This window comes from Zingiber officinale, chromosome 3B, assembly GCF_018446385.1.
Source record: "Zingiber officinale cultivar Zhangliang chromosome 3B, Zo_v1.1, whole genome shotgun sequence".
Taxonomy (NCBI): Eukaryota; Viridiplantae; Streptophyta; class Magnoliopsida; order Zingiberales; family Zingiberaceae; genus Zingiber; species Zingiber officinale.
This window is the reverse complement of record NC_055991.1, coordinates 50,480,357-50,552,445: the sequence shown is the minus strand read 5'-3', so window position 1 is coordinate 50,552,445 and position 72,089 is coordinate 50,480,357. Positions and strand designations below refer to the sequence as shown.

The window sequence follows — 72,089 nt, the reverse complement described above, 5'->3', positions numbered from 1 at the left end:
TAAGCATTTAAGGATTGAGTTCATGCTTCGGTGAATAAACAAATAAATTTTCCTTAATATATGATTGCCCTAAGAACGCTGGGCAAATGAATCGTGCGCTGCGAGGTGTTATTCGATAAAAAACTTTCATTGGATTAGATTAGTCATCTCATGATTAATTGATGTAAGTTTGATATCTCATGTCAATTGAAAAAATACTAATAAATTATTGTTAAAACTATTTTAATACAGATAAAACTACTTAAATATTAATTAAAATTATTTTAATTGGATTTAAATTAGTCAGATACCGGATCAAAACAGTTAAATTGAAATAATTTTGATCAAAATTACTATAGTTAAAATAATTTTAATCAAAATGGCTTATTACAATGTGGAATATGAACTAATAAAGTTGTTTTATCATACTATTCTAACTGTAATTATTTTAATTAAAATTATTATAATAATATTAAAATAAGAGTATTTTTAGAATATGAGAAATGTTTTTAATACTTGTAAAATAAAATATATTTTTAATAATAATGAAAATAAGGAGTATTTTTTTTAAAAAAATTGCTCATTAATTACCTATAGTACAAGTGTCCCAGCCACTATGGGCGATGCTGCAGTAAGATTCCGGCAAGTTCTGATAACCAACTGATCGCAATATGAATTTTTTTATTTTTTATTTTAAATTTCAAGGAAAGCAAATCTTACTTGCCTTGGTAAAAACAAGTTTAAAATGTCCTTTTTAACAAAGAGGACATTGACGGGTAAAAATGAAAAGCAAAGTAAACAATGATAAACTGTAAAAGGCTCTTGGCCAAAATAATTTTTATAAAAAATATATATCTTTTTTACAATATTTTGATCAATGAAAATAAAAGATTGGCAATATCTATATTAAACTATGAAAGGATTTTAACAATCTCATTATGGTTTTAAACTTATAGCATGCATTTAGGATTGCATGTTTGCACGCAAATATCTTTAGTCATGTCATATGTAGTAGTATTTTTTTATTCTTTTTAACAAAAATAAATTAAATTAGTAAAAATTTGCAATGATGTTCTTACACAAGTTCTATTCAAAATTTGATGAACATCTGTAAAAATGTTGAAAATTTATAAAAATTTGCAATTTCCAACTTATTAGCGTAGTCACAAAACATCCGGCAATTTTTTTTCTAAAAAACAGAAGAGAAATAGTGGAATCGATCAGACTAGAACAGAACAGAAAAAACAATCAATCGATCGGATTATAACAGAATAGAACAGAATAGAACAGAAGAACAATCAATCGTTAGATTAGCACAGAACAGAAAAACAATCAAGCAGTACAAATCTGACAAAAGCAAGCAACGCCTACTCTTGTATTAGTAGTCCATTGACAACTCGGAAAAAAAAAATCAAGCAGCATCAACATCGTCCCCAATTCCAGAGCAAACTGAAGCAGGAGGAGGGTAACAAAACAAACGATCGAAGAAGAAGAAGAAGAAGAAGATGGAGTAATGGAGATGGATCTACTCTACCTACTACATCAGGAGACGAGCAGATGAGGAGGTAGCTTCACTGATGATTAGCCCTTGATATGGCGGAGCTTGTGCCATGTCTTCTTGCAGGTCTCCCCCACCACCTTCACGCCCTTCTTCACCAGGTGCTTCAGCTCCTTGGCCCTCTCCTTGACTTGCTCCTCGAACCCTGACATCGCTCAAAACCTAGCTCCGCTCGCCGCTCCGCCCAAATTGTGATTTCAAACGGAGATCTGTTTAGATTATATCGAGGCCCCGATACGGAGAAGATGAGCAGCTGTACGTTTTATTTATTGTAAAGAAATAAATAACAGATTGAATAAAGCGGATTCATGCAAAACGGTTTGTGGGTTATAACGGAATCCAAAGCTAGCGGAAAGCTGGAGGAAATGGAAATCATTGGGACGGGAGAAACAATATATTTTTTTACACATAATAATACAAAATGTAGATTTCGTAGAGTGCAAGCTGATTTCAAAATTAACTTATATATTTTGAAGCCTGGGATGGTAGAAGATATAAGCTAAATTTGAAATCAGTTTGTGATTGTATTTTAAATAAGAAAAATATAGAAATTATATTTTTGATTTTATTGAAACTTAGCATAGAATTGGGCAGAATATAAACAAACCGATTTTGAAATTAGCTTACAACTAAAACTTGTAATCATCACAACATTTTGAAATTGCTTCATGAGAATATATATATAATGTACATATATGAAGGATCAAAGGATGTAAAAAAAGGGGGTGAATATCGTTCGTTAAAATCTCTTTCTTTAGAATCGTTAAAATAAGAGTAGTACAGCGGAAAATAAAGAACTCGTTTCAGTTACTTAGTTCGGAGCATATGTCGACTCCTACTCCAAGACCCACGATCCTTGATCATACCGTTGGTCAATCCACTAAAACTCTTCTTTCCGAACCTTCGGAAAGAAGTAATTCGTATAGATTATCTTATTTGCAGTTAAATACAATGCAAGCTAAATTAAAGTATACTAAAAAAAATATATAGCTGAAGATTATTGGCACTTTGTCAGAGCAATAGCTTGCTTGAAGATGAGAAATAGAGAAGTAGCACCAACAGAGACTTTGCACCAAGGTGAACAAAAAACTTGATGCTTGTCTCAGACCTCGAGCTCCCCTTTTGTAAGTATGGTTTAGTCAACTGAAAAACTCTTCAATCGACTGATCCGTTCGGTCGACCTAACCCTTTATCGGTCGACTGAACACTGCGCTTTCCTTCTTCATCGAGATCTGATCTTCGAGCAATAATGAGCAATTAATGTTCGGTCGACTGATCACTTTTATCAATGGATCGATCAGTACAGTTTCCCTGTTCGCCCAGATTCTCCATTAATGAGTTTAATTGTATTTAATGTTCGGTCAACCGATCTCTATATTCGGTCGACCGATCAAGCAAACTTCCAAGTTTACTTTTGATCGATCTGATCTGTGTCACGTCAACTTGGTTTGGACGGCTAATCTTCTGGTTAGGTTGACTAATCAGGATGACTTCCATCTTTGCTTCTCGAGCTGATCTCTGCTTGTATCATGCTAGTTTGGTCGATCGATCCCTATGTTCGGTCGATCGATTAATGTATGACCAAGGGCTGAAGCTAGGAGAGATCATTTGTCACTTCCGGAAGATCCAATTACAAGACTTCGGGCACATTTCAAGGAAGTGCTAAATGGGCTAATCAAAGAACATTGGGCTGACTATGAGCAAGGAGAGACCAAGATAATCCCAACTGCTAATCATGCCCTAATCCACATAATCGGGTGTATCCATCCATGACTTGGTTGTGCTTAACAGAAGAACGCTAATAAGCATGGAAACTCGTTCATGCACGAAGACTTAAGTATTTTAGATTGCTTACATGAGGCATGTGACTTGGGACTCTAATTGTGCATGCATTTATTTTGTTTTGGATTCCTAGATAGCTTTCATGAGACATGTGACTTGGGGCTCTAATTATGCATGCATTTATTTTGTTTTGGGTTCCTAAATAGCTTTCACGAGACATGGGATATTGGGACTCTAATTATACGTGCATTTAATTTGTACTCCTCCTTGTTCACTCTCATTATATAAGGGAGGGACATCTTAATATGAAGCAATTTAATTTTGGTGAGATTTGTATGCTCTCTTAGTTTGTGAAAAGATTTCTGAACTTATCGAGTTTACTCTCATGACATTCAACCCATCAAAACTTTTCACCCTTAGTGTCACATTTCCTTTTCCTTCGTAGGTTTGGTTCATGTCAGTTCTTAGTTATGAGTCAAGACTCACACTCTTGTCTTCTAACTCTTGGGGTTATATCCATCGTTGTCTCCAGTTCCATCACATTTATTGGTGGGGTTCGTATCATCTAGTACCAGAGCTTTATTTTTAAAGGCAAGAGCAAATCTATCTTTACTTGTTGTTTATCCAAAAGAAAAAAAATCATGGAAAAAAAAGAAAAGCACAGCGAAAAAAGAAAAGAAAAGAAAGCGTAGCCAACAAAAAAAAGAAGAAGCTGCTTATGCAAATCGAAGTGAATTATCTTTAACAATCCATTTCTTGTTTCCCTTACTCTCAAACTTCTACTCTTTCATTTTCTTTTAAAATTTTGTCATCATAAGTTTTGGTGGTATCTTTTGAATTTTTACATGATATTCTGATTTGTTCTAGAGTTTGATTAAGAACTAAGAGATATCATCAATTGAGACCCTACCACCCAAACGTGAGTTGAGTGCTTGTGAGATTTTCTTTCATTTTTGCAGACATGTCCAACAACCAGGAGGATGGAGCAAATGAGGGGGCTAGGCAACTTCCGAACTTGCAATTGCAAGCATTGATGGGGGAAATGCAGCGGATGATGAAGGTTGAATTAGAATCAATCCATGAGAAGTTGGATCAAGTGGAGGATGGGACACCCAGAAGACATCAACAAGAAGACACCAAGAAGACACAATGAAGACATACTCAAGGGGTTGATGTCGAAGAAGATGAAGAGATAGTAGAAGACTTTTGTGAGCAAAACTACAACTGGGGTAGAATTGGATATCGAGGAGATAGAAACGGGCCTAGAAGAAATAATGATTTAGGAGGGATTAAGCTGAAGATTCCAACCTTCCAAGAGAGAAATGAACCATAAGCTTACTTGGAATGGGAAACTAAGATGGAAATTGTGTTTGACTGTCATGATTTTTCAGAGCTAAAAAAGGTAAAATTAGCTGTCATTGAATTCACTGATTATGCTATTGGTTGGTGGGATCAAATGGTGATAACTCAGAGAAGAAATAGAGAGCAACCTGTATCCACTTGGCAGGAGATGAAAGTGCTCCTTAGAAGGAGGTTTGTACCCAGCCATTATTATAGAAGCTTATATCAGCGGCTTCAAAGATTATCTCAAGGCTCTAAAAGTGTGGATGATTATTTCAAGGAGATGGAGTTGTCCATGATGCGAGCTAATGTCGATGAAGATCGGGAAGCCACCATGGCTAGGTTTTTACATGGTTTAAACTTAGAAATTGCTGATATTATTGAATTGCAGCATTATGTAGAGCTGTCAGACATGGTCCACCAAGCTCTAAAAGTGGAAGACCAACTCAAGAGGAGAGGATTGGCCAGGAAGGGACAACCAATCACTACTAACGGTACATGACGGACAACTCCAAGAAAGGAGAAACAACTGCAAAATAAGTCAAAGTTTGAACCATTCAAGAAACCCAACTCCACAACATCTACTACTCAAGGTAATCGCGAGTCCATTTCTTCCAAAACTCATGATATCAAGTATTTTAAATGTCAACGGCATGGTCATATAGCCAATCAATGTGTGAACAAAAGGATGATGATAATAAACACCCAAGGTGAACTTGAGTCAGAAGATGAGGATGAAATGGTTGAAGAAGTGCCACAAAAGGAGAATAGTGATGATGAGCAACATGATGTTGTTGGAGACTTATTGGTGGCCCGATGAGTTCTCAATCTACAAGCTAAGGAAGAAGAAGGTAATCAAAGGGAAAACTTATTTCATACTCGTTGCTTTGTCAATAACAAGGTTTGTAGTGTTATTATCGATGGGGGAAGCTGTACTAATGTGGCAAGTACTGATTTGGTGAAGAAATTGTCACTACCTTCTTGGAAACATTCGCGTCCTTATCGACTCCAGTGGCTAAACGATTGTGGTGAAATCAAGGTAACAAAGCAAGTCTTGGTAGTAATTTCCATTGGCAAATATGAAGATGAGCTATTGTGTGATGTAGTTCCTATGCATGCATGTCATCTATTATTGGGGAGACCTTGGCAATTTGATCGAAAGGTAACACATGATGGCCTCACAAATATGTATACTTTACTCTGAAGGTGCAACCTATTATTCTTGTACCATTGACTCCAAGATAAGTTATGGAGGACTACTTGAGATTACAAAAAGAAAATAAAAAAGAAGAGAGAAAAGGAAATTGAGGAAAAAAATTGAGAAAAAAAGAATTGAGAGAACAGAAATTGAGGAAAAAAAGATGAGAGAAAAGAAAATGCAAGGAAAGAGCCAAAAGGAGTGGAAAGGGAAAAAAGGAGGAAAAAATAGCTTTTATGCAAAAAAAAAATGAGATCAAATGAGATTTGTTTTCAAATTAGCCGCCCCCTTATCCTTTTGTATAAGGAGACACTCTTAAGCACTAACGGCCTTAATGATTCTTTGCCTAGTGTTGTTGTTTCTCTCTTACAGGAATTCGAGGTGATCTTTCCTGAAGAGTTTCTACATGGGCTACCTCCAATTAGAGGAATTGAGCACCAAATCGACTTCTTACCCGATGCATCCATTCCAAATTGACTTGCCTATAGAAGCAATCTGGAGGAAGCAAAGGAACTTCAAAGGCAAGTTAATGAATTATTGGAGAAGGGGTATGATCGAGAAAGCATGAGCCCTTGTATCGTGCTTGTGCTACTAGTCCCCAAGAAGGATGGAACATGGAGGATGTGTGTGAATTGTCGAGTCATCAACAACATAACAGTAAAGTATCGTCATCCAATTCCTAGGATTGATGATATACTTGATGAATTGCATAGTTCTTGTTGTAAGGAACTAGAGCGCTAAACATACTTATGCGCAGTGGAAATCATTTAGTTTCTTCCATGAGATCCATGCGAAGGGAAAGAAAAATATACTAAGTTTTTCATAAGATTATAAGAGGTTATACCTGTTGGTGTAATGAACCTATGTTTGGTCGGAGCGATCATGGTTTTGATGTGTGTGTCAAAGAGTTTAAGTTAGACTTTCATATATGTTTGATATGTGTTTGAGTCATGCAGGACTTGGTGAAACACACATGAGGAGCTTGGTGCAGCCAAGTGTGGGAAGCTCATCCAAGAGCTCGGATCCTTGAGTCAGTGAAGGGTGGTGTGGAAGACATCCGAGGGACCGCTGGACGAGAAGCAATAGAGTAGAGCCAAGGGAAGCGGACTTCAAGGCAACGTGAAGGATGGTACGGAGAGGAGTCGCGGGCTCAGGTGCATATGAGGGATGAAGGCCGAGGAAGAGGGCTTCAAAGGCGACTCTGGAAAGGATGAGTGTGTGAGAATGTAATGGACCAGTCAATTGGTCATGGGACCAGTCGACTGATCCAATTTCACTAAAGGCATAGAATGTTTCTGTGCTCATTGGCAAAGGGGACCAGTCGATTGGTCCCATGACCAGTCGAATGGTACATAGCTGTTGGCAGAATCGCGAATTCTGCGGAGTGTCGTTGGTTGTGCCCAACGATCAGATCAGTCGACTAATGCATGGATCAGTCGACTGGTGTCAGGGTTGAGTTGATATGATGATCAACTCTCTCCTATTAATTATAGGAAGCTTTGGGGCATCAAGGAGGTTACTGATTGTTATTGAATCACTCCTTGTCATTGTCTAAAGCTTCCAAGCCATACTCTTCTTCCTACTCTTAATCTCTATCTTGTAAAAGAAGAAGAGTGCTTTGTGAGAGGTTTGCTCCACCGAGAAGGAGAAAGGTCTAGCCGGAGATTGTCGGGGACTGATCCACCGAAAGATCAAGGGTTCGTCCACCTCAAGGATACACCGTGGAGTAGGAGCAAACAATCTCTGAACCACGTAAAGGATTTGTGTTAGCATTTGTATTCTCTCTTGTTTGCTTTCATTGTTTTAGTTTTAGTATTTCTGCTTGCGTAAACTAACCGTGTAGAGAAGAAAGGGAATTGGGGGTGACCTAGCTATCTAACCCCCCTTCTAGCAGGCCACCGATCGACCTACAATACCTTTGGTGCGTGCACACGATCTCCCGACAGCTCGGATTACAACACGATCTCACGTTCGCGCCTCTACGGTATACACACGAACAAGCGTTCGTTTGTCTCACAAACTCACAAAATGGAGATAAGTTGTACTAGCAACCTAGAGAAAGGATTTCGGCCAAGAGAGAAGAAGAACAAGGAGAATCAAGAACTAACTCAAAAAATAAAGAGAAATTGCTTAAGTATTTTCATCCAATGAAAACACTTAATTAGCATTAATAGTCTTAATGAGCATTTACACTCCATTAAGGACCACACTTGAAACTCCTCATTTCAAATCCAATTTCGAAAATTGAATGAAATGAATCATTGAATTTCGAAATTCAATAAATCCCTCCATTAATCCTCACTTGAGTCTAACTCAAGTCTAATTCACTTGAGTCTAACTCAAGTCTAATTCAATCGAGTCTTACTCAATTAATCTCATACAATTTCAAATTCAATGAATCACATTTCATTAATTTGAATTGACTCCTTGAGTCTAGTTTGAATTGGACTTAATCCAACAATTATATCTAATTGAGTCTAACTCAATAAGTCCAATTCGGATAAGACTTAATCAAATGATTCATCATATGAACCCATCTCCAAATCTACTTATTCTTTGTGTGTGACCCAATAGATTTTCGTAACGTTAGCAATGTACCAAATCAACATTTAGATACATAAGCAATGAGTGACATCTAGCAAGACATCATTGCTACCCAAATGACGAGAAACTCAAGATCCGACATAACCTGTTCGTGGCTATTATCTTGTATGACTTTGTCCCTCTATCCTTGATATATAGATTGATCAATGAGGCATAGACTGTGTCATCCTCTTATCAACCTTTGTGTTTCTTGATCTTTAAGTAGACACACTCAATCAAATAAGCACAATATCTCATATTGACTCATTTGCACATGATCATGCTTTCTTGTGTCCTACTAATCAAGGGGCCCACAGATATCACTTCCGTCATATGGAAGGGATAGATCTCATCTACATCACTCACATCCCTTCGCATAATTCATTGCATACCCAGTGATCGACTTTATTGTCTACCTTGTTACAGGTGACGTTTACCGATACCAAAGTACACAACTTCTTATGTAGGGAACCGTAGCAACTTCAGGTCTAAGGACTATTTATACCAATAGTCACATGAGAATGTTTATGATACTCATATAACGATCCATGAAACATTCTCATGGCGGGTCATTCAGTATATATTCTCTAATATATACCCATGTGTCAACCTGATATCTCATATCCATGACTTGTGAGATTAAGTCATCAGTTGACCTACATGCTAGTCTCAACGCATTAATATTGTCCTTGTATATTAATGCTCGACTAGGAATAGTTAAAAGTAGTGTTATATGTATATCTACAATATCTCACTGTCGATTCAACCAATTGATATGCTGTAGATAAGAACCTACTATCCAAGGACATTATTATACTTATTCAATCGGTACTGAACTGAAATAAATATAATAACTAAATTTACCTTTTATTAATAATGACATATGATACAAAATGAATCCTTTACAATCATCTCATAATTGATACTAGGGCTAATACTAATACTTGTGTGTTCATAAAAATTGATCTTAGGAGTGGATATCATCAGATTAGGATGAAGAAAGGTAATGAATGGAAAATTGGTTTTAAAACCAAGCATGGATTATATGAATGATTAATAATGCATTTTGGTTTAACTAATGCTCCTAGCACTTTCATGCATTTGATGAACCATGTTTTGCGTGCTTTCTTAGCTAGATTTGTAGTTGTGTATTTGATGATATTTTAATTTATAGCAAAAACTTACAAGAGCATGTTATACATTTAAGGATAGTTTTGAGTGTGTTAAAAGAAGAGGAGATTTTTGCTAATCTTAATAAATGCTCCTTTTGTATGGAGAAAGTTGTGTTTCTTGGTTTTGTTGTTAGTACTAAAGGCGTTGAGATGGATGAGGAAAAGATGAAAGCAATCCAAGAGTGGCCAACACCGACAACAATTAGCCAAATGAAGAGTTTCCATGGTTTCTATAGACGATTTGTTCATGATTTTAGCAATATTGCAACTCCTCTTTGTTAGGACCCTTGGGCGGGCGACTAGAGGAGGTGAATAGCCCTGCAAAATTAAAACAACCTTTCTCGATCTTTTATATCTAAATTAAAGTAACACTTGCATATAATAAATAAGAGAGTAAAAGAAAGAAGAGGCTCAAACGATTTACTTGGTTACAATCGGAGGGGTTATTAATCCAAGGCAGTTGAAGCTCACTATCAAAGTCTCCTTCAAGCGGAAAAACCTCTTACAATGTTGATGGCTCACAATAACAAAGCTAGAATCAATTACAAGTGTTTCTCAAGTCCTTATATAGCTTATGGGGCTAGGGTTGTATTTATAGCCCTAGTCGGGGCGCTTGGAAGGGTTCCAGGCGCCTGGATGGGGATAAAACTTTATTCCCGTCACAACAGATCACATTAGACGCATTCCGGATAAACATTACGGTCCGGGGGCCCAGAAGGAACCGATCTGAGCGCCCCGGACTGGGTCAAGGCGCCCCAGACTGAAAAGTCAACATTTTATTGACTTTTGGTCTCGATCTTCCGCTCCGGTTCCGCTCGCTTGGGTGATCTCGGCCATCCAGAATAGAGCTCACCGAACCTAACTTCCGGCCTTCTCGAGCAACTTTCCGCTCCTGACTTCTCGTCCCTTAGAATCGTCGCGTGCTTCCTTCTAGTCCACCGACGTACTCTTCCACAGCGCCTCGTCCCTCGGACGCACCGAGCTCGTCGGCTCTCTCCCGTGTCGTCCTTCTCACTGGCTGCGTCTTTTGCTCGTCTCCTCGAGCAACCTTTTGCTTCGGCTTCTCGTCCCTCGGAAACACCGCATGCTCCCTTCTCATCCGCCCACGTACCCTTCTGCAGCATCTTGTCCCTTGGACGCACTAAGCCCGTCGGCTCTCTTCCGTGTCGTTCTTCTCACTAGATGCATCTTTTGCTCGACTTCCTATGCTCCTAAGTTCCTGCACACTTAGACACAAGGTTAAAACCCAATAAGACCTAACCTGACTTGGTTGATCATATCAAAACCACCTTGGGGTACCAATAATCTTCTCCTTTTTGATATGATCAAACCCAAGTTAAGTTAGGATAAACAAATAGCAGTTATAAAAAAGATTTGCAAGTACACAAATCAAGTGCAAAAATATTAAATTTTGCAAGTACAAAAATTAAGTGAAGAAATTAAAATTTAAAATTTTGTACTACTCTTCTCTTAGACTTAATCTTTAATACTCCGCCTTTTAATCACATTAAAAGTGGGGTATATTAAACATATTACTTGGAAGGTTTAAAAAGTCTAAGGGTTTAAAAAGTCTAAAAAAAACAAGAAGTTTAAGGAGTTGAAAATCTGGAGTTTTAGACTTAAAGAAAAAAATTCTAAAAATTTTTATAATACTAGAGCAGAAAAAATATATAATGTTCAGCAAAAATAACTTCTGTTCTACATAAAGTCAGAAAAAATGCTTAAGCATAGTTATTAAAAAAAATTGAGATATTTTCTGAGAAAATATAATAGTAAGTGACTTTGTAGAAATATAAAATTTCAGTAATTGACTTTTTGTGACTTTATAGAAAATTCACCAATAAAAAAGTTTGAAAAAGTTTTCTTTCTAGAAAAATTAAGTTCTAATTAATTTCTAACATAAATCATGCAAAGATATTTAATTTAAACATGATTTTGGAACCCAATATAGGTTTTACCTATTGGATTTATCAAGAATTTTTTAGGAACACGGTTTCTAGATAATTTTATAATTTATCCTTGTGAAATTTATAATACCAATTCAACTTTCGATGATATTTGAAATTTCTTTATGGAGCAAGAGAAACATTTATATATAAATTATCCTTTTCTAATATTTCTATTTTATCTTTTAATTTTGTATTTTCATCTATTAATTTCTCAAATTCTTCTTTTAGACATGTAAATTTTGTCTTTGATTTGATATACTTTGTTCTCTTCTTGTACAATGATTTACTTAACATTTGTACAAATTTATATAATTACTTTGGAGGAAGTTTACTTACTTGACTTATATACCATATCGATTTCTGATGCTTCCCCTGTAGTGATGCTTTCCTCTGACAATACTCTCCCTTCATCGATGTTTTCATTGTTCATTAAGGATGAGCTTGCTTCGTCTTCTGATAGGCACTCAACTATTAGAGTCGTTCCGACGATTTCCTCGGTTTCAGATTCTTCTGATGATGCTTGGTGTCCATCGAGGAATTAGATTCGGCTTCTTTTGGTTCTTCATGTAGCTTCAAGAACTTTTCTCAAAGTTCTTTTGCACTTTAGTAGTCACTGATTTTGTCGAGATCTTCAACCGATAGTATGCTTAAAAGATGAAATTCAGCCTTACCATTTGTAAAATACCGAAAATAGGAAAATATTGATAAGGGAATTTTCCGGAATTTTTCGGGAATTTTTCGGAGCTCGTATGGACGAGTTTACGGGGATAAAACGGGGTTCCGGGAAAGCCTGTTTAGACTACCACGTTTTAACGAGGAAATGTTTATTTTATTTAAATCATTTTCTTTTTCTTTTTCTTTTCTTTTATTTACTTCTTCTCCTCTCCCTCGTCGTTTCCTTCTCCCCCTCACGCGTGCCCTAGCATTTCCTCTCCGAGCCATCCCCGACGCCAAGCCTGCCCTAACTGCTCCACCAACTGGCGCCGCTTCTCTTCTCCTCTGCGCGCCGACACCGATCCAGCGCCCCGCCTGTCGAGCCACCTTCCCGATCCCTTCTTCCCTTTGTGCTGCAACTGACGCCGGTTCACAGCCCAAGCACCGGCGACGCTCGAGCCACTATCAGTTAAGCCTTCGCCCTCTTCTGATTTGTTGCGCGCCGACGCCACTGTGTGCCGCTCCCCGACACTGACATCTTCTCCTCGCCGGCACCCAAACACCGCCGACATCTGCTATGGGCCGACGCCGGAGCAGGGGTGTTGCTGTCCTTGTTGTGCCCTAGCGCAGTGGCTGACCCTCCTTTTCTTTGGATTTTTCTCGACTTGTGCCCTAGCACAGTCGCTGATTTCATCTCTCTCCCTCCGGTGGACAGCGATTGGAAGGAGGGAGGTGTCGGATACAATTGGTTGTTGTATTCCCTGTTCAGATCTTGGTCATCTTCTTGCGGCTGATAGGGTGGATTTCGATAGGGAGGTGTTGTTTGGTGGCTTTCTGGGTTTCGGCAGCAACTATCCCGATTGAGGTAAGATTAGGATGTTAGTGAGGTTGTTGCTTGATATTGTGTTGTCCACTTTTGATCCCATCTTGAGCCGAACAGTATAATGGAATTCAACAGGTTGTTATTCTGTGGAGGTGTTTTTGAGTTATCAGGCAGAGCCTAGGAGGTTTGTGCTTGATCAGTAACCTTCCGGCTTGATTCCAATCTTGATCCGATCCAGTGAGGATCTGTGAAGGTGATCTTGGTTCCGATAGCAACACCCGTTTTGATCCAGCATCAACAGTAGCTGAGAATAAGGTAAGAAGTAAGGTAATTGATTTGTATTGTTGATGAATTAGGTTTATGTAGATTGGATTAGCTTTAGATTTTTAATCTAATGTTATGATTAGGGTTAAGGCAATTAACCCTAGTTAATCGTTGGATTTAATTTAGGAAGGTTGAGGTTTATGGTTTAGAGTTTTTCCCTAAATTGTTCTTAAGGATTTTATTTAGCTATTTATTTGAGTTGTAGCTAAATAAAATGTGTATATATTGGTGACACAGGACTTTGACACGAGACGAGTATCTCGACTACTGGTTTGGACTTTTCGATTTGGAGGCGGGTACTTTTGACTTTATGTCGTTTGATATATATAGTAGTGAATTTAACAAATTGTATTAATTATGTTCCTCATTCTGTTTCGGTTAATCACTACCCAAAACTTGTTACATGCTTGATTGATTGCTTGGTTTGCATCTCATGTATACTTTACCTATTTATACATGCTGGTAGGGGTAGTGGTATACCATGCTTCACCATGTTCAGGACCTAGATTGTATGCCTTATCTGATTTGTGTACCGTTGTTTTGATTCATTGACTTATGGTGCACTTTCTATATATATACATGGTTTAGCTCAGGATATTTTGTGGTTAGTGTCATGCACCATTTGCATGATTGCATGTTGTGCGATAGTTCGCTCCATTATTGTTGAGCACATCACCAGTTACATGGATCTGCACACACCACCACTCATGGGTTAGTGGTCGATTCAGACAGTGTGTGTTGCAGCAGGGACTTTATTTGGCTACGTTGGTCTGCTCATGGGTAGCATGATGTAACGTGTTAGCCTGCAGGGATTCCTCCCCGTCATCGTGTAACGGGAGTTGAGAGCATTGCGCTCCCCCATTTATGATTTGGGGTAGAAGGATAGGTGTACTCCGACAGCATCCCGTCCACTCGGTCACTCATCAGGAGTAGTGACGACAGAGTGCACGGTTGTCACAGCCCTACCCACTCGGCCTCACTATTGTGTGTGAGATGGTTGACTGGCGTCAGGGGTGACCAGGATGCATCATTAGCATCATATGCATGATGCATTTATTGCTTGTGTTTGTGTTTGCTGCATTTATATGCTGCATATTGTTTGGATACCTATGTTTGACATGTATACAGGATTTCCATATCACTCGGACTGTTTGTCCTTATACCCAGGTCCTGGTTAGTACAGTTTCTCTCCTGTTTACTTCAGATGCATTTTTTTATCTTTCTTATATTAGGAGACTGTACGCATGATTAGTGTTAGGTGTTATTTCCCTACTTTGTATATCAGTTGTACCTGCTGAGTGTTGGACTCACCCCGCCTCCATTGTTGTTATTTTTCAGGTTGATGCTGTCAGGAGAGAGTTCCAGTTGCTAGTCCCTGCAGACCTTAAGGATATTATTGGTCTTTTGGTTTTCTTATATAGACTATGCTAAATTTGTTTTTGTTTGATGGTATGGATATGGTATGGATTTTGTGATGTCGATGGATTTGGTTTGGTTTTGCTTTTACTACATGCCTGCCTAGACGGCAGAAGAGGTAAATTGATCTTATCGTCGGATTTGTGTTTTATGAGTGTAGTTGAGTAGGGTGAATTTTGAGTCTTCTTATCATTGCTTATTAAATTGCGTGGAATGTCTGTGTGTTGTATTTTATTTCTGTTATTATTCCAGCTGCATGTGGCTGAGGTATATGGAGATGTAGAAAGTTTCAGATTGTCCGCCGTACAGGGGAGATGCTGCCGAAATTTTTTCGGACAGGGACTCCTCTGAGGCGTGACACCATTTGACGTAAAATTGTCACGCTACTTTTTGGTCCAGAGGTGTTTTTTAATTTCTTCTCTATTCGTGTTCTTTGGTGCTTCATAACCATATTTTATTATTAATAAAATATTAAAATCTATTTTGAGAAATACCTCCATTCGTCCCTTCCAAAACATGAACTCACCCTCGAACGTTAGTGGGTAGATGCTAGCTCCAGCTATTTCTTGCTTGCTTCAGTCGGCGGTTAGTCCTTCTAAGGCATCCTGACTCTGATACCACTTGTTAAGACCCTTGGGCGGCCGACTAGAGGGGGTAAATAGCCCTGTAAAATTCAAACATCCTTTCTCGATCTTTTATAGCTAAATTAAACTAACACTTGCATATAATAAATAAGAGACTAAAAGAAAGAAGTGGCTCAAACGATTTACTTGGTTACAACCGGAGAGGTTGTTAATCCAAGACAGTTGAAGCTCATTATCAAATTCTCCATTAGGCGGAGAAGCCTCTTACAACGTTGATGGCTCACAATAACAAAGCTAGAATCAATTACAAGTGTTTCTCGAGTCCTTATATAGCTTCTGGGACCAGGGTTGTATTTATAACCCTGGTCGAAGTGCCTGGAAGGGTTCCAAGCGCTTGGAGAGGGATAAAACTCTATTCCCGTTGCAATGGATCGCGTTTGACGCGTTCCGGATAAACACAACGGTCCGGGTGCCCTGAATGGTTCCGGGCACTCGGAAGGGACTAGTTCGAGCGCCCAAACTGGGTCGGGGCACCCCAGACTGGGTCGGGGTGCCCCAGACCAAAAAGTTAACATTTTGTTGACTTTCGGTCTTGGTTTTCAGCTCCGGTTCCACTCGCTTGGGTGATCACAACCATCCAGAATAAGGCTCACCCAAACCCAACTTCCGACATTCTCGAGCAACCTTCCGCTTCTGGCTTATCGTCCCTCGGAATCGCTGCATGCTTCCTTCATGTTTGCCAGCGTACTCTTCCGCAACGCCTGATCCCTCGGACACACTGAGCTCGTTAGCTCTTTCCCATGTCGTCCTTCTCACTGGTTGCATCTTTTGCTCGTCTCCTTGAGTAACCTTCTGCTCCGGCTTCTCGTCCCTCAAAAACACTGCATGCACCCTACTCATCCACCCACGTACTCTTCCGCAACATCTTGTCCCTCGAACGCACCGAGCCCCTCGGTTCTCTCCCATACCGTCCTTCTCGCTAGTTGCGTCTTTTGCTCGACTTCCTGTGCTCCTAAGTTCCTGCACACTTAGACACAGGGTTAAAAATCAACAGGACCTAACCTGACTTGGTTGATCACATCAAAACCACCTTAGGGTACCAACACTCTTACTAAAGTCATCAAAAAAAATGAGTCATTCAAGTGGGGAGAGGAGCAAGAGAAGGCATTCAACACTTTAAAAGAAAAGCTAAATTTTGCTCCTTTACTAATCCTTCCAGATGTTTCTAAAACCTTTGAAATTAAATGTGATGCTTCTGGTGTTGGTATATGTGTTGTGCTTATGCTAGAGACGAGACCCATTGTTTACTTCAGTGAGAAGTTGAGTGGAGCCACTCTCAACTATCCCACATATGACAAGGAGATGTACGTATTGGTGAGAGCATTAGAGACATAGCAGCATTACCTATGGCCGAAAGAATTCGTGATTCACATAGATCATCAATCTCTAAAGCATTTGAGGAGCCAACATAAGTTAAATCAATGTCATGCTAAATGGGTGGAATTCATTGAGACTTTTCCTTATGTGATCAAATACAAGGAAAAGAGAACGTGGTTACTGATGCATTATCTCAAAGGGAAACTTTACTTTCCATTTTAGATACGAAATTACTTGGATTTGAATATATCAAGGATTTATATACTAATGATGCTGATTTTTCTGATGTGTTCAAAGCATGCGACAAGGTTGCATTTGGTAAGTTCTATAGGCATGATGAGTTTTTATTTCATGAAAATAGATTTTGTGTGCCTATGTGTTCATTGCGTGAATTGTTTACTAGGGAAGCCCATGGTGGTGGTTTGATGGGTCATTTTGGTGTTACTAAGACTTTAGGGGTTTACAGGATCATTTCTTTTGGCCTCATATGAAACGTGATGCGGAGAGAATTTGTGAGAAGTGCATCACTTGCAAACAGGCTAAATCTAAATTGAAATCTCATGGCTTGTATACTCCTTTGCCTATACCTAGTAAACCTTGGACTGATGTTTCAATGGACTTTGTTTTGAGATTACCCTAGACCAAGAGGGGGAGAGATTCAATTTTTGTCGTAGTAGATAGGTTTTCCAAAATGGCACATTTCATTTCATGTCATAAAACTGATGATGCATCGCATATAGCTGAATTATTTTTAAAGAGGTTATTAGGCTGCATGACATGCCTAGGACCATTGTCTCAAATAGGGATGCAAAGTTTTTAAGTTATTTTTGGAAGACTTTGTGGGGAAAATTAGGAACTAAATTGTTATTTTCTACTACTTATCACCCCCAAACTAATGGGCAAACTGAAGTGGTCAATCAAACTTTGTTCTTTTTACTCTATGCGGTCATTAACAAGAATTTAAGAATATGGGAAGATTGTCTATCTCATGTTGAATTTGCTTACAATAGGAGCATACATTTTGCAACTCAATTTTCTCCATTAGATTTGATTCCTTTGGCTGTAAGTGAGCATATAAACTTAGATGGTAAGAAGAAGGCCGAATTCCTAAAGAAGATTCATGAACAAGTATAACTAAATATTAAGAAAAGAACCCAGCAATACATGCAATAAGCTAATAAGGGGCTTAAGAAAATTGTATTTCAACCGAGAGAATGGGTTTGGTTGCACCTCCGGAAGGAGCAATTTCCAGACAAACGTCGTTCTAAACTTCTACCTCAAGGGGATGACCCATTTCAAGTATTGGAGCGCATCAATGATAATGCCTACAAACTTGAACTACCAGGTGAGTATGGTGTACATTCTACTTTTAATGTTGCTGATTTGTCCCCGTTTGATGCATGTGATAATGTATGCCCAAGGGCTGAAGCTACGAGAGATCATTTGTCACTTCCGGAAGACCCAATTACAAGACTTCGGGCAAAGCGTTTCAAGGAAGTGTTAAATGGGCTAATCAAAGAATATTGAGCTGACTATGAGCAAGGAGAGACCAAGATAATCCCAACTGCTAGTCCTGACCTAATCCACATAATCGGGCATATCCATCCATGACTTGGTCGCACTTAATGGAAGCACGCTAATAAGCATGGAAACTCGTTCATGCATAAAGACTTAAGTATTTTAGATTGCTTACATGAGACATGTGATTTAGGACTCTAATTGTGCATGCAATTATTTTATTTTAGGTTCCTAGATAGCTTTCATGAGGCATGTGACTTGGGACTCTAATTGTGTATGTATTTATTTTGTTTTGGGTTCCTAGATAGCTTTCATGATGCATGGATATTGAGACTCTAATTATGCATGCATTTAATTTATACTCTTCCTTGTTCACTCCCATTATATAAGGGAGAGACATCTTAATATGAAGCAACTTAGTTTTGGTGAGATTTGTGTGCTCTCTTAGTTCTTGAAAGTACTTCTGAACTTATCAAGTTTACTCTCGTGGTGTTCAACCCATCAAAACTTATCACCCTTAGTATGACATTTTCTTTTCCTTCGTAGGCTTGGTTCATGCCAGTTCTTGGTTACGGGTCAAGACTTACACTCTTGTCTTATAGTTCTTGGGGTTTTATTCATCGTTGTCTCGGGGTTCCATCATATTTGTTGGTGGGGTTCGTATCATCGATCAGGTCGAATTTGTAAAATAGAGTTAAGAAAATTATGCCTACAAAACAAAATTAGCACACTATAATGTATGAATAGAATTTGATAGTTAAACTATCTTGATTTCAAATTAGAAACTTTCTAAGTTTCTTCAGTTGGATCAGTGACCTAGGGTTGTTCTTTTCCAGAACACGACCTCACTGTCGCTCCTCTCTAGTTGTTTATCTCAACATACTTACCAAACATTGGTCCTCCAGACATATATGGATTTTGCCGCTCAACATCGGATCAACTCACTAAGACTTCTTCTCGATCTTCTATCCTCCAGACCTATCGAGCTTTCCTACCAAGTGTCGGGTCCTCTCGACCCACTTGGGCTTTCTGCCTGGCTTCCACGATCTGCTAAGACTTTCCCGGTTGAGAAAACATCCTGCACACTCAGTTAACTTGTTAGATCACAACAATACTTGAACCTTTTGAGAACATCAAAACTTAGATTTAATTCTGATACACCATGCACCATCAATAACTACTAAATATAATGGCTAGCTAATGATCAAAAGATCGCAATAATAAAAGTGACAAAAGAACCAAAATATTTCAAAACTACCAACTACATTGTCTCAAAATTGTTGGTAAAAAGCCACTAAGTCATTTTCTACCTCACAAATTATCGTAACAATTTTTTTATCAAACAAATAACAAGCTATAATCGCCATAATCCTTTATAGTTTATGCTATACATTGATTTTAATTACCATCGTGTCCAAATTGCATTTACTTTATTTTTTTTCAAATAGTTTCATGAAGAAGTATATTATTCCTCTTCGAATTCATTAAAATTTCACTCTTTGCTCTTTCTCCATGATTGTTTGCAAACAAAACAAGCTTTAGGTATTGTGAGACTATAACTAATCATGATTGAACCATCTTCAATCAAGAAAAAATAGATAATAATAGTTCTCGAACTCAAAGTTGAAAGCTTTCACTATTGAAACTATATGGAAATCATCTACATTTTGTATTTCTTTTAATAATTTCATAATTATCGTCAAAACTACTCAATCAACCCAATAATTATTTGTAAAGTCTAATTGTTCCCCTTCGTAATAAAAGAATGTGTTAGCAATGTAAAAGTATATATAGGTCAATGGAAATGTAGGAATAGTTAAAAATATTAGAGACTAAGAATGTTGAACAAAAAATAAGATAAATATTTCAAAAAAATTGATTAAGATTCAATTGATATTTTACCTTAAAAATATAAGTCGTCCGATGCTTCTTCGTTATGGCGGTTTTTAGTTTTGCTAGAAAGTTATTGACCAACTATTGGTAACCTAACTACGAGAAGAAAAAGATAGCTTAGCAATGTTGAACAAACTCCAATGAAATAGTAATCAAATTAAATAGTTGTGTTTGAAAGCTTTGATTTAGGAGAAAGACAAAAGTTGCTTGATAAAAAAAAATATGAAGTTTGATGATAAAAAAAAAAATCAATGTGAAAGTGGAAAAATGATTAGATTTGATCGTAACATTTGAGAGTTTTGGTATAAAAAGAGATAAAGGATGTTTGCTCAAAGAGGAAGAAGGGAACAACTAGACAACTAAAGTGCAAGACCCAAAAAATAAGAAGGTTTAAGGACAACCTGATGCACATTCCCTCCAATGTAGAGTCCAGGAGAAGGGTCATTCAATCTTAACTTGGTTTGTAATAAGTTATTTTCGAGATTTAAATTCATAACTTTTAGGTCACACAATAACAATTTTATCATTGTACCAAAGCTCCCATTGAAGAGGTTCGTATGAATGTATATATATTTCTCTTCGACTACTCAGGAAAAATAAGTATGATGCTTTGGTTTATTTCTAAGAGCATCTCCAACGATAATTTTTTACATTAAAAATTTTTGTCCTCAGGGCGTAGCACAGGCGGTGGACGCATGACATCACTGACGTAATGACTAGGAGTCGATTCTCAGGAACTGACGACCTGGAGTTTACCCCACCATGCACCTGACGCCTATATACCTACATGTACCTCCCTCCATATTCATAAAATCGACACTAAAAGACCGTTAATATAACAGATCTATATTTTTACATACTTCTTATTTTCTCTCTACTTATTTAGCAACTACTTATTTAGCAAGAAAAAATTAGAAGCGATTTTTGATACCCGACTTCCTAGTCTCTTTCTTCCTTTTTATGTGGGGGCAAAAAAAAAAAAAAAAAAAAAAATCTTCCTTTTCTCTCTACCCTAAGAGGTTATTTCACTTTTACCCCTTTTCTTTGGGCGTTTGGATGCTCGGGAGATGACAAAGAAGGTTTGGGCAGACAAAAGAGGATATTTTTATTTTAAAAAAAAAACAAACTTTGGAGGTTAAATTGGTAATTTAGAAACGTGAGAGGTATTTTAAAATATACATTAAAGAAAGAGAAATAAAAGATATCTATGTCATAAACTCTAAAGCACGTGTTCCGTACCTAAATCAATTCAAATTAAGCTTCTTTAACACAGAAACAATAAATAGTCAAACAAACAAACAAACAAAAAAAAAATTCAATGCATCTGAAAAATTAACTGACACATCAAAATTCAACCCAAGATCAGTAAATTAATCAAGTTACAGCAACTATTTCAACTATTTCTACAATTCCAATTTAAAAGGAATTAACAAGTTAATCTAAATGATTTTATTGCCTCTTGTTGCTAGGGGAGTACGGCTCGATAAAATTAGTTTATGTTCATTCAATTCAGTGATAAAAGAATATACCCAACAAAAAAAAACTTATTACTAAAAAACTTTATTTCTTAATGTTCATAATTTATACTTAAATTTAATTATAAATTTATTCTTAAGTTTTCATTAAAATATATATTAATGCGATGATAAAAGGGTCTACTAAGTGCAGGTCAAAGGACAGAATAACAATTGACGTGGAGGTCAAAGTCAATATGGTCAACGCTAGGATGTCAAATGACTCACTTATAGTGGTCGAGCGGAGGTCGACTACAATGACCGATCGATGCAGATAGTGTTCGATCGGCAAGAAGCTTATCCGAGCCGACCCCCGTCCAGCTCGGAATAATAGGGCAAGATCGCCAGACGCTCACTGTAGATCGACAGAATGCTAAGGTCATTGAAGCGCTTGTCCGAGCGGAAGGAGATAAGCTACTATACCTAGTCACCACAAGGAAGAACAGTCGAGGTTGATTGAGCAGAAGAGTCCTAGCCGAACAGCTACCTCGCTCGGCAGAACAGCGGGATCATTGTCGTATCTCTCAATATCCTTCTGGGAGATAGTATGACGAAAATTTCTACTGTCTTATTAGGGATATGCATGCTCTGTTAAGATATGGTGTCAGAAACACTTCCCCAACATATCCTTTCATAGGACAAATTGAAGAACGTACTCACGACCAGTTGGAGAACGTGCCCATGTCTTGAGAGAAGTGCGCACGTCGCACACCAAGACACTATATAAAGATGGTTCATACACCGACAGAAGTGCGCATTATTCATGATTCACGCCTGTGTCTACTGTTGCATCATCTTTTTCCTCTTTCCGATGACTGACATGAGTGTCGGAGGACCAATGTCGATGACTCACTCCCTGTCTCGACAATGACATTTCTTATATTGCAAAATGGAGCAGAGTCTATATCTAATCAACATGATAGTCATATCCCCAACTTACCATCATATATAATTTACGAATTTTTACTATTTAAAAGTATTCATAATAGGTTAAAAATAAGAAAAATTGAGCTATAAAAAAGTTTAAATACAGTTAAATTTGACTCTTAGCATTCAAGAGCAGATTGCAATACTGTAAAATCTAGAATAAAGGGTATGTTTGTGTAAATTGCCACGGATGTGACGGCACAATCTGATCTAATATAATCTAAGGTACAAGATTCCATGGACCCAGCAAGATTTAGGTTAGATTTGGAGTGGCAGTTTTGTGTCGGATCCAACTAGAAAGTTAGATGCAATTATTTGAAAGGCATCATCACAATTGAATTGCTGTGTTCAGTTATTTATTTCCCTCTGTGTTAGTGTTTCCCAAACTTCCCTTCTCTTTGAATTTCTTATTCGAGTTTTGTGAACTTTCGCATTCAAACAAACTTGAGGTGAAGGCAAACATTTGCATGTTTAAACTAATTTTCGTCTTAGAACTTAGCCACGACTTGCCTTTGATTTTGCATTTTATTTATTATATCTTTAGCTTATTGCATTCCTTATTAGTCCATAAAAATCTGATCAATTTTTTTTTTAATTCATATGTTGATCGTAATATTCTAAAGGCAACACCAAGGAGCTTTTCAAGCAAAAGCAAAGTTTTATTGAAATAGTATTCACACTTACGATTTGATTTTTTTTCTTTAGCGTGTGTTTGAGTTTTAAAGAGGTTAATTCCTTCCGGAGAGCATCTAGAAGCACTTGTATTGGATTGATTTGTAATCATTAGCAGGAAAAAGTCACTAGCAATGATGGACACTCACCTAGCATGACCTTATCAGGTCTTGGATGTTGCAGGAACTCAATGGTGTTCTGGGGTACAGGGTATTGTTAGAACATTGAACGGCTGAATTTAAGATATTTTTAATGATTAAATTTTTCAATAATTTTTTTATAATTTTTAATATGTCATAATAAAAATATAAATATTTATTATTCTCTCCATAATAAATAAAAAAATCTTCATACAATTTTTTCATGATCCTTCGTTATATTTTTTAACTTATCTCAAATATATTTATTTTAAAAGAAAAAATAATATAACTTTAATTATTACCGACCATTCATGAAATAAAATATTATAATTAAATATTTTATAAAATAATTTATTTTATAATTCTTTTGAAAGATCCAACATGTAATCTTAACTTATTATTAATTATTAGCCCCGCTTTCATAAGAAATAAATAAATAAATTTTAAAATTTAAACTTGCTCTTAAACTAAAAATCTCAAACCTCACCTACATCATCATAAAAACTTTTTTGTTGAAGTTTTTTTAATTTTATAAACCTTGGACAAAGCTTCTATTGGAGATGCTCTTAGAGAGTATTGTTGGAACTTTTAATCCCTGAGTAGCCAAGTGTAACCACATATTTTGATGTTTAAAAAAGATTCAAGTTAAATCTTACTGTTGTGTATGATTTGTATGTCTAATATGACACACATGGAGTACTAAATCACTCAAGGTCCATGAAAAATCAAAGAAGAGTGGTATAGGACATTTGAGTGACCGCTAGACGAGAAGCACCACATATATTCTATTGTATACTTTATTATTCTCTACCGCATATATCTTGTACCATTGACAAATTTATAAAGTCTCTCTACCACTAATTTTTTATATATATAATTCAGATATTCAGTTCTTAGTTCGATTAATCCTAATGTCATAAATTTTTTAAATTCTCCAAATGTAATATGTCATGGATGAAATTTGAACCTTCATTATCTAAGAAGTCGATCCCACCTCGAACTATTGTGTCCTAACCCTAGGAGTTTTCATCAGCACAAAGTGAATTATTCTTTTTTTAATAATCAAAATATCTAATTTTGTTTGAACCGACTAATCTTGGAGTTAATCAGCCCAGCAAAATACACCATATTGAAAAAGAGAAAGATAGCAGATTCTAAGAGTAATTCATCTAAAAGATGATAGGCAAATTAGAGACTTAGGAGATGCCGAACCACACTAAATCACCCATGTCACTGTGTGCGATATGTGCGTGCTTTTACTTGTATTTTTCGGCTGGCCACTACTAATCAATTTTGTGATCTGGCTGGGATCATAGTAAGAGCAAAGATTATTTTCGCTGGCAAACACACCTTAACCCCTTCCCCCTCTAATGCTCATGTGTTGTCCTCGTGATCTTCTCCCTTGATTCCCACAACTTTATTGCCATGTAGCTTTACAATGTGCACTATTGTGGCACTCCATACCTTAGCACTTATTGTCATGTGATGGTTCTCCCCCTTATCTCCCTTAGAACCTTGTAACACACATGTGAGAATAAGATTTCCCTCTTGAGTCTTAATTCTCTCTTTTGAGAGAGAGAGAGTGTGTTCAACTAAGCAAATAAAAGGGTGTAACTTTGGTAAAAAAAACTTATGTTGATAAATATATATATATAATCTCTTTCAACATTCATTTCCTGATGAATGAAGTACATTAAAACATATAGCAAATGCTCTATGAGATACTTGACGATCAATATGCATATTCAAGTTAAAATGACAATAACAATTTTGTAACCAAAGGATCTACCAGTAAAATATCATGTGTTAAAATGCCAATTATAATTTTTTAGTGGAGATGCTCGACCAATTTTTTTTTGGTGGGTGAGCAAAGGAGAGTATATTTGGTAGAAAATACAAATTAAAATAACATTCCAATAGTAATCTAAAATGGATCATCCTTTTAACTATCCTCCTTAATAAGTAATTTAGTGCACGAACATACAAAAATTAACTAGTAGTTTATCCTTCTCCGTCGCATTAACTAAATTAGATACTTGCAAATGTTGACAGAGAAAAGCTATCTGACTGGATTATGACTAGTCATTCGCAATTATCTCACAAGTTTATGCAGGAATCCCACTCCATGACCGTATAAAAATGGATGATAATGTCGTTAAGTTCGACACCATTTTATCGCAAAAAGAACACAATAAAAAGACACCCACCTAGAATTTGAGCGCAGTCGTCCATGTTCCTTGAACACTGGGTTGCCTTGTGACATGCCTTGTTCTCAGCTTCACAACTTTCCTTCCCAGTGCATTCCTTAGTCTGGTGGCATGCAGCAGAACGTCCTCCGGTGTTAAATTTCTCACACAGACCACTCGTTCTCTATGATTCTCTGTAAGCTAGTGAAGTATTATATCTTTGGCAAACATAAAAATAGAGGATGTTTAGTTCGTTGAATCCAAATAATTAATTTGAGTTCTTTCAAGCTAATTGATTGAACCAAATTATGTGGAAGCCACCAGAAAGAAAAAGTCTCAGCTCATGTTTGTGCATGTACAGAGTGCTAAAAGCAAAGAATTTTCTTACTGTAGAAGGCCTTCAGGTGAGGATGTTGATTGCGAATGATCTCTGTAACTACCTCTAGCTGAGGATTCTTTTCCTTGAAGGTTGGCAAATGTGTTTCCATAAAGGCCCTGTCAATTGCCTAAATCTGGTCAATATCGAAACACACAATCAAGGAAAACAGACATTCTACCATATTATGAAATCATAGGATTAATATTGCCAACTGTGAATGTGAGTATCAGAGTGAATGATACAATGCCCACTGAGATGATGAAAAAATGGAAGCAAGCGAATAACAAAGTGTGTTCCTCGAAAGTATCTCAAAACAACAATAACAAGAAAGTATCCCAAGAGCGGCATAGAGATGTTCAAATCTGAGCAAGGTCCTAATTCATAGTAGCCTCGGAAAAAGCTTTGTTGCAAAAAGATTGTGATGGAAGGAAATGATTAATGGCAGGGAATATGCTAATCCAATAGTTAGTAATTCAAAAGTTTAGAGTTTAGAAACCACAAATTGGTCAAAGGACACCAAAAAATCTATTAAATATTCTTGGCCTGTTAACGTAGCCATGAAAAAAGCAGCAGCCAATGAGCTAGAGTTTCTTTCTAAAATAGACTCAAGAATCTTAAGATGAATAAAGGAACCATTGTAAACTATGATACAACAGTATTGTTATCGAGATTGACAAGTGCCAAACTTATCAAATTCCCAATGAACAGATCTAACAATGCATAAAAAACACCCATGAATCAACTGAAAATATAATGAATCAACATGAATCTATACCACATTAACATTTGAAAGGGATGAAAGTGAATAAATAGATAGGAAGGAATGTAAATACGTCGTTAATAAAAACCACATCATCATGAATTCAGGAATCGCACACACGTAAAACTCACAAGCTCAACCAAAACTTGCAGCACTGCAAACATGGATCTGGATATATTACCGTGAAAAAAAAAATGTAAGCTACATGAAATAGATATGATATTGACAAGGTGCAAGGAAAGGTGAACTTGACTTACATGGACTCATGCAACAAATAACTTTGGTGGGAAAAAAACAATAAGAATTATACCTAATCCCCCTGCTACTTCCTCCCCAATCACAATAGCTCACTATCAGCTTCTGAAGTTGCCAAACACCTCGCAGTGCCATCTTGCTAAAGTTTGATCAGAAAAAAAGGGTCATTTAATTTAATCAGAAGTATTTCATAGACGTAACAATAAGATTATAAGAAAAAACAAATCAAGCCAAGGCATTCCGTACGTAGATATTTAGCTTGTCACCGATACAATATCCCAGATGCTTTCCGGAGAAAGATTGGTTGCTCAACGGAAGTGGAAACTCCGGATGTAGCGGGAGTGTCGCCGGTGCGTGGCGGCGTTGGGATGATGACTTCGGGGCTCACGAGGATGACAAAAAGATAGGAAAACACTTTGTTAGGGTTTCACGGCCCTGGGCCTATCTCGGGTCCAGTATCAAGTGCATCTGTTGAGCCTTTAAAAATATACCCGATCTGATTTATGCGTGTTTACCCAATAAGATGAATGAAAAAATAAATAAATTGCACAACAATTTATCTTGATAAAAAACTTTAAGAAAGAATATATTAAGTGAATTTTTCCTCTCTTTTTTTTTCATTTCCTTTTTTTTCTTTTTATTCCCTCTCTTCTCTCTATCTACCTCCGATGTAAACGAAGTCTTAAATTCACTTCCGCTCATTTAAAATTTGAGCTATAATTTTTATAATTTGATAATAAAATTAAATAATTATAACGTATAGATATAAGTTTATAGTGCAGTCTATAAATTTATTCAATTTTATTGAGTAGGTAAAAAGATAATATAAAACAACTTAATATGATTTAATTCAATTATAATGGACAATTATTCTACATTTACTAACGATGGTATATAGTGTGCCATAGCCTGATCTGTTAACTCTCTTTGCTTCCTTGTTTGACGAAGGAAGCACTTTTTCTTTAATGCTTTGTCTTTGGCCACACTATTTAGATTGTATTACTTGTTTTTAGTTAAGTAGAATTGATTTAGAAAGGGAAGAAATCGAAGACTCTTTTCTAGAAATGCCATTTTATTTAGATTTTGATGGATGCAAGCCTTAACTATTTTTTAGTTCAGAGGATTATAATACGTTCATGAAGATAATACTATAAATAAATAAATGTAAAAAAAAATATTTATACTATGCCAAGGATAAAATAAAATTATAATTTAATATCTTAATGGGATGCACCGGGTGTGATAATTAACCCCAAAATAACACTTTGCCACATCTACAACAGTCTCGTCACTGCCCTGTACGTAATTGTTTCAGTTTACAATAATTAAGGATACGGTGGATAATAATTTAGAGAGAAATGCGTGCATGGGCGCTGTACCATCTTACTACATTCTACCCACCCTATAAAATATGAACGTGGGATAAGAAATCTCTATTGTGGCTGAGTAGTTTTTTTATAAAATGACTAATGGATTCAGTATTCAGAGTTATTTGGTATCAGCTACTGAGAAGGGAACAACGACACCTATAAGCACCGCAGCTAGCCTCAACATCTGAGCGAGTGAAGCCATCTCCATATAGATACAGAAGCTTCACAAATGGATGGGAAAGTCAAAATTCTGATACGTTTTTATTTCACCACCCACACCTGCAGTTACGATCACCAATCCAAAGGCTTCCCAGCTTTGTGCTGCTGTTCCTCCGTTGCACAAATCACCATTACATTTAGGGCTCTGCTTATTGGGCGTCATAAGCTCTTCAGGCCAAGTCGCTGTGACCTTATCGTTAAACCAGTTTGAGTTGCCAGTGGCACCATTCTGGTGAGAATTGATGCGTTGGCAAAACTGAGGATCTGAAAGCCGAAGCCTGTCACTTTCTCCTACTGATGCAACATTTGCTTGGTTGTTGGGGCAAGTTCTCGCCATCTTTTGCAAACTGGTGTTTGGCCAAGGAGCAGCCACAGTCACACCCCGACAGTGGAAATATTCGTAGGATTGAGTGGTGGTCGCATTGCCTTTTGTTTGTGTTTGAGAATCATCAAATCTCCATACATAGATGTGAGAATCTTCACTAGCAGATATCACATGTTTCCCGTCGGCTGTTGGGAAGGCTGATATTTGGCTGTTTGTGTTGCGAAAACCTAGGAAAGAAGAGCAACACATGACTCTTAAAAGATAACACACATACAAAGGAATTTCTTTCCAAATGTTTGTGCATTTAATAGCTTTGCAATATAAACAGATTATTATTTAATTAAGAACCACTGAAACTTGGCATTTAAGATGGTGAAGAAACAGTTTCAATCTCCCACCATATCATAAAATAGGACAGATGTATAGTTCCTGGGACACGGTGAGACATGGAATAGTGTAGCAAGGCATCATGTTAAGCACACCATTCACATCACCAGCAACTGCACAAAAGTATCAAAGCACAATCACTCTTCATCTGGGCATCCTCTACCTCCTCTCCACTAGGCTAACATGACTAACCTGTTCCTATCTCTATAGTGTCAACAAAATTTGACACCAACATAGAATCATTCTGATCAGTGATTGAATCTGCTACTTCAAATCCAACTTACAGTTTTGACATTTCAATGGCGGAAGAGAATCTACTAACAATGAAAATTGATGGTCATGCAAATGTAAGCAATGATCATATGATGAGTTAAGAGTTTCATAACATAATTAGCCTATGCAAGATTCTGTAATTGCAATTTTGGCTGAAATTTAGTCATATTTATAGTAAATATACATAATCCATTAGTTGAAATGCTTAGAATAACACAACTTTCATGATTTTAACTATAATCTGCTATCTAAACTTGAAATATTCATAGATGTATACATGAACTTTCTAATTTAAAACAGTTATAGCTAGAATTTTAGCGGAAAACACTCAAAGTGAAAGGTATTAGACTTAGTAGCATAAAGACAGGATATATAGAATTTAAGTTTAACAATATTAGATGTAATGAGACAACGATTAAGATAGGAGATAACGAATTGCCTGGAGCTGAGAGCTTGAAATATTGAGGATAATTTTTACAAAACGATGGGGGGATTGAAAAAAAATGTTTTACATAGAATACAAGCAGGATGGTTAAAATGGAAGAGAGTGTCGAATGTTTTATGTGATCGCAAAGTACCTTTAAAAGTTAAAGGAAACCTGCTATGTTATATGAAGTTAAATATTGGACTATAACTCAAGCACATGAGCAGAAGATAAGAGTTGTAAAGATGAGGATGTTAAGTTAGAGTTGCATCTATTGAGGAAAAACTTCGAGAGACACATTTAAGATGGTACGGGGAATGTATTTAGACGATCAATAAATGTTCCACTTAGGCGATGTAAAATTACGACGAACACGTACATCAAACGAGAAAGAGGAAGACCAAAAAAACTTGGTTGGCAACAATAAAACAATATAAAAATTTATTTAAGTATAGATGATAATATAATAGGAGATAAGAGCTTAATAGCGTAAAATGATCCATATAGCCGAACCCACCTAGTGGGATAAGACTTGGTGGTGGTGGTTGTTGTAATATTCTTAACTACTTTAATAAGCACTAAAATGATTAATACGTAACAAAAAGTAGTCATACAACTAACATGCACTTGTATCCCTTAAATATTCAGTCAGTCAATCACCATAAACATGACCAGTTAACTATCAAATAAAAGCCCCAAACCTCAAGTTTATGGTATGACTGTTGCTATTGCTGGCATCATAATATTATCCGTTGAAGAATTCAATTTAATATTGAATATAGGCCATGTTTGAACTTAAGCATTTAAAGATAAAATTATCAATTTAATAGAAGAGAAAAGATGTTACGTTGCACCTGTAGATATTATATCTCAATTATTGCAGATTATTGACACAATATTTAGACTAATAAGAAAAAAAATGAATTGCTTGATTGCCACAAAATGTAATTAATATGAAATAGATGCACAAAGTAAGATGAGTAGAAGTATTAGACATGAATGAAATATGTGGGACAAATCCATCTAAACAAAAGGTAATAAATATATTCCAAAAGAATTGTTTTGCTAGATGGACCTGTATAGGAAAGTAATGTATGTATCTCAAGAATACAATCCTCATTTAGGTCCTTTTGACTATTTAAGAGATTATCATGAAGATCGTAAACATAGTAACACCTCACCAAGCCATATAGAATATATCAAAGAACTTTGGAATACTAAAACAGTTATGAGATAGTGAGATTGTCTTGATACGTGATTAGAAGAGTAAAGGAATCTGTATAAATTTAGCATAGGCATTACTTAGAACTTAACAAAGAACAAGTGAGAGGAACAACACTTATACCTTTAAGCTTGTGGACCAGTTCATCACCATGAATAATTCGAATTTGCGAATCTGCAGATGTTACTAGTACCTTTGATGGATTTCCAGGAGCAAACTGTTGAATGAAACTGATATGAAAAGTTGGCCATAACTTATTTCAAACTTCAAAACTAAATGAAACCCAGTAAACTCCTTAAGCAATCTATTATCCCACAAAAAGGGGGAAAATACCTGGAAACCAGTGATTTTCTTCTTTCTGTTTTTCAGATCTACTTGACTCTTCTGAATAAGCTTGCTATCTAAAGATGAAGAAATCCAAATTATAAACCACTGGTAAAATTGAAAACGCTAACCAGCTTGCTAAGGGTAAGTTCAAACATAATAATATGAGCGCCCATAGCTTCATACCCGATGCATCATACAAGTGGCAATTTCCCCTATGTGTACCAATTAGAGCACCCTTCAAATGGGAAAAAAATGTGAAAAAATTAAATACTAAGAACAAACATAAAGTAAATTTAAAATCAAATACTTAGTGTAACATGGTACATATACCAGTCCATCAGGCGTATAACAAGCAGCAGTGACCATCTCATGCAAATCTTTCCAATCAATAACTTGCCGATCTGGAATACTCCATATCCTCACCTTGTTGTCGAGGGATCCACTGATGAAATATCGGTCATCAACAGGATTGAACTGGATACATGTCACTGCATAACAATGAAATCCAAACACATGATGACCAAATAAGCAAGTCAACACAACAAGATGCAATTTGAAGAAAAGAGGTAAAATGATAGATTGGTAAACATAATTTGGATTTTACCATATGTACTATGTGAGAATACTTTTAAGCAGGAAGTACTGGACATGTGCCAAAGTCGGACCGTTTTATCCATTGAAGAGGAAAGCAAAAACTGAAATGTAGATAGTGAGATCAGAAATAGTAAATAGTAATGAACGTACAGATTAGTACCTTCTAGAACAAGTACTCCAAAGAAACTAAATAGAAAAAGAGCAAACAAGAACAGTTCAAAAAGTCTGTTGAATGGTGCGGAAAGGAGAGAGATAGAAGCAAAGGAAGAAGGGAGAAACCAAAATAATTTTATACTTCAAGCATTTGATTACCTCAATAGTGCCATTATAATGGCATTAATAATACCCAATTAGTAAAATATTGCTACAAATAATCAAATATCATTGTTGCTCTAGCGAAAATAAACTTCACTGAATCCAATTGAAGGCGCGAGTAAATTCAGCCTCTCAACATATGATTTGGTCTGGACTCTAGATCTTAGTCACTTCCAGTTAACTTCAAGTTAGGGTTCTTTTTTATTTTATTTTATTTTATTTTTTGATCTGTTACTGGACCAAGTTGACATAGGGACAAATGTTTTTAGATACATGCATTATTAATGACATTATTTTAATCAAATTAAAGTACCATTATCCTTCTAGATAAGTACAAAGGCATGGGCATCCCTTCATTGTTCATATATTCAGATATCACAATATATGTAAGCTCAATTAACCAGATTCCTATGGCTGCAAGCATTGCAAATGTTTTTTGATAGTTAAGTCAAATATTTATGTTACACCTACCACCTATATAAATTAGCTACTAGCTGGATGAAACTTGATCTTGATTGATATTGTTTTTCAAGTTTGATTACAAGAAATCCTTGGTTCTGAACCACGAGTTAATAATCATGCATCCACAGTGAGATGTGAGTATTACCTGTATATAGAGAGTATCTTATTATCCTGAACTCCTATTCATTCTTCATTACCAAAGGCCAATTAATAACCAAGACATTTGAATTGAGTTGTGTGATCAAAGATATATTCAAGTGTGTGATTAGAGGTATGCTGAATGAAAAGAGCATAAGTCATCAAAACCAAAGAGTCAATGACAAGGTTTAAAATCTCGACCCGTGCCGAGGTTTCGGTCCTAGACCAGAACGATATGGTTTCGGTATCGTATCGTGCCGTACCGATAGGGTTTCGATATATATATATATATATATATAGGCTTGATTGTTGTTATATTAGTTTTATGTAACTTAACCATATACATTTCTCAAAACTTCTAAAATAAAGAATATGTAATCTAAAGTATTTCCTACACGTAAATATCAGACATTCATATCAGCAAATATGTGTTACGATAGGAACCGAAAATCTAAAATGTAGAGAGCTGAATATGTTAATATTCATGGTTCCAAATCTTACTTATAAGTTAAAAAAAATTATTATCTATAATAATTATATAAATTAACATAAAGATCATAATATATATTTAATAATTATATAAATTATTTATTTATTAATTTATATAATATATAATTATAGTTCATAAATATTCTAAAGTGTGTGTATATATATATAGAGCTTATATTGAATTCTAAAATCAAATTTATTTAAAAAAATTTATATAATTATTAAAAAATTTAACAATTATTTTTTTAAAATTATTTATAAAATTTTAAAATTATTTTAAATATTTTTATAAAATTTTAATCTATTTTAAATTTATAAAAAAACAATTTAAAGTTTATTTTAAAAATTATTTTAAATTATATAACTATATATTATATAAATTATCTATTTTTTATTTTAATTTTTTATATTTTTAATAAAAATATGCATTATAATTATATTAATTAATTAAGTGTTTATTTAATTAATTATTAATTTATATAATATATAATTACAATAATTAATTAGAAATTAAGTATTATATATATAATATAATTAAAACATTTTATAAAACCTAACTTTTCCTCTTTCCTCGCAATTGCGCCGCAGTCGCCACTTCGCCTCGCCGCCGCCTTCGCCTTGCAGCCTCGCCACCACCGCAGGGTTCGTGAAACGACTCCACTACAGCCGCGGGGCTCACGCGACGAGCCCGCCGCCACCGCCACGGTGCTACGTGACGAGTCTGCCACGACCAAGGGGCTCGCGCGACGACTTCGCCGCAGTTGCGGGGCTCGCACGACGCCTCCTCAGCGGTCGCAGGGCTCACGCGCCACCTCTGAGGCCAACCGTAAGCTTTGAAACCTTCTGAATGCCGGTGTCGGTTTCGGTGTGCGGGCGGAACGGTAAGTTTCACCCGTTCCGCCCGGCACGGAACGAAATTTATATCCTTGGTCAATGAGTCATCTTGAGAGAATAGGGAATAAATCCTTGGATATAAGAAGACCAACTATCCCAAGAGGCATCATAAAAGAAAAGAACATCGCCCTCAGCGCATAGCCGAGTTGGTCACCACATGGTAGATTTGCGGAAATGGACAAGGGTCGATTCCTGGAGAAGCCGACGGCAATATCCTCCCATATGGTGGCCTGCTCGATTTCCTGATTTATCTCTCTATAGATAGTAGTGGGACTGACCGTGTAGAGCGCCTGGGGTAAGCGTATGACCTTTTTGCAGAAAAAGAAATAAAAGAAAATAACATTAGTTTTCAGACAATGAAGTGAAGTGAAAGATTTAAAAAGGCATCCTGAAAGAAAAGAGCAGGTCCTTGGATCTAAGACCAAGGGTACCAGAGTTGTCCCAATGTGAATCTAAAAAGTCAATGAGACATCTCAAAAGAAAAGGGAATAAATCCTCAAATATACGAAGACCTAGGATCCCAAGAGACGTCCAAAAAAGAAAAAGGACATGACTGGATAGACCAGTAGTAAAAGATTCAAAGAGGCATCATGAGAGAAAAGAGCAAGTCCTTGAATCTAAAACCAAGTGTCCCAAGAGGTGTCTCAATGTAAAATCAAAGAACCAATGAGGCATCTTGAAAGAAAAGGAAATAAATTCTCAGATACAATAAGACCAAGCAACCCAAGAGGCACCCTAAAAGAGGACATAAATTGTCAAACATAAAGTGAAGTGAAGATTCAAAGAGACATAAAAGAGAAAGTCCTCAGATCTAAAGACTAGGGTCACAAGAGGTATCTTGGAAGGAAAGGATATAAGTCCTTAGACTAGGAGTGAAATCACAGGTGCAAGGAGGCATTCTAAAAGAATTAAGAAAATGATATAAAAAGAGCTGTCCCAGGAGGCTTCCTAAAATGAAAGGCACAAGTTCTCAAACATAAAGTGAAGCCAATGATACCAAGTCTTGAAAGAAAAGGCATGAGTCCTTGCACTTAAGAAGAGACTCACATGAGGCATCACAAAAGTTAAACCCAATTTGAAGCCAAACAAACCAAAGGAGCATCTTGGAGGAATAAAAAAACATAAGTCCTTGAATCTAATAAGACCACAAGTCTTCAAAGGCATACTGGAAAAAAGGGCATAAGTCTTAAAAAAAATGAAGGGAAACCAAAGAGACATCTTCAAATAAAAAAAACATAAGTTTTCAGATCTATTAAGACCAAGGGTCCAAAAAGGCATCCTAAAAGGAAAAAAAAAACGTAAGACCTTTAACCCGGAGTGTAGCTAAAGTCAAAATAAGTTCTCAGAAAGAAAAGAGGATAAGTCCTCAGACATGAAGTGAAACCAAAGGCCCAAAGGAAAAAAAAAAATTAAAGCAAGGGAATGTTTGAAAAATGTGTGAGCTTGAGTCAAGCTTAAAAATAAAAATGAATTCGCAATAAGCAAAGAAATGATATCTTAGTTCAGTTTATATTTGCTGTTAATACACATATTTATTTTTGTTTTATTTAATGTAGCCTCTTCATTTTCCTTGAATATTAATCTAAACAAATATGTGAGCATTTTCTCATTACCATGTTACAATTATGTAGGAAGTAGTATTTGAAACTTGGAATATGGCATTACATTTTAGTCAAAATTTCTCTAACATAATAGCATTTTTTTTGTAATCCAAGAATCCTGGAGGTGGAGGTAACCAGTCCCATGGAAGTTTCCCAACGACCACCAAGTAAATCGGGAAGCGCTCGTGGAGGTCATCTAGATGACTAGCATTCTTAGACTGATAGCATAGTAAACTAATAGTTATTTAACTAATAAATTTTGAGCTGACTAAAGAATATAATTCCTTGTATGTTTGGCTTTTACCATGCTTGTATGTTAGGTTTGATACAACAACAACAACAACCAAGCCTTTTCTCACTAGGTGGGGTCGGCTGTATGGATCATTTTACGCCATTGAGCTTTATCTCCTATTATATCATCATCTATATTTAAATAAATTTTATCTTGTTTTATTGTTGTTAACCAAGTTTTTTTTGGTCTTCCTCTTCCTTGTTTGATATGCATGTTTATCATAGTTTCACATCGCCTAACTGGAGCATTTATTGGTCGTCTAAGTACATGTTCGTACCATCTTAAACGTGTCTCTCGGAGTTTTTCCTCAATAGACGCAACTCCGACTTTCTCTCTAATGCTCTCATTTCTTATTTTGTCCATCCTCGTATGTCTACACATCCACCTTAACATCATCATCTCTGCAACTCTCATCTTCTGCTCATGTGCTCGAGTCATAGCCCAACATTCAGCTCCATATAACATAGCAGGTCTAATTACGATTTTATAGAACTTACCTTTAAATTTAAGAGGTACTTTATGGTCACATAAAACACTCGACGCTCCCCTCCATCTCACTCATCCTGCTTGTATTCTATGTAAGACATCTCTCTCAATCCCTCCATCATTTTGCAAAAATGATCCTAAATATTTAAATCTCTCGGTTCCGGACAACTCGTACTCTCCTATCTTAACAATTGTTTCATTACTTCTAATATTGCTAAACTTAAATTCCATATATTCTGTCTTTAATCTACTAAGCTTAAAACCTTTCCCTTTTAGTGTTTCCCTCCAAAATTATAGTTTAGCATTTACTGCTTCACGTGTTTCATCTACCAAAATAATATCATCTGCAAACAACATGCACCACGGTACTGTGTCTTGAATGTGCGCGGTGAGTACGTTCATAATTAGTGTAAAAAGATAGGGACTTAGAGTTGATCCTTGATGTAACCCTATCTTTATTGGAAATGCTTCAATTACTCCGCCTGAAGTCTTTACTTTGGTCGTTACATCCTCATACATATTCTTAATTAGTTCAATATATGTTACGCTAACACCTCTCTTTTCTAAAATTCTCTATATAATTTCTCTTGGATTCTATTATAAGCCTTTTCTAAGTCAATGAACACCATGTGTAGATCTTGTTTTTGCTCCCGATATTTTTCAATTAATTGTCTAAGAAGATGTATAGCTTCTATTGTCGACCTTCCCGGCATAAATCCAAATTGATTTTCTGTCACTGTCGTCTCCTTCCTTAATCTTTTTTCTATTACTTTTTTCCAAAGTTTCATAGTATGACTCATTAGTTTAATACCCCTATAGTTTGCACAATTTTGTACATCTCCCTTGTTCTTATATAAGGGAACTAGAGTACTTATCCTTCATTGATCAGACATTTTTTTCGTTTTCAATATCATGTTAAATAATTTTGTAAGTCATTCAATACCTTGTTTCCCTAAGCACTTCCATACCTCTATCGGAATATCATCTGGTCCAATGACTTTTCCATTGTGCATCTCATTTAAAATTTGTTTTACTTCTTAAGTTTGAATTTTACGATAAAAATTAAAATTTCTATACTTATTTGATCTACTTAAATTACCTAAGTTAAGTTGGTCACCTAAACCTTCATTAAAAAGTTGATGAAAATACCTCTTCCACCGCCCTTTTATTTCTCCATCGTTTACTAATACCCTATTACATTCATCTTTAATACATTTTATTTGGCTAAGATCTCTTGTTTTCCTTTCTCTCACTTTAGCTATTCTATAATATCTCTTTCCCCTTCTTTTGTATCCAATTTTTGATATAATCGTTCAAAAATTTCATTTTTTGCTTCACTCACTACTTTCTTAGCTTCTTTCTTGGCTATTGTGTATTTTTTTAAGTTTTCCTCGTTCTTACAAATATATAATTCCTTATAAGCTATTCGTTTTTCCTTCACTTTCTCTTGTACTTTTCTCATTCCATCACCAAAATTCTTTACTTAATGGTACATGTCCCTTTGACTCACCGAGTACACTCTTAGCTATTATTTTCAACTTTGATACCATCTTATCCCATGTTGTATTAGAGTCACCATATATTTCACCTAATGCTTGTACTTCTACCTTCTCCTTAAATATATTTTGCTTCCCATCCTTTAACTTCCATCACTTAATTCTAGGAATCGTATATATTTTCTTTCTATTGATACTATGTTTGAGGCGTATATCCAACACTACTAACTTATGTTGGATAGTTAAGCTTTCTCCAAGAATGACTTTGCAATCTTTACAAATCTTTCTATCCTTCTTCCTAACCATAAGAAAGTCAATTTGCGATTTATTATTCCCACTTTTGAATGTGACTAAGTGTTCTTCTCTTTTCTTAAAAAACGTATTAGCTAATATAAGGTCATATGCTATTGCAAAATCTAATATAATTTTCCCTTCCTCATTCCTCGTTCCAAACTCATAACTCCCATGTACTCTCTCAAATTCCTCATTTTTCACTCTGACATGCTCATTTAGATCACCTCCTATTAAAATCATTTCATTTTGTGGAATATTTTGTAATATTTCATCTAAGTCCTCCCAAAACCTTGATTTGGTAGCTTCATCTAATCCTACCTGTGGTACATATACGCTAATTATGTTCATAATTTCTTTCGCCATTATTATCTTAAGGGCTATAATTCTATCTTCTTTTCTAACTACTCCTACAATTTCATCCTTTAACAAACTATCTACAATAATACCCACTCCATTTCTTGCTTTACTCTTTCCAGTGTATCATAACTTAAAACCCGAGTTCTCTATCATCTTTGCCTTCTCGCCTGTCCATTTTGTCTCTTGTACACACAAAATACTAATTCTTCTCCTAATCATCATATCTACTACCTCCATTAAAAGTTCAAATTTTATATTTTCCCTATCAATCTTAGTATTGTAGGCATTGAGCCATGTATTGTATTGTTGATATCATCCTATATCTAACTACATAGACAAGAATATCAAGTATTCTTCTATAACCATGAATTGATCTTAACATACATTTGTAATGTATCTCTTGTATCGGTTGATATGGCATGAGATTTAAATCCACCATTTATAGAACATCAAATGAAAGATGTAGTTGACCTTCTGCGGCAATCAACAAAAGAAGATTTCTCTAACCTAACCAATATTTTAAATTCCCATCTTTATAGAAAACAAAAGAATGAGTAATTCAATGGAGACGTCATTTTGATATATATTTTCATCTTAAATAAGACATGTTTCTATATATCAATGTTTTGAACTCTTTAGGTAGACTACATGATTTATTTATTAATCAGTTTTTGAAAAAAAAAAATCTAATCGTCGATATATGTATCATTATATACCTGCATACCATATATATATGCTATACAGTGACTTCTCTTTAATTATTTACATATGCTATTTAAAACTTTGCCAAACTGACTAACATTATCAAAAATTTGAGACAATACAATTTCAGTAACCACTTTACAAGTCAGTTACCATGTTATAACAAAAATACTTTTTTAATCCCAACTAAATTCACTTCAATCGTTCTACATATATACTATTATCTATGAGGTCTGTATTTAATAAATATGGCCAATTAAGTCTATCTTATTGGATATAAATATCTTTTCTTTTAGTTAATAATAGTCTTTTATAGCCTCCCCTATCAATATGGCACACTGTAGATTATTGATTCATTCAAGTCATTAAATAGGTACACTTATATAGGTTGGTTAAGGTATTTAAGAATGAAAAATCTACAATTATATATCAAAATTTCAAGCCTAAATTTCAACAAAATACATACATATACACACACAAACATATATTATTTTCTAAAATTAACTAAGAAAAGAAAACTGAAAAAAAAAACACAGGGTAACAATTAGGTGTAACTTCAATAAAGATAAAACAAAGATAAAATAGTGTGGACATGTTCGAGGATGATATAGACTTGCATTTAGTTTAATGAAGAGCCATTCATTCATTCAAGTCAGTGTACTGTTGAATTTCTGTGACAAATTAACCTTATTGTCATTAATTTTATCCTTTATTAGGCTACACTTATCACCTATAGCACTCTCAACATTGGGCTACACATAGTTGTTCCCAAATGATAATGATGTTACTTTATCTAGTCAACCCACAGGTCCACCAATGTTATAATCCAATAACTATCCACCAGACAGTCTCCATATCAACCTTCTAGGCAGGATTTGTTAACTATCCACTAGATCAAATCTATACAGAAAGTTTGACACAGGTTGCAGAGGTTGGATAAGGCATTTAAGAATGAAAATCTACAATCATATACCAAAGTAGTAACATTCATTCATGACTCCAAACCTAACTTTCAACAAAATACAGGCACATATACATACCCCAATAAAGATAAAATGTGATTAAAATGGTATAGATATGTTCAAGAATAATATATGCTTGCATGGAGTAATGGAGAGCCAATATCCAAATAGTTGAACCTAAAACTTGATGATATTTCCTAAGAAAAGAAAAAAGGTACAGCAACATAGTGTATCTACAAATTCCATTTTTGATCATGCTCTAGTAAACCAAATTAACATAGTTGATACTTCATACCACCATTATGTTATTGGCTGAAACCAGGGTCAAAAGTCACAACGTGATTATACTAAACAAAAAGGCTATGTTTTCCTTTTACAAATGTAATATTGCTAAGCAATAAATGGAGAGCACTTACATCTACTGATTCTCTAGGCCCAATATGATGTGAACATACACTTTCAACCTTGGCAAGAATGCACATAAACTGACCTTAGAAAGAATATGCTGTGCAGGAGGTCTAGATCCCACTGCTCCCACTCAAAAACATTGTTGTTTGACATCTAGATTTGTAACTTTTTAAAATATCCGTACTCAAGTTTGAGTAACACGGCACATAGAGCAAATTGAAAATGTAAAACCTTAGGATCCTCACTTATGGCCTCAATTTCATGATAGAAGCTATTGTTAGTGCAATTTTGCCCTAAATGGTCATGTTCAACCATAGTATTTTTTATTTATTGGGAAAAGTTTTTAAGTTAGGTTTGTCTATGTTTTTAGCATGCCCATGAAGTGGTGAAGTAATTTGTTCAAAGGTACATTGAGCTCGTGGAGCTTGACTTGGTGTACCCAAGTTAGTGATTGGCTCAATGGCTCAAACATCTGTTGGAAATTGAAGAAGAATAGTATGAGACATCCAAGGAGCCACAAGATGAGAAGCATCGAGATGATAACTTTGACAAGAGCTGGAATAGTGGACTACATAGGTGAATGAGTGAAGTATGTTCCGAGGATCGAGTCGAAGACATGGTGAATTTGATGGACCAAGGACTTGAAGGAAGATAATCACTTGGGCAAAGCGAAACTACATCAACTCTAAAGTAGCAGGAGGAGGCAAACTACAAAGGTTGACGAGTGAAGAATAACACATGGAACAAGCTGAAGGCTTGGTGCATTCAAGAGACTTACGAACTGGTGGCCTTGCAAGTAAAGTAGAGTCATAAAAGTAAACTCTTAAGTGTTTTGTGAAAGTCGAGAGATGTGTAATTTAGTTTCATGTAATTCTCGACTTAAACAATGACTCAACCATTAGATTGATCCAGTCAACTCCTTAGTTGACTCTAACCTTTGAACAGAACAATCTACTCACACATGAGTCAACTAGGCCAATCAAGTCCTTAGTTTACTCAGCACACTAATCAACTGACCATATTTTAGTCTGGTCATATTTCACTTACGCGATAAAGTGGCTCAAGTGACTGCAGTTAGCACAAGTCTATGGAGTTGTTACCTGTCAACTGAAGTTAATGTGAGTCAATTGAGAGTCTGTTGCCAAACACTGAGCTGAAACGATGAAGAAACTAAGAAGTGGTTCGATTGACTATTCCACTGAAGATTAGAAAAGTGGAGGTTGAATGAAGATAACTTGTAGGACCAAGGAGAGCCATTAAAGGTTGGCAAAATTAAGCTTAACTCTTCTTGTTCTATTTTATAACCTAATTCTTGTAATTGTCTTACTTGCCTCGACCTGTATTTCTATTCTTGCAAGAGGTTTCTACACTTTGAGAAGCATTCATGAAGGAAAAAAGATAATGAAGATTCAGGAGTGATTCACTAAAGAGGCATAACCTATAGAGTAGGAACCAGTGGATCCAAACCACATGAACTCAGTCTGTTAGCAATAATCTTATGTTTCTTATTTCCACTGGATTAATGTCTAATTGAGCTTGCTAAGTGTTAACAAGAATAAAGAATAAAAGAAACATATTTCCAGATCATGTATTATTCATCTCTGCTTCTAGCCATCCAGTGCATTGCCCTCATCAGTCCTAACAGCTACATAATCACATTACAGCTTTTCACTTAGATTTCAGTCGACTTGTAACTTTGTTCAACTTTAGATAACCCATGAAAGAACTAGAAGATACTTCGGAAGGTTCAAACTGAAACTGGCAAACCTCAGAACCCTACACATCTATATTGAACTGATTTTGAATTTCGATTCCATTGTAGAAGTTACAAAATCACATGACGTTTTTTTAACCAAGTTCATCAGTGTGCCTGTAACTACATTCAACTTTAGATCTCCTATGAAATAATTAAACGATATTATGGTAGGAGTAAACGGAAACGAAAAACCTTCAGAATCCTGAACTTATATTATTGAACTAATTTGGAATCTCAGTTCCATCACAGAAACTACCAAGTCAGATCTACCGTACCAGATTTGACAGCAGTGACTGTAACCCCATTCAACTTAAGATATCCCGAGAATGAATTAGAAGATGTTCAGGCAATAATCCTTAGATTATTTTCTATCTATGAAAAGTAAAACCTTGTATTCACACGATCCAGAGTACAAAGAGGCACCAAATTTCATCTGTATGTAGAAATCTAACCAAATAAATTGAAGGCATACCTGAGATGTCGACCAAGATAGATCAAGTACATCACCTAAGTGACCTCTGAAACAACACACAGGCTTTTCAGACAGAGCAACGATATGCGCTGGTACCTTCAAAGGGTGAGAACACACAGATTTCTTACTGCACCTAACCTTTGCTCTTCTCTGCTTATCCCATTGATTTCTGTCAGCGCTGGCCAAAGTGGATGTCATCTCTGGTGAGGCTTCATCAGTAGCCAAATTGCCAAATCTGTCAACCTCTAAGACCTCCCACACACGAATGGCACAGTCCTCGCCTCCACTGGCCAAATACTGCCCATCCAAGCTGAATCTAATGCTCCAGATGGACCCATTATGCGCCTGGATTTCCTGGGTCATGCACAAACCACTGAGCTCCTTCTGAGACTTCCCATATTGCCGGACTCTTATTCTCTCAGGGCAATGATTTAGGTCGTTTAAACCATCAAGGTTATCATTGGTAGCCGAGCTGGATCTCCCTCCCATCTCAGATGAACTATCTTTGTCATCGCTACGCTTGCGGTCGCAGTTGTGCCCTCTAGCCACCATGTTCTCGGCGACATTCTTGATGCTTCTAAGCCAACTTCCCCTTTTTTTCCATCTCCATCCTCCAGCAGACCTTCTGACAACAACAGAACCCCCACTACCAGAACTACGGGAATCGGCGCCACTGCTGTCAGTGGCATCCTCCACGCTCTGCCGTTTCATCAGCTCTTGAACTATGGGGGACTTCCCAATGCACATATCGAACTCCTCCATAGTAAGCTGCCGTCCTGTTCCGACTTCTCTGACAGTGTTCGACATCCGATCCTCTTGTAACTCCTTCACCACGAACTCCCTCCCGTCGTCTAGATTCTTGATCACGAAACGCGAGTCACTGGGAACGACTCCCCCCTCGATCGGAAGAATGCCTTTGGAAGCATCGGGGATACGGAATCTAACGCCGAGAGGAGGCTTGGAGGGGACCTGCCGCTGTTGGCACAGCGATTTGCTCGCGGAGCCGTCGCATCCGGGCCAGGCCACTCCAGATGAGGAGGATGGGGAAGAGATTTTACAGGAGGCGGCGTCAGATCTTCGGGGTCGAGAGAGCGCGGGATCGCCGGAGAGGCCGAGATGGCGGAGTAGGCGTCGGCGGCGCTCCTCGACGGAGGCCGGTTCGGAGAACCAGACATCGAGAGAGCGCAGAGGGGGGAGACGCAGGCGTCCGACGCGGCGACGGTGACCTCCGGTGTAGGATTCGTCGTCGGAGGCGGAGACGGAGCCGGAATTGGAGCAGGAGGAGAGGATCCGGTCCAAGGACTCGTAGAATTTCTCCTCCCCCGAGTCTTCCTCCGGAAGATTTCTCGTCGTCGAGGTCATGGCCGCAAATGAGGTCACCGGGGGGAACGGAGGAGGGAGCGGTTTTTATAGAATGGAAAGGGAAGGATGGGGAAGGGGGTCAAGGGGATCGAAGACCGATGGGATTTGATATGTTGTTGCAGGCAGCTGTTGCCTTTGTTACTGGTGCTGGTGCGTGAGAGAGAGAGAGAGAGAGAGTGAGAGAGAGTGAGAGTGGTGCGGTTGTAGTGTATGCGTATACGTATGCAGAACTACAGTGATCGAGTAAATGTGTAATCAAATTGGATAAGCCCATACTCCATTCATGCGGGACTGCTGGCTGCTGCCGCTACTTCATCAATCATCGTGTCATGTCTTTTGAATTTTTTTTTATATGGTAAATGTTTAACCATAATTTATGAAAAAGAAAGGGAGTCGTTGAAAGTGTCATAATTAATATAAAATCTTAAATGAATATTGATGACAAATTTAATACATCGTCAAATTAAGTACTGACTAAAGGTTGAGTTGAATAGCCTTTTTAATCCGAGGTAACATACTGAGAATTGGTAGAATTAGTAGTTCTTTATCTAGAAAAATATGAAGAGTAAATTAATGGCCAAGCATTGAACTCATACATCAACGGTTCGTTCAGTATTACAAATACTAGGGATATATTTAAAAATTATGTCAGTATTTTAGGTGGATTGTTATATCAAAAGTCTTTTGTGTCTGTTGATAGTTACAGATATAAAAAAAAAAATGAAACTATAACATCAATCATTTCTTTAGAGTTGATCCTACGAATATGAAGAAAGATAAATATAAATATACAATTAAAAATATATAATCGAAAGACTAACCTCAGATAATGACATTCTAATGATTGAATATTGGATCTCTCATTCATGAAATTATACACCCCCAACTATATTATATCCTAGGGACACAAGTATAGGTATAGAGTTTTTGCTTAACGCTTGTGAGTAACTTCTAACATATTGAGTCTAGTTTTAAGTAGTGAGACTCATGTTTCAAGTAGTACATTTCGTGTACTGGTCAAACCGTATGAACTATAGAAATTGTGATTTTAAAGATTTGTTCTAAGTAAACATTACAACATTGCTTCTTATAAAGTTTGCAAGTTCCTTATTTTTAGTATAAAGGGATAAAATCCACATACAAAAAGGGATAAAATCCACATACAAAATAGAACGTATTATCAATTCCTTCGTTAAGTAATTCATTCACGGTGACATGTTCATTGATCAGATATTAAATCTATTAAGTTATGTGATATAAATTAGTGTTACACTAGGTCACAATCTTCTAGTATGATTCTTCCAAGTCGGTTAAATCATTATGACAAAAAGATGATTTACACCATATTTTTCAATTAATCTGTAAGGATGTTGAAGAAATGAGTTGACTAATATATAATCTTAACAAGAAGGTACTTCGTCCATGTCATCAACTGATATTATAGAATAAATATAAGATGTATCAGATGTATCTGACTATACTTCTACTAAGTCAAGATTTGTATAATCTACTAATTTGGCTTCTCTGCTATATAGATTTTTTTTATTGGGGCATACAGAGGATAAGTGTCTAGGTTCATTCATTCAAACATGTTATGGTATTAGCAAAAGTTTTCTTTGATTTGAGAATTTTCTAACATATTTTATTTGCTAAGATAAGGCTGTTTAGCTCTGTTGTTCCTAAGATAGTTGTTTTCTTTAGTTTGTATTTTGGTGTAGGAGTTATAGGTTTTCTCCTTATATGTTGACGTTGATTTGTAGACCCGTATTGCTAGGATATATAAATCCGGCTATAAAAACCACATTATTAGTTTTTTTATTATTTTTATATTTGAATGTAAATACATTTTTCTTTAAATTTAGTCAGGATATGTTATACCCTCATTCCTATGCTATCATAGAGTGTTGGCATACGCAAGTTAGTCCATGACTTATGTATTTCTTTTCCTAAGACTCCAGCAAATAGCTTACTAAATAATTTTTCTCCTAAAGTAGGGTTGCAATAATTACTTATACTGCAGTTAGGGCTAAAAAGTTATTACATAATGGTTTAACATAATTCCAACTAAAGAGTTGGAGATGTTCTAAATTTTACATGGCTTCTTTTTGTCGTATGTCTAACCTCATGTTTGCATCCCTAGTTGTTAAAAGTTTATGAATAACATAACAAAAATTTAAGGTTATTGCCCTATGAGGTAATTCCAGTGACTTCTTTTGGAAAGTTTAATTTAAAGTCTTCTCAGGTGACTCTGGTTATATCGCCTAAGTAATTTTTACCTACTCAGATCTTAGCATCTCAAGTTTTTATATCAAGTTCATGTTTAGCTTGGTAATCTCATTTTACGGAGACTATTCATTATTCTAAATAAGTATCATACAACTGAGAATCTCATTTGCGTCTTTGCCAAAGAAAGTTACCTCTAGTGGCCTTCATTTTCCAATAGTTCTAACTAAAGGATTATTGTTAATATATGGATTGATTCTTCTTCTAGGAGGATGCCCTGGTTCATAATACATAGTTCCCATAGTACTTTCTGACATTTTTTACTATATATAGTAGAAGTAGTTATAGATTCTCTAGCATTCATCAAGCCTTTTGTTGATGCTGGGAGACTTATAATATCATCTTCAAAATTTTGAGTTATTATATTTCTATCTTGATCGAAATATAATATCCAATTATGGTTAAAAATTTTATGTTTCTTGTCAAAGGCTTCAAGTTCTTCTAAGTTATCCTCTATTAGATAAATTGCAACTTTAGATGGTATATATACATATTCATCTAAATCTCCAAAGGAACTTATTACTTTATCTGATTTGTTCATTAAGTTGAAGGGATACACCTCAGTACTAGCTTGTTTAATTTTATTCTTTTATATTAGTCTTAGATGTTTTATTTATATTTTTCTAAGTATGCTGACAGGGTCATCATCTTGTCAAAGTATGAGATTTAAGTTATCTTCTAAACCTTCTTCATTTTGAGAGGTACATGCTTGATATCTCGATAATCTAACAACTATTTTATCATTTCTATCCTTGGTAGTAAAAGATGGAATCTGCCACTCCAGCGGCCCCACACGGTCGGCCTCATGACTATTTATGAGGAGGTAAATCGGGAAATTATAGTTGACCAGTGTGGGGGAGGATTTATTTTTTCCTCGGCTTTGCTGAAATTAGAACCCTTGCCCTATGGTAGTAACTTTACCTCACACTAGCCAACTCAACCCTACTCCGAGAGCTTAGTCATTTCTATCCTTATACATTATAAAAGTTCTTGATCTTAGTGTTGCTTTTGTTAGGGTCAATTTCTAGCTAGAGAGAAGAGAGGGGGGGTGAATAGCTCATTGCTTGCTCCTTGAAGATTTGCAGCGGAATAAAACTAGAAGCAACTCTCCAATGCTAACACAAAGGATTTACTTGGTATCCACCTCAAGAAGAGGTGACTAATCTAAGGATCCAACCCTCACACATACACCCACTAATAAAACTCTCATTCTCGATAACTACTCTTGTTGATGTAGAGAAATCTTGTAGAATCTCCTCTCAACAATATGCACTCAAATAAGAAGAAAATACATAAATATATAAATAAAAACCTTTTCTTGCTTGCTCTTGTTGATGTAGATCACCTCTTGACTCTTGGAAGTGCACCATCACTTATCCCCAAGAAGTTTCAAAAACTGGCGAAAAGATAGTCGAAGAGGATCGTGTGAACCGGGGAAGAGAAGTGTTGCAGAGAAGAAGCTCGCCAACGGCTAAATACTTCGCACGTCTAGGGCTCCCAATCGATTGTGCATGCACCCAATTGATTGTCATGTTAGATCCGTGCTATCCCAGTCGTCCATCGCTCGCTACCTGCACAACGGTCACATCCCAATCGATTGGCTGATCGATTGGGGAGGCTGAATCGATCAGCTGATCGATTCAGCCTTCTTCTGTGCTCTCATGTCTGCGCGAGAAAACTTGCCCCAAATGATTGACCAATCGATTGGGGAGCCCAATCGATCGGCTAATCAATTGGGGAGTATTCTGTGCTCACGATTTCACTTCCCAATCGATCGGTTGATCGATTGGGCTAGCCTTCTTCGCAGCACACCTTCAATCGATTGGTTGATCGATTGAACCATAGTTCAATCAGTCGGTTGATCAATTGACTTCCCTTTGACTTGTTTAACTCAAGTCTAGGATCTCCAATTCCAACATCCGGTCAATCGTGGTTTGTTGGAACTCCTCGTGCCTAGCATCCAGTCAACCTTGACCTATTGGGGCTTCTTCACCAAGTATCCAGTTAATCCTTTGACCCACTTGGACTTTTCTCCTCGTGTCAAGTGTCCGGTCACCCTTGACCCACTTGAACTTACTGTCTCGTGCTAAGTGTCCGGTCCTCCATGACCCACTTGAACTTCCATCAGATGTCCGTGTTAGGACCTTCGGATAGCGGCTAGAGAGGGGGGGTGAATAGCTGACCCCAAATTCGCGTTTCTTCCTACAATTTTAGTTAGCGCAGCGGAAATACAATGTAGAAATGAAACAAAGAATAGCAAATCTTAAACTCGACGATGTAACGAGGTTCGGAGATAAAACTCCTACTCCTCGGCGTGTCCGTAAGGTGGACGAAGCCTATCAATCCGTCGATGGATGAGACCCCGGAAAATCGGCTAATAGAAACTCCTTCTGGGTGGAGAAACCTCGCCACAAATTTCTTGCAATAGCAAGATAGGAGTACAAAGATACAACACAATACAAAGGCAGTAAGAATGTAAAAACACAGCTTGCCTTCTCGTCGACTGGATGAAGCAGCAACTTCACGAAACACCTACAACAGCAGGAACCAGCCGAAGGAAGCTTCCACGAAGCTTCAGGAAAATGAGAGCTCAGCAAAGCTCTGATTGCAGTAAGATCAGAAAGAAAAGAGAGGCCTGCCTAAAATCCTATAGCCCTCGACCTGTTATATAACATACGAAGAAGAAGACACATAAACTAGTCGTTGTGTCGCAACGGCTAGGGCCTGGACCGATCAGGCACACTCCTGATCGGTCTAGGAGTGTTCTGATCGGTCTGGGGACCGATAAGGACCTAGGCTGATCGGTCTCCAGACCGATCAGCCATCTCACAGAGCCGCACTGATCGGACTCTGATCGGTCTGTGGACCGATCAGGCCTCAGGCTGATCGGTCCCCAGACCGATCAACCAACTCTGTGTGAGAGTTGGCCTCGTCTCTGATCGGTCTCCAGACCGATCAGTAACTCTCACAGAAAGCTACTGATCGGTTACTGATCGGTCACCAGACCGATCAGATAACTCAGTGTATCACTGGATCGATCCACTGATCGATCAAGCTCTTGGTTTTTACCCAAACCAAGTCTCAAACCTTCCAAACCAACATCCGGTCAACTTTGACCTATTGGTACATCATGCTTAGCATCCGGTCACTCCCTTGACCTGCTAGGACTCCCCGCCAAGTGTCCGGTCAATCCCTTTGACCCACTCGGACTTTCTCCTTTGTGCCAAGTATCCTGTCACTCCCTTGACCTACTTGGACTTCCCAACACCAGATGTCCAATCATCCTTGATCCATTTGGATTTTCCCTTGCCCGGCTTCACTCACCAGGACTTTCACCTAGCTTCACTTACTAGGATTTTCACCTAGCTTCCCTCACCAGGATTTCCAATCTGCCTGGCTTCACTCACCAGGACTTCCAAACTGCCTAGCTTCACTCACTAGGGCTTTTACCTGGCTTCACTCACCAGGACTTTTACCAGGCTTCACTCACCAGGGTTTTCCATCTGCCTGGCTTCACTCACCAGGACTTCCAAACTGTCTAGCTTCACTCACTAGGACTTTTACCTGGCTTCACTCCCCAGGATTTTCCATCTGCCTGGCTTCACTCACCAGGACTTCCAAACTGCCTAGCTTCACTCACTAGGACTTTTCCGTGTCAAGTCTCCATACTTGGACTTTTCCGTTGCCAAGTTCCCTGTTTGGACTTTTCCCGAATCAGGTCAATTCAAGTCGGGTCAACCAGGTCAACCTTGACCAAAGATTGCACCCATAATCTCCCAAGTTTGTATCCCTGTCAAACATCAAGATACAACTTCTCTATTCTCGTCACACATCAAAATATAACTCGAGTCAGGTCAACTCGAGTCGGGTCAACCAGGTCAACCTTGACCTAAGGTTGCACCAACAATCTCCCCCTTTTTGATGTTTGACAAAAACCATAATCAAGTTAGGTTAACCCGATAATCTAACTTAGGTTTTCCAATAGTTCTCCAATGCTCTTCCTTGAGCATTCTCCCCAAATTCCAATGTTCTTCCTTGAACATTCTCTAGACATTCTCCCCCTTTTTGACACACATCAAAAAGAGTTTCTTCCTAATGAAAGTCTCATACCTTTCATTGAAACCCTTAATTTCTCCCTTGATACTAAATACAACAATCAACTCAGTGATAATCCCATATCACTCATCCTCAGAAATCGAGGAAAAACTCCCCCTAAAAGTCAACTCCTGCTTGACCAATAGGTAAAACTCCCCCTAAAGGTCAACTCCCCCTTGACCATTGCACCAACAATGTCTTGGAGAGTTTCAATCCTTTAGAAATCTAAAATACCAACTTCCAGTGCTGAAATTTCAAACAATCAGTCGAAAATCAGCATTTTGGCACGCCCGATCGGTCACCAGACCGATCAGGAGCTCCCTGGATCGGTCGGACCGATCAGGGAACCTCCTGATCGGTCACACATGTCTGATTTCTAATTTCTGAATTTCTTCCTCCCGAAATTCAGAAACCCCTACAAAATTATAAAAAATTCCAAAAATTATAAAATTTTGAGGATACATTCCTCATAACATATACTATCATGGAAAAATAGTTTTCTATGAAAATAACTTCCATTTTCAAATCTTGATACAAAGTTTAAAAACTTTGAAATAGTTCAAGTTTACCTCAACTTTGTATCAACTTGCTCAATGATGAATGCTATCACTAGAAAAGCTTCATCAAGGTTTTTCAAATCAATTTTGAAATGATTTTAAACCATTCAATTTAGAACCATAATTTTAGGGCTAAATGTACATGACTTGTACACAAGCTTTCCCTATGATCCTCCATTTTGAATTAGGCTCATCTAGGTACAAGAACTATGCACCTTGATCCTAACTCATGATCCTAATATCTCACACACATCTAAGGTGTATCAAACACATCCAAGTCAATTTTTTATGTGAGATATGGTTTAGGTCATCTTAATCTAAGTTCTCATGCATTTTCTAAACAACAATTTGATTTCCATATCAAATTGTGTTTTTGTCCTTAAATCAAATTAATTGATTATAAATGCAAAAGATGATGACATTGCATATAATGATATCATAAGTAAAAACATGTGCCAATGTCATGATGTCATGGCATAAAGTATGAAGCTTAAATAAGGCATGACATATAGCTAACCTAAGTATTATCATGACATTTCAAATGATAATAAGTTAAATATGATGTCATGACATGGCATATGGCAAACAATACATGACAAATAATATATAAAGGTATAGAAAATACTTAATTCTAGCCTTAGTTGCCATTTTTGATAATTTTGATCATTTTGCCATAAATTCCATATTCCTAAGTGTAATAGACCTAAAATCATATACTAAAGATTTTTAGATCACTATGTGCCAATTAGATTGACCCTAGAGAATTCCTCGAATATGGTTGGCACATGCTAATCACCTTAGGAATAATTTCTTAATCTCATTTTCAAGGCTTGATTACACCTTGAATATTCCTAAAATGCCACCTTTTGCCATGAGTAGGTTAACTACCTATCCAATTAAGGTTGGCACACCCTAAACCATCTAGTGTGATGAAATCACGCTCCTAGGAACCCAATACCTATTTGAGCTCATTGGGTTCACTAAATATTCACTAGGGATGACTTCCCTAGCAACCCTCCTAATGACCCTCCTAGGCTTTAAAGCCTTGGTCATTTGGGACTCATCAAAATCAACTCTAGGGGTGACTCCCCTTGTGACCTTGGTGATGGTCTTCCTAGCCCTAGGTCTTGTTCCATAATCGAATGGAACATCATGGTAAGTGGGCTTGACCACTTGGGACTTAGGTTTGTGACCCAAACCTCTCATGTCCTTGGGCTTTGGTTTTTGACCCTTAGACCCTAGAGTTGACTTCTCTAAATTCTTAAGGGTCTTTTCTAAATTGTCAAGTCTTGACCTCAAGACTTGATTTTCCTTTTCTAATACCTCAAGTTTTAATTTGTCATTTATCTTTGAGGTATTCCTAGGCATATGTCTAGTTGTTTTGGGATTTCTACTTAGGTTCTCCTTAGCCTTAGATGAGTTAATTCTAGGGTTAGCATTTCTAGAATTGTCCTTACCTAGGCTAACATGTTTGGCACCTAAGCACATGTATTGATTTCTATTGTTATCATGCCTATCTTTATTGATAATTGCAACAAAACTACTATTAACATGTGTCTTATTCAAATTGCAAGAATGTGCCTTAAAGGTTACCTTAGGGTTTGCCTTAGCTCCCCCTATCGATGTGCTCGGTCTCTTGTCCTTGTGAGGTTGCCTCCCCCTCGGACACTGGCTCCTATAGTGTCCCCTTTGCTTGCATTGGAAACACACCACATGCTCCTTGCCCTTGCGTATCGGGACTCCGCCTTCCTTGACCTTTGGCGCTGGTGGAGTCTTCCTAATACTCTTTGGACATTTACTCTTGTAATGCCCAAATTCCCTACACTCAAAGCACATTATATGTAATTTACTTGAAAGTAAATTGCTTGAGTTACCTAGGGTTGAGGATGGTTGTATGCTTTCTTCTTCATCCCTTCCGGAAGTAGAGGCTTCTTCTTCTTGCTCCAATCTTGAAGAAGAACTCTCCTCCTCCTCTTCCTTAGATGTTGAGTAGCCCTCAACTTCTAATTCCTTTCCTCCATGATGTGAGCTACTTGGCTCACTTGACTCCTCTTCATGACTTGAAGTGGAGCTCTCCTCATGGAACTTAGCCAAGTTGTTCCACAACTCCTTGGCATCGTTGTATCCACCTATCTTACGCAAGACATCATTAGGTAATGAAAATTCAAATATTTTCGTTACCTCGTCGTTGATCATGGATCGGTGGATTTGTTCCTTCGTCCACTTCTTCTTCTCAAGAGGTTCTCCTTCTTTATCCATCGGAGGGATAAAACCTACTTGTACATAATTCCAATTTTCAAGGTTAGTCATAAGAAAATACTTCATTCTTACCTTCCAATACGCGAAGTCGTCGCAATCGTAGAAGGGTGGAATCGTGATGTCTTCTCCGAGTCGATCCATTCTCTAGCTTGTGCTCCCCCGGGTGTTAATCCGACGAAGAGCGACCTGGCTCTGATACCACTTGTTAGGACCTTCGGATAGCGGCTAGAGAGGGGGGGGTGAATAGCTGACCCCAAATTCGCGTTTCTTCCTATAATTTTAGTTAGCGCAGCGGAAATACAATGTAGAAATGAAACAAAGAATAGCAAACCTTAAACTCGACGATGTAACGAGGTTCGGAGATGAAACTCCTACTCCTCGGCGTGTCTGTAAGGTGGACGAAGCCTATCAATCCGTCGGTGGATGAGACCCCAGAAAACCGGCTAATAGAAACTCCTTCTGGGTGGAGAAACCTCACCACAAACTTCTTCAACAGCAAGATAGGAGTACAAAGATACAGCACAATACAAAGGCAGTAAGAATGTAAAAACACAGTTTGCCTTCTCGTCGACTGGATGAAGCAGCAACTTCACGAAACACCTACAACAGCAGGAACCAGCCGAAGGAAGCTTCCACGAAGCTTCAGGAAAATGAGAGCTCAGCAAAGCTCTGATTGCAGTAAGATCAGAAAGAAAAGAGAGGCCTGCCTAAAATCCTGTAGCCCTCGACCTGTTATATAACCTGCGAAGAAGAAGACACATAAACTAGTCGTTGTGTCGCAACGGCTAGGGCCTGGACCGATCAGGCACACTCCTGATCGGTCTAGGAGTGTTCTGATCGGTCTGGGGACCGATAAGGACCTAGGCTGATCGGTCTCCAGACCGATTATCCATCTCACAGAGCCGCACTGATCGGACTCTGATCGGTCCCCAGACCGATCAGCCAACTCTGTGTGAGAGTTGGCCTCGTCTCTGATCGGTCTCCAGACCGATCAGTAACTCTCACAGAAAACTACTGATCGGTCACCAGACCGATCAGATAACTCAGTGTATCACTGGATCGATCCACTGATCGATCCAGCTCTTGGTTTTTACCCAAACCAAGTCCCAAGCCTTCCAAACCAACATCCGGTCAACCTTGACCTATTGGTACATCATGTTTAGCATCCGGTCACTCCCTTGACCTGCTAGGACTCCCCGCCAAGTGTCCGGTCAATCCCTTTGATCCACTCGGACTTTCTCCTTCGTGCCAAGTATCCTATCACTCCCTTGACCTGTTGGTTGCTACTCGGAAAACCTAGAGGTTCCACTGTACAAAAATTTTGTACAAAGGTCTGAACCTTTTCCTAGCTACCATGTGTTCTTTTAAATTAAATTTTGGATCGCTTGCGGAACTTAACACGTTTGATCCAAAACTTAATCTATTTGTTCTTTTAGGTTTTGACTTGGATCTCCTGCGGAACTTAACACGTTCGACCCAAATCACCTTAAGTTATTAATTCCATTAAATATTAATTTCCATAATTGGTTCCCAGTACTGACGTGGCGAGGCACACGGCCTTCTTGGATATGGGAACAACCACCACCGACTAGACAGAACCTTTTATAGAAATCTAATATTTAATTTCCTAAAATAACTTTAGGTTAACCAAAAAGAACAATCAAATCACAAGGAAAAGAAAAAACAAAAGAACACAACATCGAAAAACATATTCGAAATTCTAGAACGTAAGCCTCTTGTATTTGGTATTATTTCCATAAATAACTAGTATGATGTGGAAAGAAAAAATTACTAATTATACCTTGTAGAAAAACCTCTTGATCTTCTACCGTATTCCTCTTCTAACCTCGGACGTTGTGTGGGCAACGATCTTCCGAGATGAGAAACCACCAAGCACCTTCTTCTTCTCCTAGCTAGGTTCGGCCAATCACAAAGAAGCTTCACCAAGGACGAAGAACAAAACACCAACCAAACTCCAAGGGATACAAGCTTTCTCTCCTTCTTCTTCTTCTTCTCCAAGTAGTATCCGGCCACCACAAGAACTCCAAGCAAGAGATAAGTTTCGGCCACCACAAAAGAGGAAGAAAAGAAGTGGATGGCCGGCCACAATAATTTTCTTCAAGGATGAAGAATTTCGGCCACCACCAATGCTCCAAGGGATGCTAGAGACTAGACTTGCTTTCTCTCCTTCTTCTCCTTCCTTGATCCGGCCACAAACAAAAGCTCTACCAAGAAGATAGGTTTCGGCCAACAAGAGGAGAAGAGAGAAAGGGAAGGGCCGGCCACCACACCAAGGAAAAGAGGGAGGAAAAATCATAGAGGTTCTCACCATGAAGGCACCCTCACCTCTTCTTTTATATTCCTTGGCCTAGGCAAATTAGGAAATTTAATTACAAAATTTCCTTAATTCTTTTGCCATGTAAAGAAAAATTATTTTAATTAAAACAATTTTTCTTCTTTTAAACACAATGGCCGGCCACTTTAAAAAACAAAACAAGGAGAGTTTTAATTAATTAAAACTTCCTAATTTGTCTCCAGAAATTTTATAAAAAATTTCTCCAATAATTTTTATCCCTTTTATGATTGGTTTATAAAAAGAAATTTCTATAATTTTAATTTTTCAACATGTGAATAATTTATAAAGAAGAGAAATAAAATATCCTTTCTAATCTACAAATAAGGAAAGAGATTTAATCTCTTTCTTTAATCTTTTGTAGAGACTTATAAAAGAGATATTTTAATTTTTAATCTCTTCAATAAATTATATCTTTCACATAAGAAAATTTTAAAATTAAAATTCTTTTTAAATTAAATAGGGCCGGCCACCTAAGCTTGGGTTCAAGCTAGGGCCGGCCACCCATGAACCAATGGTTTGGCCGGCCCTAGCTTGATCCTCAAGCTAGCTTGGCCGGCCCCTATAACATGGGTATGAAGGTGGGTATAGGTGGGTATAGTACTCTATAAATAAGAGGCTACGATAGGGACCGAGAGGAGGAATTGGTTTTGGTCTCCCGATAAAATTAAGCATCCCGTGTTCGCCCCGAACACACAACTTAATTTTATCAATAATAATTCATTCCACTAGAGAACTATTATTGAACTACCGCACCAATCCCAAATTACATTTTTTTTTGCTCCTTCTTATTATGAGCGTGTTAGTCTCCCTGTGTTTAAGATATCGAATGTCCACTAATTAAGTGAGTTACTGACAACTCATTTAATTAATATCTAAGTCCAAGAGTAGTACCACTCAACCTTATTATCATGTCGGACTAAGTCCACCTGCAGGGTTTAACATGACAATCTTTATGAGCTCCTCTTGAGGACATTATCAACCTAGTATCTCTAGGACACAGTTTCCTTCTATAATCAACAACACACACTATAAGCGATATCATTTCCCAACTTATCGGGCTTATTGATTTATCGAACTAAATCTCACCCATTGATAAATTAAAGAAATAAATATCAAATATATGTGCTTGTTATTATATTAGGATTAAGAGTACACACTTCCATAATAACCGAGGTCTTTGTTTCTTTATAAAGCCAGTATAAAAGAAACGACCTCAAATGGTCCTACTTAATACACTCTAAGTGTACTAGTGTAATTATATAGTTAAGATAAACTAATACCTAATTACACTACGACCTTCCAATGGTTTGTTCCTTTCCATTATGGTCGTGAGTTACTGTTTATAATTTATAAGGTACTGATAACATGATCCTCTGTGTGTGACACCACACACCATGTTATCTACAATATAAATTAATTGAACAACTACATTTATCATAAATGTAGACATTTGACCAATGTGATTCTTATTTCTAGATAAATGTTTATACCAAAAGCTAGGCTTTTAGTATACACTCTAACATGACCTACTTGGACTTCCCAACACCAGATGTCCGATCATCCTTGATCCATCTGGATTTTCCCTTGCCCGGCTTCACTCACCAGGACTTTCACCTAGCTTCACTTACTAGGATTTTCACCTGGCTTCCCTCACCAGGATTTCCAATCTGCCTGGCTTCACTCACCAGGACTTCCAAACTTCCTAGCTTCACTCACTAAGGCTTTTACCTGGCTTCACTCACTAGGACTTTTACCTGGCTTCACTCACCAGGGTTTTCCATCTGCCTGGCTTCACTCACCAGGACTTCCAAACTGCCTAGCTTCACTCACTAGGACTTTTACCTGGCTTCACTCACCAGGATTTTCCATCTGCCTGGCTTCACTCACCAGGACTTCCAAACTGCCTAGCTTCACTCACTAGGACTTTTCCGTGCCAAGTCTCCATACTTGGACTTTTCCGTTGCCAAGTTCCCTGTTTGGACTTTTCCCGAATCAGGTCAATTCAAGTCGGGTCAACCAGGTCAACCTTGACCAAAGATTGCACCCATAATCTCCCAAGTTTGTATTCTTGTCAAACATCAAGATACAACTTCTCTATTCTCGTCAAACATCAAAATACAACTCGAGTCAGGTCAACTCGAGTCGGGTCAACCAGGTCAACCTTGACCTAAGGTTGTACCAATAGTCCGATCACCCTTGACCCATCTAGATTTTCTCGTGCCAAGTATCCGGTCAATCCTTTGACCTACTTAGGCTTCCCAACACTAGGTGTCCGATCAACCTTGACCCACCTGGATCTCCACGTGCTTGGCTTCACTCACCAAGTCTTTCCATCAGTCTGGCTTTACTCACCAGGACTTTCCATCTGCCTGGCTTCACTCACCAAGACTTTCACCTAGCTTCACTCACCAGGTCTTTCACCTGGCTTCACTTACCAGGACTTCCTAGCTTCTTTCACTTGACTTCACTCGCCAGGATTTCCTAACTGCCTACCTTCACTCACTAGGTCTTTCACCTGGCTTTACTCACTAGAATTTCCTAACTGCCTGGCTTCACTCACCAGGATTTTCACACTGCCTAACCTCTTTCCCAGTCAAGTATCCAGTCAACCCTTTGACCTACTTGACTCTTTTTCACATATAACTAGTCAATCCTTTTCTAGAGGGGAATTGTATCAATAATCTCTCCAATCAAACGATTGCATCTGTAATCTCCATGTATTGCCAAATATCAAAATCCAAATATCAAGACTCAAGCTTGAGTCAACCAAGTCAACCTTGACCTAAGGATATTGCACCAACAATCTCCTCATTTTTTATGTTTGACAATACCTTTAGGTTAGGCTAATCCCATAGCCTCAACTTATTCTTCATGTCAATTCCTTTTGGATAATGAAGGCATAATTTAGACTCTACATTCTCCCCCAAACTTTCCTTGAAGGACAAAGACCTAACTTAAACCCTACATTTTCCCCCTATTAGTACACATTAAAAACTCTTCCCCTGAAGAGTTACTCAATGTTGTTCACAACCTCACATATTGTTCACAACACTACAATGAAAGTCTCATACCTTTCACTATATCCAATGCTCACCCCTGAGCATTAAACCAACTTCATGTTCGCAATGAAGGTCTCATACCCTTCATTATATCCAATGCTCATCCTTAAGCATATTCCTTTTCTACAATGAAGATATCCAATCTTCCATTGTTCCCTAATGCTTAACCTTGAGCATTTTTCCAAATAAAGGATTTACCACCTTCAATGATTTCAAAAAAATATTTCCATGTTTTTAAATAGTAGCTCCCCCTAAAAATATGCTTTAAACTTTTTTCATTACACCAACAATGACTTGGAAGCCCTAAACATTTAGGAGACCCAAAATTAGAAGTTTTGAGCTTCAAAAACCCAATACTGAAACTAAACCTCAACCTAAACTTTAACTTAGTCTTCCTTAACCAATTCATCCTTATTTTTATCATGAAAACTCCCCCTAAATGTATACAAATGTGTTTCAAGGAGTTAGGAATGGTTAAAGGGGCTAAAAATGGCTTAAAGGTCGACAGGCTGACCTGATAGCTGGCACGAAGCCCAGACGGGTCGACGGACTGACCTGACGTCTGGCACGAAGTCCAGCTAGGTCGATGAGTTGACCTGATAGCTGGCACGAAGTCCAGACGGGTCGAAGGGCTGACCGGACGTCTGACAGGTAAGTTAAGGTAAGTCATTAGAGGGGAGTAACTGTGAGGATGCATTGCCGGAAAGGGAACTTAGGCGTCGATCTTGTTGGAGCAATCCCAATGGTCCGTGCGACCATGTGTTTTGGTGTTTGGGCAAAGGATTTAAGTTAGGATTACCCTCATTATTTGATATGTGTATATGAGTGTGCAGGTTTGCAGGATACACATATGAGTCAGCTTGATGGCTTCGGGTCCGGTGAAGGGTGGAGCATCCGAGGGACCATGGATAAGACATCAAGGACAAGGGCCGAGGGAAGCGACTTCGAGGCATACCCAAAGGATGACATTGAGGATGAGTCGTGCGCTTGAATGCATCCGAGAGACAAGAGCCAAAGGAAGTAGGCTTGAAGGTAAGAGGTCAAAGCTGAAAAGAAGAGTCAAGTGAGTCGTGAGGGTCTGAGTGCAAGAGAAATGTACTCGGGATGAGAAACTCTAAGTTTAGGGTTGTACCAGTCGACTGGTACTGGGACCAATCGACTGGTAGTGAGCATAGAGTGCTTCTGTGCCTGAACGGTTAGGCACCAGTCGATTGGTGCAAGGACCAGTCGACTGGTAAAGAGTCGTTGGAGTGTCGTTGGGTTGGCACCAGTCAACTGGTGCAAGGACCAGTCGACTGGTAACGGTAAAATAGCAAGGCTGTTTTCTTCCAAACTCTATAAGAAGGAGCTTGGAATGGTCAGCCAAGGCTACGAATTAGACTTCGTTAAGGCCTAATTAGTAGTCACCAAAGTGCTCAAGGATCTCTTGTATCTAAGTGTTCTTGGTTGAAGTTGCGGTGAGGTTTCTCCACCCACAAGGAGTGACTTGAGATAGCCGGAGCTTCCAGGGACTAATCCACCGACGGATTGAGGGATCGTCCACCTTATGGGCAACTATGGAGTAGGAGCAAGTTATCTCCGAACCATATTATATCGACGTGTTAGCGAAAGTAATCAATTTGGGGGCGTCATCTATCCAACCCTCCTTCAAGCCGACCACCGATCCCCTAACAAGTGGTATCAGAGCGAGGATACTCTCCATTGCACTAATCGCCAAGGAAGTAAAGATGACTGGTTTGATAGATCCGCCAAAGTTCGAAGGAGGAATCTTGTGAGAGATCCCGTTTTGGATGGTGAAGATGAAGAACTTCTTCGAGATGGATTGGGACACAATGATGGTGGTGGAAGAGCCATTTAAAGTCCCGAAGGGCAAGAAAGGGAAGAAGCTCCGACCACGACATTGGACGAAGGAGCAAACCACACGAGCAAAGGTAAATTTAAAGGTAATATCAATTTTAATTGATATTTTGCCTAATGATGTGATGATTCGTGTAGGTGAATACGAGAATGCTCACAATTTGTGGAGCAAAATGAAAAAAGTTCTAGGAGAAGAACTCATGCCTACACAAGAGGAAAAAATATCCGAAGAAAGTGATGAAGTGGTCCAAGAGGAGAAGAAGGACCAATTGGATGTGGAGACCAATTCAACATCAAAAGAGGAAGAGGAAGTGAATTCGGTCACATCCGAGGAGAAGGAGGATGAGGAACCATCATCAACCTCCTCAAAGGTTGAAGAAGGATCCATGACAAACAAAGAAGAAGAGGAAATCTTGGAGGTCAACCTAGTGAGCACCTCCACCAAAGTAAAGTCAAAAGACCACATAATATGCTTCGGGTGCAATGAAAAGGGGCACTACAAGAGTAGATGTCCTATGGGTAAGAAAGAGGTATCTCCTAAATTCAATTCAATTCCTTTAGAATCTAATTTGAGTTGTAGGAAAGAAGAAGTCAAAAAGAGGAGAATGTGCATCGTGTGCTTCACGTGTGGGGAGAAGGGCCACTACCACACCAAATGCCCTAAGAAGAGAGAGATTAAGAAGCTAGCGCATCTAAAGAAGTGGGAGAAGAAGAAGAGGAACTCGAGTTAAGGGAGAGCTTCAAGGGTAAGGGAGGTATACCCTAATTTTAAATGCAATTATAATTCAAATTTTCATTCTTCTATGCATGCTAGGAGAAATGATCGTGTTAATCATAGTATGCCCATGCAAAATTTTGGATTTAAATATCATGATAGGAATAGGGTAAATATCGATCATAACCCTAGGAGACCTATGTATGATAGACCTAGGAAAGTTAAATTCTCATTACCTAAGGAGAAGAATGTAATAGAGAACTAAGGCATTAATACCAAGAATGGGAGACATATACCTAGGAAGGGTTGGTCTAGGAATGTCCAAGGTGGACATGTTGACTCTAGGTTTAGGAACCTAGAAAGGGAAAATCAAGTTTTGAAGTCAAAACTTGATAATTTGAAGAAATTCCTTAAGAGATTCACTATTGGATCTAAGGGTTTAGATATGGTGTTGGGTAGCCAAAGACCCAACAACAATAGATCGGGTTTGGGATACCGATCTAATGTCTCCAATGTTAAGGAAAAGTCTTATACTAGGATTGCATATGACTCTAGCAAGGAGAAGCCAATAAATGGCAAGAGAAAACCATTTAAACGTAAGGAGAAGTTAACCAAGGACAAGGTGTCCAAGGTTAAAAAGTTAGGTTTGTAGGCCAAGTGTCACCGGAGGTGTACTGATGTGGCCTAGCAATTGTGGATGAGTCACCTAGGAAGGTGACTAAGGTTAAGAGCTCTAGGAGGAGCTCAAAGAGTCAATTTGAGACCCATGGCAAATGGATCTCAAATGGGTTTTACTTGGGATTCTAGATGGGTTATGAAATGTGTCAAAAGGTTTAGAGATGGACTTGAGTCTCAAACCTAGGGATTTGACACACATGGTTTGTGTTTCATGCAAGAAATATGACATTTGGGGTCATATAACATGATAATTATTTTGGATGTACAAATGCCATATAAACCAATGCTAGGGATGCATTATGGGTTGGTATGGGCAAATACATCAAGAGGAAGTCAAAACTAGGACTTTAGGTCAAGGTTCAATTAAACCATTTAGCTAGTCTTGGATTTTGTGTCAATCTTGGGATTGGTGATAGATACATTTTGTAATATATTTTTCCCAAGTAGACACTAGTAAAATAGTTCTTTCCACAAAATTTGGAAATTTTTGGAGGTCTGTAAAATTTTTGGTGCATTTCTGAAGTTGGTCAAAAAAGGCTGATTTTTTCAGAAATAGGGTACCAGTCGACTGGTGCAGATACCAGTCTACTGGTAATAATATTTTTTTTTAGCACAGAATGCCTCTATAAGCTCATTTTGATGAGGGCAGTCGACTGGTGCCGATACTAGTCAACTGGTAACAGTAAATTTCGAACACAGAATGCTTTTGTGTGTTGATTTCAATAGGGGCAGTCGACTAGTACCAAGGGGCAGTCGACTGATACCAGCTTGAACTTATTTTTCAGTGTTGTTCTTGACCATGTCAACTCGTTTAGATATATGAGATCCATGGGGGATAAATACATGAGTTTAGGGTCAGTTTGGATAACAAGTGTTCAACAATTGGGATATTATTGGAGAGCTTTTTGAATGTTAGGCAAAGGGGGAGAAGTAAGGTTTAGTTGGGAAAACCTTAAGTGTCTTTGCGTAGGGGGAGCCTTATGATAGGTTCTTAAATATCCCAGTAAGAAAATCCTAAAATCCTAGCTCATTGGGGAGCTTAGGTGTAGGGGGAGCCTTGGGATAGGTTCCAATGCATGTTGCATTTTATTTCGGCGGTGTAAGTCCAAGTGTCTAGCCTTGCCAACGTAAGTCCATTCGACGATATAAGTCCAAGTGTGTAGCCTTGGCAACGTAAATCCATTCGACGATGTAAGTCCAAGTGTGTAGCCTTGGCAACGTAAGTCTATTGTTTGTTTTTAGCATGTTTATTTGCTATATGTTTTCCCCAACTTAAATGTATTGTCAAATATCAAAAAAGGGGAGATTGTTGGAGCAATCCCAATGATCCGTGCGACCATGTATTTTAGTGTTTGGGAAAAGGGTTTAAGTTAGGATTACCCTCATTATTTGATATGTTTATGTGAGTGTGCAAGTTTGCAGGATACACATATGACTCAGCTTGATGGCTTCAGGTCCGGTGAAGGGTGGAGCATCCGAGGGACTGTGGACAAGGCAGCAAGGACAAGGGCCGAGGGAAACGACTTTGAGGCATACGCGAAGGATGACATTGGGGATGAGCCGTGCGCTTGAATGCATCCGAGGGACGAGAGCCAAAGGAAGTAGGCTTGAAGGCAAGAGGTCAAAGTTGTAAAGAAGAGTCAAGTGAGTCGTGAGGGTCCGAGTGCGAGAGAAATGCACTCGGGATGGGAAACTTTAAGTTTAGAGTTGTACCAGTCGATTGGTATTGGGACCAATCGACTGGTAGTGAGCATAGAGAGCTTCTGTGCCCGAACGGCCAGGCACCAGTCGACTGGTGCAAGGACTAGTCGACTGGTAAAGAGTCGTTGGAGTGTCGTTGGGTTGGCACCAGTCGACTGGTGCAAGGACCAGTCGACTGGTAAAGGTAAAATAGCAAGGTTGTTTTTTTCCAAACTCTATAAGAAGGAGCTTGGGATGGTCGACCAAAACGACGAAATTAGACTTGGTTAAAGCCTAATTAGTAGTCACCAAAGTGCTCAAGGATCTCTTGTGTCCAAGTGGCAAGTGTTCTTGGTTGAAGTTGTGGTGAGGTTTCTCCACCCACAAGGAGCGACTGAGATAGCCGGAGCTTCCGGGGACTAATCCACCAACGGATTGAGGGATCGTTCACCTTACGGACAGCCGTGGAGTAGGAGCAAGTTATCTCCGAACCACGTTATATCGACGTGTTAGCGGAAGTAATCGATTTGGGGGCGCCATCTATCCAACCCCCTTCAAGCCGGCCACCGATACCCTAACAGATCCAACTTAGAACCATTTTGGAACTCTAAGTTGAGATCTTGACTAGATTCCGGTCTCGGTGAGATGGAATCTAATTACTATTCTGTTTAATTATAAACTGTGCTAACACTCTGTTTTGTAATATATATAATTTACATTTGTCTCAGGACTAACATTTTCTTGTAGGAAGGAGATTGCTGGAAAACAAGGGTTTGGGCGCTCGAAGGCAAGTTTTATCCTCCAACGCACGTTGACATGTGGAGCTTCATGATTGGCTGGGCTACGCCATATTCTAGGCGCCCGGAAGGGATCCGGGCGCCCGGAGCCTCCTATATAAGGAGGACGAAGGCTGGAGCAAAGATAACTGACAACACAAGATCTTCCGAAACATAAAAATCGACAAAAATATGTATAAATTCGAAAATACCCAGATTGACTCGCAAAACCTGACTCTGATACCAAATAAATTGTCACGCCCCAAGTAGTTCCTGCCAGAAGAAATTTCGACAGCATCTCTCTTATACGAGTGACAATCTGAGACTTATATGCATAGCCCTCATGGCTCACACTCATCATCCAACACGGTTGGTATATATATCAAACAAAAATACAACCATCCACGCAGTTATAATAAAACAGCCTCCTGCTATCCACACAATGCGAAAGAAAACGAAAATATCATCTAAACTTACCTATTCTGCCCGTCCGATAAGTGCGTAGCAAAACATACCAAATACAATCCACCAAGTAAACAAAACCCAACCAATACATTACTCAAAGACAAGCCACACAAAATCCAGAGTACCAAAACCAGAACAAGTTTGAAACATAGCTCTAAACAAATAAACAGAAATCAAAAGACCAAAGCAAAAATCCTTGTGGCAAGGGGACTAGCAGCTGAAACCTCCTGACGACTTCAACCTGAAATAAGAATAATCAACGGGGTGAGTTCAAGAACTCAGCGGATACCAGATAAACATGCATAATAAAATATGACTAGCAGTAATCATCATGTGGTACAGTTTTCTGAACAAAAGTAGGAAATGCAAACTGAATAGGCTGAAGAAACTGTACTCACCAGGACCTCCTATCTGAATGTAAAGGGGGCGTCATATCAGATACAAAATGTCACCTATATGCATGTCAAACATATGCAACCCAAACAAATGTAACATCCAAAATACAGCAATCACAAACAATAAATGTAATCTATGCATATGGTGCAAAAATGACATGTGTCACCCTTAACGCTAGTCAACCATCTCACACGCGATGGTGAGACCGAGTGGATAGGGCTATGACAACTGTGCACTCCGTGATCACTGCTACTGAGTGACCAAGTGGACAGGATGCTGTCGAAATACACTTATCCTCCTACCCTAAATGTTGGTGCAATATCTCTCAGGTCAAGGTTGACCTGGTTGACCAAGCTTGAGTCTTGGTTTGGGTTTCGATGTTTTGACAATACAAGACTTCGATGATATGGACAAGTGCAGGTGCAGTTGTTCATTTGGGGAGATTGTTTGGTGCAATTCCCCTCTGATCAGGGTCTGATCAGGTTGATTGAAGAAGAGTCAAGTAGGTCAAGGTTGACTAGATACTTGACTGGGAAGTCCTAACTGGGATGTTAGGCAGAAGGAAAATCCTGATGAGTGAAGCCAGGTGAAAGACCCAGTGAGTGAAGCTTGGCAGAAGGAAAATCCTAGTGAGTGAAGCTAGGTGAAAGTCCTGGTGAGTAAAGTCATGCAGAGGAAAATCCTGGTGAGTGAAGCCAGGTGAAAATCCTGGTGAGTGAAGCCAGGTGAAAGACCTAGTGAGTGAAGCTAGGCAGAAGAAAAATCCTAGTAAGTGAAGCTAGGTGAAAGTCCTGGTGAGTGAAGCCAGGCAGAGGAAAATCCTTGTGAGTGAAGCCAGGTGAAAATCCTAGTGAGTGAAGCTAGGTGAAAGACCTGGTGAGTGAAGCCAGACAGAAGAGAAGTCCTAATGAGTGAAGCTAGGCAGAAGGAAAGTCCTAGTGAGTGAAGCTAGGCAGAAGGAAAGTCATGGTGAGTGAAGTCAGGCACGGGGAAATCCAGATGGGTGAAGGGTGAGCAGACATCTGGTGAAAGTCCAAGTAGGTCAAAGGGATTGACCGGATACTTGGCACGAGGAAAAAAAGTCCAAGTAGGTCAAAGGGATTGACCGGATACTTGGCAAGAAGGGAAAAGTCCAAGTAGATCAAGGGAGTGACCGGATACTTGGCACGATGAGGAAAAGTCCAAATGGGTCAAAGGGATTGACCAGACACTTGGTGACGGAGTCCTAGCAGGTCAAGGGTGACCGGATGCTAGGCATGATGAACCAATAGGTCATGGATTGACCGGATGTTGGTTTTGGGCAAAAACCAATGTCTGGATCGATCAACCGATCGATTGGCTGATGCCCAATCGATTGGGAAGGTCCCCGCGATAAGCCTCGAGTGGGCAAGTCGCAGAGCGCACAGAACGCCTCTGGATCGATCAGTGGATCGATCCAGAGACCCCAATCGATCAGTGGATCGATTGGGGTGGCGCGTTTTTACGCGATAAAGGCTGGATCGATCAGTCAATCGATCCAGGCTATTCCAGAGAGCACAGAGGCGCTCTGGATTGATCAGCCGATCAATCCAAAGCCTCCCCGATCGATTGGGAGCAATCCAATCGATCGGGATTCGACCGTTGGCATCGTATTTAGCTGCAGGCGTTCGATTCCTTCGGTAGAGCTCGCACTGTTCATTTCAGATCTTCACAGCAACTCCACAGCTTCTCCACAAAGTTCAGATCGCCAGTTCTTGAAGGTTCTTGGAGACTTTCCAAGTCAAGAGGCGGATCTACAGCTGAAGAAGAAAGTTAGGGTTAGGGTTTTCAGCTGTAAAACGTGTAAGCTTTTGCTTGTATTTTGTTCCCTTTCCCTTTCTTCTTGTAGTGTGAACTTGTAGGGCTTCTCCGCCTTCGGTAGTTACCGAAAAGGAGTGTTTATTAGTGGAGGTGTGTGTGTGCGTGGATCATTGGGCTAGTCACCTCTTGTGAGGTGGATACTAAGTAAAATCCATTTGTTAGCGTTGTTGTAGTTGTTTCTTGTATTTCCACTGCATATCTTTGAAAAAAAAAGCAACGTCGAGCACGAGCATGCGTCGAGCTATTCCCCCCCCCCCCCCCCTCTATCTACATTTCGGTCCCAACACCAAACATAGTGGGGGAGCCTAAGCTCTCATCTCCCTGTATCATAGGGGAGGGATCCATGCTGCAGTCATCGCTACCCAGGAGCGGACCAACGGAGCCCTGACAGAGCAAACTGCACACACCCTGCCTGATGTACCACTAACTCATGAATGGTTGTGTGTCCAGACCATGTAACTGGCGATGCGCTCAACACTAATGGAGCTAACCATCGCCAGCATGCAATCATGCAAGATGGTGCATGACACTAAACACGTAGATATAGACCGTATGCCCTCCATATAAAAAAGGTGCAAAAAGGAAATAAGTTATACGGTGGTCTAGGTATCAACAACCTAAGTACACAAATCAAATATGACGAACAACAAGACTACTACATAGTAGATAATGTAAGTCACTATTTCTATGAACAAGGATACACATGGTGGCAATCAAAGAAAATATAAGTAGGAATGCATAACAGATAGGAGTATAGGCCGACAACAGGAACTAGATAGTGGTATATCAAGCACATGCAAACATAATCATTACCACTAGAAATAAACTATTATGCATATCTAACATGACTATATCAAGAGATAAGTCAGAAGTACCCGCCTCAATAGAAGATTATGACCAGAAATCCTACGTCGAGACGCCGGTCTTTAATCAGAGTCCTTGTAAAATACCGGAAAATAGGCGAATATTAATAAGGGAATATTTCAGAATTTTTGGAAATTTTCCGAGAATTTTTCGGAGCTCGTATGGACGAGTTAACGGGGACAAAATGGGGCCCGGAAAAGCCTGTTTTGGCTACCCTATTTAAAAGAGGAAAAGTTGAATTTCTTAATTCCTTTGTCTTTATTTATTTTGTTTTTCTTCGGTTTTTATTTGTGTCGCCGTTCACTTCTTCTCCCCCGACACCAAGCCGCGTGCCCGACACCTCCGAGCCCTAACCGCCGGAGCACTAACCGCCGGCCGTGGCGGTTTCTTCTTCCCCTTTTCGTACAATAGCCCTCGGCTAAGGGTTTCACCTCTTCCCCTCGCCACTGCCCGTCGCCCTAGCTGTGAGATTCCGATCACTGGCCGCCGGCTCTCGGTCCCCGATCGCGACCTCGCCGGCCTTTCCTTCTCCTTTTCTTCGAGCGCCGGCCACCAGGTCCACCGGGCTCTAGCCGCATCGCCGAGCCTAAGCACTGACGCCCTCTCCGACAGCCACCTCTCGCCACTACCGAACCTCCTCCTCTGCCCGTGCCCTAGGTTTGAGCTCACAGCCGGCCTTGCCTCCTTTTTCTCGGAGACGCCCTATTCACGGCAGAAGCAAGCCCTAGATGAGCCCTGCCGATCTTCGGTTGCCAGCCATTGGAATTTTTCCTAGCCGGCCAAACATTTCTGCCCTAGACCTCACCACCGGATCCTCCTTCTTCGCCACCAGCCGCCGGCAGTGAGGAGAACAGGGGGTAGCGAGTTAGGTAAGGCAAAAAGGGGTATTTGGATTTTTGATTTGGATCCTGTGCTGAATTTGTTGGTTGATAACTATGGTACTTGTCACTGTTTTCCCACAGCAACTTCTCCGGGTCTCGACAGTAAGTTCTTCAGGATTTGAGCAGCACTGAGGCATCGAAAAATTTGAGGTAAGGTTTAGGGTTTTTGAGCTTCGTGTATATTGATTAGGTATATGTTGGAGATTGGTAGATTGGATTAGCTTTAGATTTTTAATCTCATGTTATGATTAGGGTTAAGGAACTAACCCTGGTGGACCCACTGATTTTATTTAATTAGGGTTCATTAATTTTGTTGGATGGATTAGTTGGATCCAATTTAGAACTTCTTAAATTGGATTAGAATTTAATTTGGCTAATTGTGGTATGATAGAATTAGCTAAACTAGACCTTATGTTTAATATACAGGACTTTGACGCGAGACGAGTATCTCGGAGTCAGATTTGGACCATTTTATCGGAGGCGGGTACTTTTGACTTGTGTCATCTGATATACATAGTAGTGAATTTAACAAGTTGCATTAATTATGTCCTTTATTTGTTTCGGTTAGTCACTACCCAATATCTGATACATGATTGATTGATTGTTTGATTTGCATTCCATGTATACTTTATTTGTTTATACATGCTTATAGGGGGTAGTGATATACCATGCTTCACCATGTTCAGGACCTAGGTTTTTATACCTTATGTGTACCTTTGATTCAATATAATTCGTTGACCTAGGGTGCACTTTTCTATATATATGGATTAGGTCAGGATGTTTTTATGGTTATTGCCATGCACCATTTGCATGATTGCATGCTGTGCGATAGTTCGCTCCATTATTGTTGAGCACATCGCCAGTTACATGGATCTGCACACACCACCACTCATGGGTTAGTGGTCGATTCAGGCAGAGTGTGTTGCAGCAGGGACTCTGTTAGGCACCGTTGGTCCGCTCATGGGTAGTGTGACACAATGTGTTATCCGGCAGGGATTCCTCCTCGTCATCGTGTACCGGGAGTTGAGAGCATTGCGCTCCCCCATTTATGATTTGGGGTAGGAGGATAGGTGTACTCAGACAGCATCCCGTCCACTCGGTCACTCATCAGGAGTAGTGACGACAGAGTGCACGGTTGTCACAGCCCTACCCACTCGGCCTCACTATTCTGTGAGATGATCGACTGGCATCAGGGGTGACCAGGACGCATCATTGGCATCATATGCATGATGCATTTATTGCTTGTGTTTGTGTTTGCTGCCTTTATATGCTGCATATTGTTTGGATACCTATGTTTGACATGCATATAGGATTTCCATATCTCTCGGACTGTTTGTCTTTATACCCTGGTCCTGGTTAGTACAGTCTCTCCTGTTTACTTCAGATGCATTTTTATCTTTCTTATCAGGAGACTGTACGCATGATTAGTGCTAGGTGTTATTTCTCTACTTTGTATATCAATTGTACCTGCTGAGTGTTGGATTCACCCCGCCTCCATTGTTGTTATATTTCAGGATGATGCTGTCGGGAGAGAGTTCTAGTTGCTGGTCCCCTGAAGACCCGAAGACTTACGGATCTACTGGTTTTGTTTGTTTTCTTTTTGACTATGTTATAGACTTGTTTGGTTTGGATACTTGGACTTTGTATGGATTTTGAGATGTTGATGGATTTTTGGTATGGTTTGGATTTTATTCTACTACATGCCTGCCTGGACGGCAGAAGAGGTGAGTTCGTCGGATTTGAGCTTTACGAGTGTAGTGGAGTAGGGTGGATTTCGAGTCAGAGTATTATTTTACTGTTTAATCATCTTATCTGCGTGGTTGTGACAGCCATAGGCTGAATAAATTATAAATACTGCGTGGTGTTTGCTTTTACTTATTGTATTATTCCAGCCGCTTGTGATTGATGTATATGTGATATGTAGAAATTTCAGATTGTCCGCCGTACAGGGGAGATGCTGCCGAAATTTTCTCGGACAGGGACTCCTCTGGGGCGTGCCAATTTATTTGGTATCAGAGCGAGGTTTTACGATCGTTGTCTTTGTATTTTGGATATTAGGGATAACCTGATACCAATTTATTTGGTATCAGAGCGCCAAAGTTTGGCGACGCTTGTTGGATTTTCGTGTTTTGGATTTCTGAGATTTATCTTATACCAATTTATTGGTATCAGAGCAGGGTTATGATACCTACTTTTGGTGTTTTAGAGATTTATCGGATACCTGTTGTTGGTATTCTGGATATTTGGGTTAGCCAGGTTTGCGAGGCAAACTGGGCATTTTCGGATTTTCGATATGGTTATGTTTCGGATTTCCGTTTCAGATTTATTTGGAGTTCCGACGATCTTCTCGTTCGAAATTTTGAGGTCAAAAGTTGGGGACTGGACATCGACGGAACATCTCCAGATAGCAAATAGGTATGATGTTTATTTTATGATTTTTATACTTGTAGTAATATCTGTAATTTAATTTAACAGATATGAGACGATATACTAGTATTGCTGCGAGACGTGGTGCTGGACGACCACGTGCGAGGACCACGGGATCTCTGGATATGCCAGAGATGCCCACTGTTAGTGAGCACCGTCGGGGATGACTCGACATCTTTGAGCGTTGGGCTCTCGGACCACGGCTCAATAGAGGTACCTACCTCGGTTGTGCCAGCGTACCTATCCCTACTGATAGTTCGGTACCATCGGAGGTACCATTGGCGTGCAGAC

The 72,089-nt window shown here is 38.4% G+C and overlaps 2 protein-coding genes and 1 long non-coding RNA gene across 3 annotated transcripts; 1 reads left to right on the top strand and 2 right to left on the bottom strand.

Annotated features, from left to right (window-relative positions):
* The first annotated feature begins 12,440 nt into the window (after window positions 1–12,440).
* On the top strand, window positions 12,441–13,660 carry LOC121968282. Its single transcript, XR_006108043.1, has 3 exons — window positions 12,441–13,081; window positions 13,175–13,354; window positions 13,601–13,660. It is a non-coding gene; the product is annotated as an uncharacterized LOC121968282 (long non-coding RNA).
* Window positions 13,661–25,393: 11,733 nt separating this feature from the next.
* Window positions 25,394–27,449, bottom strand: LOC121968281 (54S ribosomal protein L51, mitochondrial-like). The gene is made up of 4 exons (XM_042518721.1): window positions 27,231–27,449; window positions 27,040–27,123; window positions 25,979–26,085; window positions 25,394–25,784 (listed from the first exon to the last, which is right to left on the bottom strand). The coding sequence occupies exons 2-4, from the start codon at window positions 27,117–27,119 to the stop codon at window positions 25,612–25,614; spliced, it is 360 nt and encodes a 119-aa protein (XP_042374655.1). The 5' UTR covers window positions 27,120–27,123; window positions 27,231–27,449; the 3' UTR covers window positions 25,394–25,611.
* A 775-nt stretch (window positions 27,450–28,224) lies between these two features.
* On the bottom strand, window positions 28,225–44,789 carry LOC122056480 (WD repeat-containing protein 44-like). The gene is made up of 7 exons (XM_042618456.1): window positions 43,250–44,789; window positions 32,136–32,226; window positions 31,862–32,019; window positions 31,715–31,766; window positions 31,538–31,605; window positions 31,328–31,421; window positions 28,225–29,125 (listed from the first exon to the last, which is right to left on the bottom strand). Exons 1-7 carry the CDS (start codon window positions 44,609–44,611, stop codon window positions 28,578–28,580), a joined length of 2,373 nt encoding a protein of 790 aa, XP_042474390.1. The 5' UTR covers window positions 44,612–44,789; the 3' UTR covers window positions 28,225–28,577.
* Between the last annotated feature and the right edge of the window lie 27,300 nt (window positions 44,790–72,089).

Coding starts and splice junctions, on each gene's coding strand:
- LOC121968281 (XM_042518721.1), bottom strand. CDS start 27,119: ATGGCACTGCGAGGTGTTTGGCAACTTCAGAAGCTGATAGTGAGCTAT. Junction 26,086..27,039: donor GGAAGTAGCAGGGGGATTAG/GTATAATTCTTA, acceptor GGCAATTGACAG/GGCCTTTATGGAAACACATT. Junction 25,785..25,978: donor TCACCTGAAGGCCTTCTACA/GTAAGAAAATTC, acceptor ACTAGCTTACAG/AGAATCATAGAGAACGAGTG.
- LOC122056480 (XM_042618456.1), bottom strand. CDS start 44,611: ATGACCTCGACGACGAGAAATCTTCCGGAGGAAGACTCGGGGGAGGAG. Junction 31,767..31,861: donor GTTATACGCCTGATGGACTG/GTATATGTACCA, acceptor TCCCATTTGAAG/GGTGCTCTAATTGGTACACA. Junction 31,606..31,714: donor CCACTTGTATGATGCATCGG/GTATGAAGCTAT, acceptor CTTCATCTTTAG/ATAGCAAGCTTATTCAGAAG.